Here is a 72,089-nt window from a genome sequence, read left to right on the forward strand (position 1 = left end):
ACTAGCACAGGAGAAGTCCAAGAAGAGCCTGGAATATCTTGTGCCAAAAAAAAAAAAAGGAAGTAGAGTGACATAAAGGAAAATGGCACAGTAAGAAACTATGAAGATTTGCCCCATCTTTAAAATCATGAAAAAAACCTGGAAAACATGTCAGAATCAACTTTTCGGAACTCTGAAAATTTACCAAAGTGTTACAGCAACCCAGGGAGCATTTGTTAAAGAAAAGCAGCAGAACCTTGGGAATAAATGACATTTTAACTTGTACTAGTATCTTCCCCTGCTTTCTGCCTCGAGGACACTGTTGAAACATAACAGTCTGCCATCACAGAACTGAAAGGAACAGAACAGAAGTGGAGCTCTTTCAATGCCTCATTTCCAAAGAATTGTCATTATTTGGCTTGTCTGTGTTTCCTGGAAAACTCCCCTTAAAAAGAAAAATTACAGAAATTGTTTAACATCTTACCATCTGAAATGGTGGATAATAGTTAAGGGCAAACAATAGATTAACCAAGAAGCTTAAAAGGGGAGGAATGAGGTGCCCATGGGACTTTGAAAAGCTGAACCTTGTTCCTGAACAGAGCTATGTGCCTGCCCGGGAAACACTTGAAAATCCCTAAGACGTCACCTGTGTCTGACCTTGGGGTTCTGCACAAGCAGGATGGGGAGGCTATCGCAGAGTTCTCAACTGCCTGGCTCAGTATGGAAGGCATTCCCAACAATGCACAGAAAGTCTCTTAGCAAAGACTGAGACTTATCGGATCCAGGTGTTTAAGGAAATCTCTGTCCAATCATTAGCTAATGACTAAACTTACCAAGTAGAGATTTCAGCGGTCACACATGGCGAAGCGGTCAGACTTTACAAAATTAGTTCAGAAATGTTGCCAAACAAACAAAAACACAAACCACAAGCAGCAGCGACAACAAATGCAGGAGAAGAGGGAGGAGCTGATTTCCAGAGTTGCCACATTATATTAAAGTGTTCAGTTTTCAAAAAAATTATGAGACATGCAAAGAAATAAGAAAGTATGGTCCATATAGAAAAAAAAAGCAATCAGTAGAAACTGTACATGATGAAACTAGGCATTGGACTTACTAGACAAAGACTTTAAATCAAGTGTCCTAAATAAGTTCAAAGAGCTAAAGAAAATCATGGATAAAGGAAACCAGGAGAATGTTGTTTCACAAACTAGAGATTATCAATAGAGATGTAAATTATAAAAAAGAATCAAAAAGAAATTCTAGGAAAATATTGGCTCATCCTTAGCAAAAAGAGAGGAGAAAGGGTCTGTTTATAGATCTATATGCAGGTGGTTGAGGCTTGGTTTTCCTGAGACAATGGTCAGTTTTTCTTAGTAAAAGGAAAAGGGGCAAAGGTCTATTTACAGGCATATGAGCAAGCAGAGGACCCAGAGTTGTTCTCTTAGTCATCAACTCTAAGAACAAGAGGCTTTGCAGATGGACAGATCTGATTTCATGCAAACTCCTAATCCCCACCACACCCAGCTGCTTCTCCTATGGTTTTATTCTTTTATGAGTCTCAGTAAACAACAGCTCCTTCCTGCCAATTTTTCAAGCATTAGTCCTGGAGTTGCTTTGACTGCTTTTTATTTTTCTCACGCCATATCCATCCATTGGCATAGTCTGTTGTCTCTAACTTCAAATGACATCCATAATTTGACTACACTCATCATCTCCACTGCTACCAAGGCACCATCATCTCTGGCTATATTTCTGAACTTCCCTTGAATTGGCCTCCCTACATATATTTCCATCCCCTACAACAGCCACAACTATCTTGCTAAAACATAAGTCAGATTCCAACACTCTTCTGCTCAAAATTTTCCATTGGCTCCCTAGCACGTGCAGAGCAAAACTCAAATGCATAGAGTGACCTACCAGAGTTTCCCACAGTGACCCCATCTGACAGTACTCCAGTTACAAGGGCTTCATGGCATTTCCTCAAACCAGGAATCCCATCCACAGTTCAGATATTTGGGCCAGCTGTTCCCTTAACATGGAACACACTTCTCTGCCATATATGCAAGCCTCACTCCCCCTCTTCCTTTAGGGTCTGCTAAACATCACTTTCTCAGAGAAACCCAAATCAAAATTATATACCTCTCCTCCAATACTCACTGCTCTCCCTGTTTGTGTGTATGTATGTGTGTACCTGTGAAATATGAAACAGAAAAAATTCATAAAGCAATAATATGTTTTACATGTAAAAGCCACAAAACTTTTAGAAGACATAGAAGTTATTTTCAGAGCCTAAGGATTAGTAAATAATTATTAGATATAATACCAAAAGCACAATTCCTGAAAGAAAAAAATTGATAAATTGAACTTCATCAAATGGCAAACTTTTTCTCTGTGGAGGACCTTATTAAGAAAATGAGGAGACAAGCTACTGGATGGAAGAAAATATTTTCAAACCACATGTCTGACAAAGGACTCAAATCTAGAATATATAAAGAACTCTTAAACTCAACAATAAAAAAATAAGAAAAAATAGAACTCAATTAGAAAAAAGAAAAAAGATTTGAACAGATATTTCACCAAAGAGGAAATGCAGGTGGCAAATAAGTACCTGAAAAAATGTTCAATATCATTAGCCAGTAGGCAAATGCAAATTAAAACTACAATGAGATACCGCTGCACATCTATCACTATGGCAAAAAAAAAAAAAAAAAAAAGGTGACAAGGCCAAATGTTGGCAAGTGTGCAGAAAAGCTCAATTACTCATGCATTGCTGGTAGGATTAACAGTCAAGCCACTTTTGAAAACACTTTAGCAGTTTCCTAAAAAGCTGCACAACAGCTACCAGTCAACCCAGAAATTGCATCTCTGGGCATTTATCCCAGAAAAGTGAAAAGGTATTCACACAGAAACCCTGTGTATGAAAGGATATAGCAGCTTTATGGATAATTGTCAAAAAAAAAAAGAAGACTGGACACCACCAAAATGTCCTTCATTATGTGAGTGGTTAAACAAACTGTATTCTATCCACATCATGGAATACAACTCAGCAATAAAAAAAAAAGTGAACTGTTATATAGAGCCTCTTGGATGAAACTCAAGGACATTATGCTGAGGGAAAAAGGCAATTTCAAAAGGTCACATACTGTATGATACAATTCATATAACATTCTTCAAGTGACAAAATTATAGAGATAGAGACGAGATTAGTGGTTGCCGAAGCTTAGAGATATAAGTGGGTGTGACTGTAAAGGGATAGTAGGTGGGAGATCTTTGAGCTGATGGACTAGCTCTGTGTGTTGACTGCAGTGCTAATCATGTCTACACATGTGATAGGATGATATAGAATATACACACAGTGCAAATGTCAATTTCCTGGCTATGATATTGTACCATATTATGTAAGATCTAACCACAGGCAAAAACTGGGTGAAGAGTTGTGGTGGTTGGAAGCTGGATGTACCCCAGAAAAACATATTGTTAAATCTAATCCATTCCTGTGGATATAAACCCATTTAAGTAGGATCTTTTGATGAGGCTACTTCAGTTAAGGTGTGATTCACCTCAGTCAGAGTGGGTCTTAACCCTATTCCTGGAGTCCTTTATGAACAGAATGAAGACACACACACACACATATATATACATATCTTTATTCTGATGAGGGAGGGAGAGAGAGAGAAAGAAAGAGAGAGAGAGAGAGGAAGCCATTGAAACAAGAAGCTGAAAGCAACAAAACCCACAAGAGAAGGGAGAGACCAGCAGACACCACCATGTGCCTTGCCATGTGGCAGAGGAGCCAAGGATCATTGGCAGCCAGTCTTCAGGAAGAAAGCATCATCTTGATGATGACTTGATTTGGACATTTTTTTCAGTCTCAAACAGAAAGCTCATAAATTCTCATTATTCAAGCCCACCCATTTCATGGTATTTGCAGCCTAGGAAATCAAAACACAGGTATATAGGACCTCTCTGTATTATTTTTGCAACTTCCTGTGAATCTATAATTATTTGAAAATAGTTTAAAACACACTAATATAGAGTCTAGAAATGCAACTAAAATCTGTGTAATCTCCCCTCAGGTTAAGAAAAACCCAGCACAGAAATCTCCCATAGGCCCATTTCCAAACACAGACTCTGACGTCTCCCAGAAGAAACTGGGCAGTCTTTTAAATGAAGAGACACACAGAACTTGCCCTCAGTGCTTTTGACCCAGGAGGCTGCATTCTAAAGAAGAGATTTCAGGGGTTCTGAGGAGGGGACCCAAGGGCCTGCTTTGAGAGTCTGGATCAGTGGCAGCTGTGGGCACATGCTCACTCAGTCTCTTGTTTGCTCTATAATCTTCTTGATTAACATAACTCTTCTAAATTGCAATCTTCTTTACCTTTGTAGAACTAGATTGAAAAATACATATTTCATACTGAAGTTTTAAATAAAAATTGTAAAAAGCCTATTGAGTCAGAGATACAGAAGCTCCTCACCAGAACCACGATGCAACACCTTGAGGCTTCCTGCAAGGAAAGTGACTTGTTCAAGATCCCCGAGTTTCACCAGAAGGTGCAGGGTGAGGCCCATCTCTTCCCCAGACCAGGAAGGTCCAGTGAGGGTCACTGTTGTGTGGGAACCACTGCTGAGCAGTCAGTGTATAAAATATACCAGACACTGATTCTGCCTGCCAAAAAAGTAAGTCATAGACTGTGTGCTAGTTTGGATATATCATGCCCCCCCAAAAAACATATTCTTTAATCCAATCATGTGGGATATTTGGATTAGGTTGTTTCCATGGAGATGTGACTCACGCAACTGCAGGTGATAACTTGGATTAGATTATTACCATGGAGATTTGACCCTATCCATTCAGGGTGGGTCTTGATTAGTTGTCTGGAGTCTTTTAAAAAGAGCCACACAGGCCCAGATGCTGACTGATACTTGCTGACACTTAGAGATGTTTGGAGATACAGACAGAAGGAGGTTTGGAGATGCTAAGCTAAGAGATGAAGCCCAGAGTTTGCTCCAGAGAAGCTGAAAGAGACAAGCCCAGAGACATTTTGGAGAAAGCCATTTTGAGAAACCTCCTGGCAGCAAAGGATCAGCAGACACCAGCCAGCTAACAGAGGTTTTCCGGATGCCATTGGCCTTCCACTGGTGAAGGTGTACTTGTGTCAATGCCTTCATTTGGACATTTTCATGGACTTCATACTGTAACTTTGTAATCAAATAATCATCCTTTATAAAAGCCAATCCATTTCTGGTGTTTTGCATAATGGCAGCATTAGCAAACCGAAACAGACTGTATATGTTTGTTCCTCTTGTCTGCTTTGGATTTTTGCTTTAGTTCCCTCTATGCTAGTGTTTTTTTTGGAAACAAAATTAGAAGCTCTTTGATGCCAGCAAGGGGCTTTCTTCTCCATGGCACCTACAGTGCCAGCCCACAGATTCCAATCTCAAAGGTTCTGTGTGTCTGGACTCCTGCAGGCCACCTCCTAGACACACACCATGTGGCTCTACTGCTTCAGATTAAACTCCCTGCAGCCTCTGCCCTCAGAAGCCACTGTAGGGCAAGTGGCTGGGGTCTCCATTTGGATGTAATTACTCAGGGCTGGGACAGAGATGTGGAGCCTCCTTTCTTAAAGTCTGGATTTACCCAAAGGCCCCATAGCCCTGGGAAAGGACTGCAGCTCATGGCTAATGGTTGGCCCTTTTACACATCTGAGTCTGTCAGGGTTGAATTCTCCCCAGTCACCTACCCATGTGCCACAACTTTGGGCAAAATACTTAATGTCAGTAAGCTTCTATTTCCACTTACAAAAAAAAAAAAAAAAGAGAGAGAGAGTGAGCATGAGAGAGAAATGCAGCTTTTGTGAAGATTAAGTAATGCAACCCTTGTAAAGAGCTTAGCAGGGACAGGTAACTGCAAGATAAAGATGGCCTTCATCCTCTCACAAATGCTTTACCAGATGGGACAAAGAATTGGAAATGTAAAAAGAGAAGGTCAGTGGATAAAAAGGAAAGATGGGAGAAAAGAGAAAGGAAGTGCTACTACACACCTTGCAAAGGATAGAAGACACTCAAGGAACAGTGCAATCAGCCCAGACTCCCTCATCTCATCGGTGAGCTGAATCTCTTATTTCTTGTTGTCCCCATATGAAAAGTGTCTTTCACCTTCCTCTGCTTTAACCCACCCTCCCTGTCCTCAGCACTTCCCATGAATGGCATGCCTCCCTTACTTAGCTGCTCTTGTCCAATCTATTTCAATAAAATTTCAACCTACTAAATTTTCTCTCTTTCAAGAACTTGTCCAGGTTTGTTACTCTCTCTTCCTGTAATTAACACTGTGCAAAAGAAGGGACCGAACTGTGTCAAAGAACAATAGCTAACTGTCAGTTCCCAAAATGAGTGTTTCAAACTACACAAATAGTATATTTGGACTCCCTGACCCCTCTGTGTTCCAAAAAAAATGTTTGTGTGCTTTTGGCTAAGTGACCTTGATGAAGCAAACAATGTCCAATGTGGATCAGAAGGAGGTCGCTCCACTTTAATCATCCCCAAATGCCATCTTCTCAAATGTTCTGGAAGGAAAAAGAGAGAGACAAGAGAGAGATGACCTGGAATTCTGTGCAGAGCTCACAGTTGTAGGGCTCTTTTGTGCCTGGGGTTCCCTACCAATGGGTGAGACCCCTCAGATGGGGTCTCCAAGCTAGTGCTCCAGGCTTCTGAGCTCACAGCCAGGACCTCTCCTTGTGTCCAGAAGTATGAAGTTTGGGGAGACAGCCATTCAAGATGCTAACAAAGCCTGTTGGAAGAATGCCCATTTCCTCAAAATAGAAACAGAGCAAAAAAATGCTACAAATAGAAAAATGAAGTACAAATGAATAGTTTCAGGGGGTGGGAATTAATGATAAGCTTCCTGGTGAAGAGCAGTAGGACTTTATTCACAAATGTCCCCTCATTTTCCAAACTTTTGCATAAAACTTTACATTGCTGCCTGCTCTCTGAAAGAAGAGGAGAAGATACCTTTACAGGATGATATTGGGGTCAAATGTGACAAATCAAGATTTTCTCAATTTTACTGGAAAATACAAGCTGTAATCTTTACCACTGAGCACTGTTGATGGAAACATACTGAGGCCTTCCACATCCACTGTGCAGAGTATAAAAGAAAGAAGGTGGAGAGGACAGATCAGAATGAAAGGCACTGAGCCCAGAACTCATTGGGGGGTCAAGCATTACTGGCGCAGAGACCACTGGGCAGCAGAGAAACCTCATGAGCATGGCACGCTTGGAAGCCTCCATTGCACAGTTAAAATTATCCGAGAATGGAGAAGCCTAGATGCTCTTGAGAGGAGGAGTGATGCTGGTGATTTAGGAGGGGGGCAATGCAATCAGTTAGGGAGCTGAGACCCCAGCAGGGTAAAAAGACAAGAGAACTACAAGGAAAGGTATTTAACTGGAATATGTTCTGTGATTAGTGCAAGCTCACAACAAATGGCCAGGGTTGCCCTCTGCTTGGGAAATGTTCTGGCTGCAGGTAACGTCTCATGCCCCAAGTCCAGAATCATCACATCCTACGTGGCATTTTTCCATGTTCACTGATGGTGCAACTGTGCAGCATCTGAGATGCACAGATGGATATGCATAACATAGTCTATTATCCTCACATCTGACCTTGTCCTCAATGTCTGCGAGAAATGGCCCTTGAGATCACCACCCTTCTTTGGTTAAAGGGCAAGGAACATCTTACTGTCAACTGTATGGAGTACCCAGGTCAGCCTCCAGAGGGAGCCCACGGTCCCTCTGACAACCTCCAAGAACCGCCCAGCCACAGAGCAGCACAGCCAGATGCTAGGCTGTCACAAACAGCAGCAGGGCCTTAGCTGAGCGCCAACAAAGTGATGTGCAGTGTGCTGTGTGCTGTGATTTTAATCCTAACAAGGCCACTGCTATGAGTTATTACTCTCATTTCACGAATTGGGAAACAGAGACGCTGTACAATGTCCCCATAGCACAGTGCCTCTCCAGCAAAATCTAATCACAGTCTGCCCATCAGACAAATGCAATTATTATTAATGGGCCTATCACTTTCCCAGAGGAATAAAAGGCAGGCCCAATTTTCCACCATATAGGGTTCTGGTTAACTCTTTAAAATTACTGCCACACCGAGTGATCTTTCCGATCAGAAGGAACTGCATATTCAGAGTCTTTCATTCTTGATGGAAAGAGGAAATCTTGTTAAGTAGGTGAGGGCTTAGGGAAAGAATCTATCTAGGAAGGAAAAAGTGTCAGTGTTTGTTCCTAAAGCACTTGCTCAAGATGTAAGGAAAAGCACAGAAAGCTAAAAACTGGACATATTATTAAAGAAGTTAGGGAGTAATTTACAGTGATAAACCATTTATGATTCAGTCGTTGACAAAAGAAAGTGAATCCACTCCCAGGGTGGTCTGAGGTCTCAAGGCCCTTCTCTGGCTTGGGCAGATGTCTTTCCTTGATTTCCTTATTTTCAGAAGAGATGTGGTGAGACTCAACCAAAACACCATTCTTGAATAGTCATCTTTCAGGAATCCCTGACTACCCCTAGTTGCAGTTGAGCCAGCTGGAGATGAACCTCTTTGACTGTAACTTCAACACTTTCACATGTACTGGGCAACATCCCATGGAACAATGAAGCACACAGAGGTCTCACCTTCACACTTGACTATTTCTTCTTTAGCCCGTGCTGCCTGTATCTGCTTCACTACCAGCTCTAGCTGTAGTTACTGTTTGCCTCTGAGGTGCAGCTTAGCACACCAGCTCCAAGGCTATGTGCCCAGCTCTTCATCTTCTTGAGAATGTGCTAAGCTAAGTATATTTCATGAGTGGTCATGGCTTTTGATTAATTCTGCTGTTTTCTAACTTCTCCATTATGCGTACTTCCTTCCCCCCTATATCAGACAGTCTAGCCCCATGTCACTGAGCAGTGACTACAACTCCGTCTCCCTTCACCATGAATCTTTCTGTATTTTGTATGTAAGGTACCAGAATTGATGAGGATGGCCTGGGAAAAAATAATTGTCAAGAAGATACAGATAACTCTGAATACCTAGGTGTTCCTGATCATACCTCTTACTTTCATCTTTTGTGGTTAACTTCTACGAGTTGGCCTTGGGAGGGAAGACCTTGAGGGTAAGAAAGGTTTTCAGGCCTGCTTAGATGATCTAGTGTCAGCTTTCTCTTCTAGGTCTGGAGTAGTACAATCTACATCTGGCTCAAGAGTCATTTTTGCCCAAAGACAAGGCAAAATAATCCCCTCTGCCCTGCACTGGAGGACCCTCTGCAAGGTAGAGAATAAGGAAGTGAGGGGCCTGCAGAATTCCACAGAGGGTTGAGGGCTCACTGACAAGTTTGAGTTTCAGGTGTTACATTTGCAGTCAGGCCTCAATTATCCACGTTAATGGGCCTGTGCAAAACCATGGTGTCAAAGAAAAGAATGCACCGGGCAATATTAAACAGGAGCTGCTTTGGAAGGGACAGAGGGTGGAACTAAACTCCACTGCAACAAAGGATAGCAAGCTTTTGGGGGGCTGAGGACAGTCAGGTTTTGATATCCTGAGGTTGCAGTTTAGGACCACTTGGTTCTGAATATTTTTCTTTGCAGTAATCAGACACTTGGACTCAGTAAAAGCCAGGAAGGAGGAAGTGAGAGATAAGAAATTACCCAGTTAGGAGCCATTCAAATGCCTGGGTAGCCAGGGTGAGAGAGACAGGGGTGTGGGAGTCGAGGCAGAGATTATTTCAAATCGTTAGGGTCTGAAATTGCTTTTTTTCCTGCCATGTGAGTAGTTTTTCTCTGTAGTCCCACACCTATAATATTAGCTTCAAATAGTCAGAATGGGAGAGCATGCGTGGAGGAACACACAGGACAAAGGCTGTTAGCTTGGTAAAGAGAAAGAAAAGCAATCTTGGTCAGTGGATTATCTAAGTGAGTGGACTGCCTGAAAGTCATGAATGCTGGGTCATATGATAAACTCACTACTTCATTTTGGATTTAGGTGTGTCTTGTTTTAGAATCTCACCATGAATCAACACCATAGAATGAGACCAGATTGTGAGCATTTTCCAGCTTCTAAATTCTGTTCAGAAGTCCTCTGTGCTTCTTACTCCTGAAAATGGAGACCATTGACCAGCCTGGTACCCACAAGAGACTTGGGTCACAGAAAGTTCATGTCCAACAGGTGCCTGAAGATCACAAATCCATTGAAATGGACATCACTGAAGATGTACCAATAGGGCCTCATTTGCAAACCCTGATCCACTGCCTCTCACATGACATTGTGAAGGCTATTTAACATAAATGTGTTCCTCCTCTGTAATACAAGTGAGGCTCGAGTTTATAGGGTTATTATCAAGATTAAATGTGAGAATCAAATGTAATAATCACACATTGATCATAACAGTGCCTGGCCTTGCTAAGTGCTCTATAAATTTAACCGTCATGTATATATATGTAAATGCCCTGTTACCTCTTCCAAAATAAGAAAGCAATCAGTTTACGGAACTGATTTAAGGTTTGAGGAATCAGTTTAAGGAAATGAACATGACAAAGGGGTGCTTGCCTAAACACAATAAGCAGGAGAAGTCTATGTTTGCCTTCCTGTGGAGGACAGGTGATCACATGAGTATTTTCCTTCATACTGTCCATGTGGTATGTTACATTAGTTGATTTTCTTAGACTGAAACACTCTTGCATGCCTGGCATAAATCCCAATTGATCCTGGTGTATAATTCTTTTAATATACTGTTGGAATTGGTTTGCTAGTATTTTGTCAAGGATTTTTGCATCTATATTCATAAGGAATATTGGTGTGCAACTTTCTTTTCTTGCAGTATCTTTATCTGGCTTTGATATGAGGATGATGTTGGCCTCATAGAATGAATTAGGGAGTGTTCCCTCCTCTCCAATATTTTGAAGAGTTTGCAAAGAATTTAGGATTAATTCTTGGAGTACTTGTTAAGATTCCTTTGTGAAGCCATCTGGTAATGGGTTCTTCTTGGTTGGTTTTTGATGACTGGTTCCATCTCTTTATTAGTTATTGGTGTGTTGAGCCCTTCTTTCTTCTTGAATCAGTGTAGGTAGAAATTCTTAGAAATTGTCCATTTCATCTAGGTTATCTAATTTGTTGGCATACAGCTGTTCATAGTATTCTCTTATATTCCTTTTTAATTCTGTAGGTTCAGTAGTAATGTGCCCCCTTTTCATTTCTGATTTTAGTCATATGTGTGCTCTCTCTCTCTCTCTCTCTCTCCATGAGTTAAACATTTGTTAATTGTATTCCTCTTTTCTAAGAACTCAGTTTTGATTTTGTTGACTCTCACTATTGCTTTATTTTTTAATTCTCTATTTCATTTATCTTCACTCTAAGCTTTGATCTTTCTTTCTTTCTGCTCACTTTGTGTTTAGTTTGCTCCTTTTCTACATCCTCCAGTTTTGAGGTTGGGTCTCTGATTTGAGATCTTTCTTTTTCTTAATATTAGCATTTTAGAGCTATAAATTTGTCCCTCAGCACTGACTTTGCAGCATCCCATAAGTTTTGGTATGTTGGGTTTCCATTTTCATTCACTTTATAATACTTCCTGATTTCCCTTATGATTTCTTTTTTAACCAACTGGTTGTTTGAGAGTATGTTGTAAAATTTCCACATTTTGTGAATTTTCCATTTCTCCCTCTGTTATTGATTATTAGTTTCATGCCCTTGTAGTCAGAGAAGATACATTGAATGATTTTAATATCTTTGAATGTATTGAAACATTTTTTGTAACCTAACCTGTGATCTGTCCTGAAGAATTATCCAAATACACTAGAGAAGAATGTATATTCTGCTGCTGTGGGTGAAGTGCTGTATATAGGTCTCTTAGGTCTAGCTGGTTTAGAAAATCATTCAAGTCTTCCATTTCCTACTGATCTTCTGTCTAACCATTCTATCCATTTTTGAAAGTGGTGTGTTGAAATCAACTATTAATTTATGTTTTAGTCTGCTAGGCTGCCAAAATGCAATATAACAGAAATGGGCTGACTTTTAGCAATAAGGATTTATTAGCTTGCAAGCTTACAGTTCTGAGGCTGTGAAAATGTCCAAATCAAGGCATCATCATCAGGCAATGCTTTCTCCCCAAAGACCAGCTGCTGGTGACCTTGGGCTCCTCTAACACATGGCTAGGCAGAGGGTGGCAATATCTGCTGGCTTCTCCTTTTTCTTCTGGGTTTCATAGCTTTCAGCTTCTGGCTCCCAGGGATTTCTCTCTCAGCTTCTGTGGCTTTCTCTCTGCATGTCTCTCCATATTAATCCCATTTATAAAGGACTTCAGTAAGAGGGTTACCCTGGGCCATGCCCCAACTGGAGTAACCTAATCAAAATGTCCTACCTACAATATGTTCATACCCACAGGGATGGATGAACTTTAAGAACATAATTTTCTGGTGTCCATAAAGCCTCCAAACTATCATACCGTACACTCTGGACGCCCCCCCCCCCCCAAAAAAAAACTTGTTCTTTCCATATGCAATGTACATTCATTCTATCACAATATCTTGAAGCCTTAAATAATTTCAGTAAGACCATTAAGTACAAAGTCTCATCAAAATCAGTTACAGGTGTGTTCTGTCCTGAGGCATAGTTCGTCTCTTGCTATGCACCTGTGAAACTCAGAATAAGCTATCTGCTTCCATTAGACAAAAGAGGGATAGCCATAGAGTAAACATTCCCATTGCCATTGGGAGAGATTGGAGGGAAAAATGGGTCATGGGTCTCCAACAGTCCTGAAACCCTGCAGCGCATATCCATTAGATTTCAAGGTCTGAGAGTCATCTATAGGATGACGCTTTGTCCTCAGGGCCTGGTGGAAAGGCAACCCCACCCTTTGCTAGTGCTTGTGCAGCAGCCATGCTGTCAGCTCCACCCTCATCAAGCATGGGGTGGCAGCCAAGCTCTCCACAGTTCCCCAGGAACTGAGAACCCTGGGGTAGCCACACTCTTCCTGAAGACCCACTCTGTAAGCTTCAGGGCAAACTCACCCTTTCCACGTGCATGGGAGGGTCCGTTCTCCTGGCCCAAAATGTCTTTGCTCTAGACCTCAGCCTCCATGGTTCTGCCTTTGAAGTCATTTTTCCTTCAATCTGTCCCTTTTCTGTCCCTTTTAGTCCAGGATTGCAGTGGTTCCATTCATACAGATCTCTCATAAAAACTTAGCTTCACACAGGCATCCTGTGCTGGTTTGTATATATTATGTCCCTCAGAAAAAAGCCATTTTCTTCAATGCAATCTTGTGGGGTCAGACATATTAGTGTGAATTAGGTTGGAACTTATTGGTTCAGTATTTCCACAGAGGTGTGGCCACACCCATTCAGCATGGGCCTTGATTAGTTCACTGGAGCTCTAAAAAAGCCCAGACAGAAGGAGTGAGCTTGCTACCGCCAAGAGGGACACTCTGACTTTGAAGAATGCATAGGAGCTGAGAGAGGAGCTGGGGCTGAGACAGATAGTTTGAAGACAGCTGTTGGAAGCTGATGCAGACATTTTGGGGAGCGCCATTGTGAAATGCAACCTGGGAGCAAGCAGATGCTATCCACATGCCTTCCCAGCTAACAGAGGTTTTCCGGATGCCAATGGCCTTTCTCCAGTGAAGGTACCCTTTGTTGATGGACACTTTATGGCCTTAAGACTGTAACTGTGTAACCAAATAAACCCCCTTTTTAAAGGCCAGTCCATTTCTGGTGTTCTGCATTTCTAATCCTGACTTTCACTGAAATGACTGACTGGTTCCATATTCAGTTAAATACTCACATGGAGCACTATTTTCTAGGGACTCATTTCTCAGAAGCTCAGAATCTTCCAGACCATCAATTTCTGTTTTGCTGTTGTTGTTTGTTTGTTTTGTACCCAAGAGTTCAAGTCTCAGCTTATCTCTTTCCTATCACATTTTACTATAAACTGCAAGGAGAAGCCGGGCTGCACTTTCCACATTTAGTTTGGAGGTCTCTTCAGCTAAATATCCAAACCTACCACTCTCAAATTCTGCCTCCATATGACACCAGGGCTCCATTTTGCCAAATTCTCTGCCACTTTAAAACAAGGATCACCTTTCTTCCAGTTTGGGACAACACATTCATCATTCGTGCTCAGGCCTCATCAGAAGTATCTTTAGAGTCCATGTTTCCACAAACAGTCCCTTCAAAGCCATTTAGGCCTTTTCTATCAAGTTCCTCACAATTCTTTCATTACAAATATTATTTCTCTTGTTTCTAAAATACCTTAAGAATCTACAAATTTATATCCATTATGGAATTATGTCCTTGGATTTGTCCCTCTGAACAAAACTTATAGACTAAACTGCTACATTCTTATTGTATTCCTTTTGTTTCAAACAAGAAGTTTAACTGCTTAACTTGCTTTTCTGCATTAAGACTAAGATGTTTAATTTTTTAGCTTTAGATTCATGAGTGATAAAAAGAAGTTATTAAAAATTGTATTAGGGAAGAGTTCAGCATCAGGGTGGATCAAAAATAGGACTTTCCGCTATCTGAGATTCTATAAAAGATTCACTCACTAAGTTTATCTCTCAGAAACTTAAATCCTCCAGAGTGTTCTTAAGCCAGACAAGTCCTAAAACCCAGAGGCAACAGCCTCTTAAAAAATGACCACCAGATGCAGCCCCCTTCCCCATAATGTCAGCACCCCTATTCAATATGAGCAAGTTAGGTTGGTCACTGCCCAGCTATCCGTAAAGATAGAGAAAGTAATTAAATGAGGGGAAGGGGTAGCAACAGACAGATAATATCTAACAAAGGATTACAAATACTGAATCTTCATATAAAATTTTTTAGGTGCCAGGGTATTAGAATAGCTAGAAGGAAATAACTGAAAAAGGTGGAACTGTAACCCATAACATTCTTTGAAATTTGCTCTATAGCTACTCATTAAATTGTGCTTTGAAAGTTATCATCCTTCTGTATATACCTTATATTTCACAATAAGGAAAGAACTGAAACTGTGGAAGTGTAATCCATACCATTCTTTGAAATCACCTATATAACTACCTGTTAAATTGTACTTTGAAAGTTATCACCTTTCTGTGTATATGTTGTGTTTCACAATAAGAAAGTGACTGAAATTGTGGAAATGTGACCCATAAAATTCTTTGAAATTTGCTCTCTAATGACTTGTTGAATTGTATTTTGGAAGTTAACAGTTATGTATATATGTTAAATTTCACAATTTAAAAATGTATTTAAAAAATAGGACCTTCATATGTTAAAGCTACTAATGTGATGCTAAGTGACCCACAAAATTCCTGCACATTTAACAATCAGATCTCGAGGGCCACTACATGCTGGCTCCAGAACAATTTTGAAGTCTCAAAGTGTACAACCACCATCTAAAGACAAAAATGTAAGTGGACGGACCTATTGGTTATGGATAATTCACTATCCATCACTAAAATCAGATGTCATGCAACAATAGCATACCTGGCTTTTCTTCTTTCCTTGGTAGATCTGGAAGGAAACAAGCAGTAGCATTATTTCCAAGGACTGCATTTTCTTAGAGCCTCAAAAAATCCACACTGAGTGATGATTCATCTTAGGTTGTCCTCAGTTTCAGCACAATCCCAAAGTGGTGAGGTCAACAATATACCCTGCTTCATAGAGTCCTACTTGCTCACCCCTTTATTTGTATTCCCTTCTTATTAATTTCCTCTCCTGGGGCCTTTAGTTCACCAGATATTGGCCATAATTGGGGCCCAGAAAAGTCATCCAGTCTTTCAACTTTGAAGATCAACTTAGATCTTTTTGGACTTGGGGCCTCACGGTATGTATTATTATTGAACACTATGTAGCTGGCTGCTGACCAAAACCCATGCTGTTCAAAAAACACTGCCTGTGTTATCAGTGACCATCTGGGTGACAAGTGCTAGAGTTTCAGGGCTGTGGTACATCCCCCTCCACAAGCAGCTGCCCTTACATAGACGTCATCTGCAAGATGATTAAATTTCTGTTTGTCAGTTTTCTGGCAGGAAACAGATTGCACAATAAGACTGGGTAATCTGTGGAACATTCAACCAAGGGACTATTTGTCCCAGTGGGTGTAGAGGCATATTTCAGTGCCCGTGACAGAGGTAAGTAGAGCTTTCCACTCGTACCCTGCAGTGTCAAGAGAACAGAGCAGTTACTTGGAGATACAGAGTTTGACGAATATGGACAACTCACTCCCCTCCCTCCTTTCTTTCTCCTGTAATGGTTCTCCACCAACTTAAATCAGCCAAAGCCGGAAGTCAAGGAATCCCACAAGTGGGTGAACCCCATGAATGCCAGCTTCTCAGTCACAGAGCAGAGTGAAGAATGTGTAAAGAAAGGGGAACCCACCCAGTACATGTCTGAACTCATCATTCATCAAGACGATCACATCAGCTGCTGATTCCCCAATTCTAAACGGTTCTCCAGCACATTCTCAAAGCCAAAAACCATTGACGCTTCTCTCTGTGGAACGACTAGGTTAAAACATGTAAAGACTCGCTTTTCACAAATGATAATAAAATTAATCTTTTACCACAGTGAGTAATTCTGGTCCAATCAACTGTGTTCTCCAAATCCTTCTCTCTCATTTTCCGGTTTGTATGGTGTCAACTTGGCTCAACTGGAACAATGCTTCCAATAATCCACTCTTTTTTTGAAGGCAGAGGGAAAGAACAGCCTTTGTTTCATGAGTAATTGAGGTGAGATGGATGTAAAGTACCAGCTAGTCCTGTTTTTCCCGTTCTATGCCCAGTTCTGCTTGCCAACTGCTTGCCTCACCAACAGAGCAACCCCAGGCCACCAGCAGTGCGGACAGCAGCCGTCCATAGACTTCCCTCCATCTATCCTCTGTGCTCCCACATCAGCCACTAGACAAGCCTGACTTGTCGGATTCCCCCCGTGCCCCGCCAGCTCAGAGCAGTTCACCTGCTTTACCGTCTACTCAGCTCTTCCAACGCCCCTTTCAGACCTTACTTCCTCAACTTTTCCCTCACATTTTTAACGTTTTATTCCTAGAATAAATTCCATATTTTATAGTGCTCAGAATGATACAGTGTCCTGAGATAAAGTCTCCTGATATACATATGCAATTCACAGTTCTAAAAAACAAGGAGGCAACTGAGAAACACCTTGCCCATCCACCTTTCTCCATTAGGAGACGGGTTCTTGAATTTCAACTATTTGTAATGGGGTGTTTTTCTCACTGATGGCAATTGCTGAGTGCTTAGACTGGATCACCAGCAGAAAGCATGAGACCAAGGCTTCCTTACAGGTAACTTATTTTGGAAAATAATCCTAGGGAAGAGGAGAGAGGGACGAGGGAGGATGATCATGGATGGAGGGAAAGCAAATACAAGGGGATGCTCTTATGCCATCATCTACAGTGAGTTACAGGTGCACAGTCCCAGCAGGGTCTTCTGGAAAACCTAGGAAGGAAAAGGGGACATGCATTGAGATTTCTTCTCCCTTTGTCAAGGGCAGGCTCACAAGGCATCAGCTCTCCTGGATTAGCAGGTACAGGTTGGCTCCCCACTCTGTGTGAGGGACCCAAAGATACAGTAAATGGCTTATGGGAGGAACTGTCAGCTGGTCACCATGGCAGCAGCTGTAGCAAAATGTGGACCAGGTGCTGACGTCTAAGAGGGGTTTCAGCCCATGCATATCTAATATCTCTGAAACAGTATTCAAAAGCTTTCAATATTAATGTAATTTATCCATCTATCCTTCATAGCTTGAGCTTTTTTTGTCCATTTCAAGAAAAAGCATTACTGAAATGATATATTAGATAGTTTGGTATATTTTCTTCTAAAGGTTTGATAACTTTACTTTAAAAAATGTGTCTTTAATACATTTGGAATTTATTTTTATTATGTGAGCTACAGACATAATTTTCCATGTACGTGGTCATTTGTTCCAGCCAGACTTATTGACCAGCCCTTCATTTTCTCACCATTTTCAGTGGCATCCATCACATATCACATTTCCATGTGTACCCGTGTTTCTGCACGTACTCCTTCTTCTGTTTTCTATCCTGCATTTACTACAGGGACTAGATATTATAGCTCCAAAATAAGCCTTGATATTCGGTATTGCAAATCCTCCCATGTCTTTAAAATTTTCCTGGGTATTCTTTGCCCATTTTCCATACACATTTAAAAACTCATCTTGCTCAATTCCATAAAAATTCCTATTAGTATGCTAATTGCAATTGCATTGAATTTTAGATTATTGTTGGGAGGCCGGGGTCATACAATTAAATCTTTTAACCACAAGCATGAGACATCTCTCCATTTACTTAGGTTTCCTTTTGCATGATTTTGCACAATTTTTGATGGATTTATTTCAGATACACCATAATATTTATGGCTATGACTAGTAGAATTTTTATTATATTTTAAATCACAGGTGCTTAGAAATTGTATGGTTTAATTTTTTTTTTTTTTTTTACTTTTTATTTGGGAATATTTTCATATGTAGAGAAATGTTGCAAAATAAGAATAGTCTAAAGAACACTCTTCTGCCTCCACCTCACCAGATTTCCCACTGTCTACATTTGCCCCATTTGCTTTATCAGTTGCATTGTCTCCCCCTCCCCTTCTCCCTCCTCTTCCTTTCCCCCCTCCCTCCCTCTCTCTGTCTGCATATGCACAAGATACACCACAACGTTTTTTCTGAAACAATGGAGGATAAGCTGCATGCATCATAACCCTTCATTCTGAAATGTTTCAGTGACTACGTAAACAATATAACTACTATACAGTTATCAAATTCCATAAATTTAACATTGCTATAATATTTTATCTGGCCTATCATCCATAGTCTAATTTAGTCAATTGACCCCTAATAGCTTTTATATCAATTTTTGCTTCCAATATAGGATTCATTCTAAGGATCCTGCACTGAAAGCTGTCATGTCACATTATCCTGCTTTTACCTGGAATATTTTCACTTCTTTCTTTTTTTTTTGACATTAATATTATTGAAGAATTCAGTCCTCCTCCCCTTTTTAATAGAACTTCCTCATTTGGGGTTTGTCTGATGTTGCCTGGTGTTCTAGTTTGCTAATGCTGCCAAAATGCAAAACACCAGAGTTGGTTTGGCTTTTATAAAGGGGGGGGGGGGAGTTTATTTGGTTACCCAGTTACAGTCTTAAGGTCATAAAGTGTCAAAAGTAATACATCAACAATTGGATACCTTCAAAGGAGGATGGCCAATAGTGTCCAGAAAACCTGTTAGCTGGGAAGGCACGTGGCTGGCGTCTGCTCCAAAGTTCTGGTTTCAAAATGGCTTTCTCCCAGGACATTCCTCTCTAGGCTGCAGTTCCTCAAAACTGTCACTCTTAGTTGCACTTGGGATATTTGTCCTCTCTCAGCTTCTCTGGAGCTAGAGTCTGCTTTCAACAGCCATCTTCAAACTGTCTCTCATTTGCAGCTCCTGTGCTTTCCTCAAAGTGTCCCTCTTGGCTGTAGCAGCTTGCTCCTTCTGTCTGATCTTATACAGTACTCCCGTAATTTAATTCAGTCCCACCCTGAATGGGCAGGCCAACACTTCCATGGAAATTATCCAATCAGAGTCATCACCCACAGTTGGGTGGGGCACATCTCCATGGAAACACTCAAAGAATTACAATCTAATTAACACTGGTAGGTCTGCCCACACAAGATTACATCAAAGATAATGGCATTTGGGGGGACATAATACATTCAAACTGGCACACCTGGTGATTAGATTAGAGATAAACTCAGAATCCTACATATGTGATATTGGTTCCTTCTCAGTGTCTCATCTGAAGGCAAATGTTCATCTGGCTGCATTGATGTCATTTTTTATATACAATCAAGGTGGTATCCAATTTCTGCACTGTATACAGTTACTACTTTTTTATTTTGCAAATGATTGGCCATCTGTGGAGAGTATTTTAAGACTACACAAGTGGAGAACCTAAGATGGCAGCTAGGAGAGACAGGGCAAAAAAAACACCTCTGTGAAAAATACTAGATAAAAGCCAGAAAGTGACCCAGAACACCAGTTCCAGTGATGCAACAGCTGGACAAGGTCTGCTAAATTCACAGGGACCATGCACTTGGTGAAACCAGGAGTCTGCATTCTGAAACGAGTGAGCAAGCTTGCTGAATGTCCAGCAGCCACATTGCGATGTGGGGAAACCATGGGTTGGCATTTGGAGGTGGACTAGTTCTTTTTTAAAAACTCAAAAGTGGCTGCAGATACAGCAGCAAGAACTGCACAGTGACGCACAGCAGGAATGGGCTTTGTGCATACCTCAGTATCTGGTGTGGAAGATAGCCTTTCACTCACCCACTGCTAATTGTCTCAGAACGAGGAAGGCAGAGGTGAACCAAAAGGGGAAGATAACCACGCCCTTTGAAGCCATCTTTCTGGCAGGCGGGGAATGCTCCTGCCCAGCATTGGAGCCACAGCCCAGAGCTGCACCAAAAAACCCAGTGCAACAGGAAGTGTTTCCAGCAACACACACACATGCCACAATATCAGGCATGGACAATACCCTTTTGCGCACCCACAGCTAACTGTCCTGGAGCTGGGAAGGCAGAAGTGTGTGAAAAGGGGGAAACTGATGTGCCCCATACAGCCATCCTTACAGCAGGCTGGGAACACACCTGCATGGCCCAGCGGTCCAGAACTTCCCTTGAGGGGCAGCACGCACTTGTGATGTAGCACAACCTTCCCTCAGCAGAGGCCCTAGAAGGGTACAGCTGGGAATAGGAACCCACTCAGAAATCCCAGGGACCCTACGCCAATACCAAGGATGGTGGTTCAGCGGCAGAGAAAATCTGTGGTGAGACTGAAATGAAGGTTTAGACTCTTGCAACAGCCTTAAATCTCCAAGAACACTTGGAAGGCTTAATTATTAAAGCTGCTCTCCCTCGCTAACTGCTCAGACACATGCCCCAGATTCAGGACAGACAGCACCAACAACACACCCAAACTTGGGTCAAGTAAAGCAAATGCCAACAGGCCAAAAACAACAGAAAATTTTAAAGCATATGAAAAATCCAGACGATATGGATAACCCAAACTCAAACACCTAAATCGAAAGTTCAGAGGAGACACAGTACTTGGAGCAATTAATCAAAGAACTAAAGACAAATAATGAAAGCTTGGCACAGGACATAAAGGACATAAAGAAGACCCTAGACGAGCATAAAGAAGAAATTGCAAGAGTAAATAAAAAATAGACTATCTTATGGAAATAAAAGACACTGTTGACCAAATCAATAAGATTCTGGATACTCAAAGTACATGATTAGAGGAAGCTGCACAATGAATCAGTGATCTCGAGGGCCACAGAATGGAAAAATGAAAGAACAAAAGAAAGAATGGGGAAAAAAATTAAAAAAAATTGAAATGGACCTCAGGGATATGACAGATAAAATAAAACATCCAAATATAAGACTCGTTGGTGTCCCAGAAGGGGAAGAGAAGGGTAAAGGTCTAGAAAGAGTATTCAAAGAAATTGTTGGGGAAAACTTCCCCAACTTTCTACACAATATAAATACACAAAGCATAAATGCCCAGTGAACTCCAAATAGAATAAATCCAAATAAACCCACTCTGAGACATATTCTGATCAGACTGTCAGATACTGAGGGGAAGGAGCAAGTTCTGAAAGCAGCAAGACAAAAGCCATTCACCACTTACAAAGGAAACAACATAAGACTAAGTAATGACTACTCAGCAGCCACCATGGAGGCGAGAAGGCAGTGGCATGACATATTTAAAATTCCGAGAGAGAAAAATTTCCAACCAAGAATACTTTATCCAGCAAAACGCTCCTTCAAATTTGAGGGCGAGCTTAAATTTTTCACAGACAAACAAATGCTGAGAGATTTTGCTAATAAAAGACCTGCCCTACTTCAGATACTAAATGGATCCCTACTGACAGAGAAACAAAGAAAGGAGAGAGAGATATAGAGAAAGGTTCAGTACTAAAGAGATTCAATATTGGTTCATTAAAGGAGAATAAGAGAGAGAGGGAAAAAATATATCTGACAAACATAAATGAAAGGATAGGATGGCTGATTCACGAAATGCCTTCACAGTAATAGTGTTGAATGTAAATGGATTAAACTCCCCAATTAAAAGATATAGATTGGCAGAACAGATAAAAAAATATGAACCATCAATATGTTGCATATAAGAGACTCATCTTAGACACAGGGACACAAAGAAATTCAAAGTGAAAGGATGGGAAAAAATATTTCATGCAAGCTACAGCGAAAAGAAAGCAGGTGTAGCAATATTAATCTCAGATAAAATAGACTTTAAATGCAAGGATGTTATGAGAGACAAAGAAGGCCACTACATACTAATAAAAGGGGCAATTCAACAAGAAGAAATAACAATCATAAATGTCTATGCACCCAATCAAGGTGCCACAAAATACATGAGAGAAACACTGGCAAAACTAAAGGAAGCAATTGATGTTTCCACAATAATTGTGGGAGACTTCAACACATCACTGTCTCTTATAGATAGATCAACCAGACAGAAGACCAATAAGGAAATTGAAAACCTAAACAATCTGATAAATGAATTAGATTTAACAGACATATACAGGACATTACATCCCAAATCACCAGGATACACATTCTTCTCTAGTGCTCACAGAATTTTCTCCAGAATAGACCATGTGCTGGGACATAAAACAAGCCTAAATAAATTTTAAAAAATTGAAATTTTTGAAAGCACATTCTGTGACCGCAATGGAATACAATTAGAAGTCAATAACCATCAGAGAGTTAGATAATTCACAAACACCTGGAGGTTAAACAACACACTCCTAAAATGAATGGTTTATAATGTAGAATGTAGGGGAACTAGTGATAGAAAGGAATTGGTGAAGGGGAAACGATATCCCAACAAGAACAGATAAGCTATCTTGAGTAAATTTAATGTTCTGGGAATGCCCAGGAATGACTATGGTTTGTTAATTTCTGGTGGGTGTGGTAGGAAAAAGTTCACAGAAATGTTGTTATATTATTGGGTTATTTTCTTGGGGTAGAGTAGGAACATGTTGGGCTCCCTTGTTATGGTTTGTTTGAAGTGTTTTTTTAATTGTATGGTTTTTTTTTAAGTTTGTTTTTTTTTGATATAGTTGATTTAAAAAAAAGTTAATTGAAAAAAAATGAAAAAAACATGCAGAGCCCCCTTGAGGAGCCTGTGGAGAATGCAGGGGTATTCGCCTACCCCACCTCCATGGTTGCTAACATGACCACAGACATAGGGGACTGGTGGTTTGATGGGTTGAGCCCTCTACCACAGGTTTTACCCTTGGGAAGACGGTTGCTGCAAAGGAGAAGCTAGGCCTCCCTATGGTTGTGCCTAAGAGCCTCCTCCCGAATGCCTCTTTGTTGCTCATATGTGGCCCTGTCTCTCTAGCTAAGCCAACTTGAAAGGTGAAATCACTGCCCTCCCCCCTACGTGGGATCAGACACCCAGGGGAGTGAATCTCCCTGGCAACATGGAAAATAACTCCCAGGGACGAATGTAGACCCAGCATCGTGGGATGGAGAACATCTTCTTGACCAAAAGGGGGATGTGAAAGGAAATGAAATAAGCTTCAGTGGCAGAGAGATTAGAAAAGGAGACTAGAGGTCACCCTGGTGGGCACTCTTACACACAATATATACAACCCTTTTTAGGCTCTAATGAATTGGAATAGCTAGCAGTAAATACCTGAAACTATCCAACTACAACCCAGAACCCATTAATCTTGAAGATGATTGTATAAAAATGTAGCTTGTGAGGGGTGACAATGGGATTGGGAAAGCCATAAGGACCACACTCTCCTTTGTCTTCTTTATGGATGGATGAATACAAAAATGGGGGAAGAAAAAAAAAAAGGAGAAAAAGGCACCCAGTGTTTTTACTTTAATTGTTCTTTTCATTTTAATTTTTATTCTTATTATTTTTGTGTCTGTGGTAATGAAAATGTCAAAAATTAATTTTGGTGATGAATGCACAACTATATAATGGTACTGTAAACAATTGAATGTACACATTGTTTTGTATGACTGCATGGTATGTGAATATATCTCAATAAAATGAATTTAAAAAAAAAAAGACTACACAAGTATCTTGCACCTCATTGAAATTCCTCTCTAGATTTAGCATACAATTGGTGCTTTTTGCCCAAATCTTTATTTTGATGTTTGAAAAGAACTCAACTAAATGCTGTTGATTCTTGTATATTGGTATCTTATCCAGCAACCTTGCTCATTTTTTTAGTTCTAATCATGGGACACCTCATGGATTTTTTCCAAATGAACAGGGATATTGTGCAGCTTTACCTATTCAGATATTACTCAGAGTCACCATGAAATAAACTCTTAAGCTTACAAGGCCAGTTTTGAATTCATAGTACCCAGAGATTTCTGTTTCTGTCTTTCAAGCCCAACTATGTGTTTTTAATTACATTGTATCCAGAGTGTGAAGATGTTTGTAGCAGGAAGGCAGTCTGCAATGGCTCATACCCTGATGAAGAAAACAAACATCTAGATAAGTGCTACTCAAAAGTGCTGGTCCTAGATAAGATAAATTGCTTTCACCAGAATGTACATTACACAGTTTCCTTTAATAAGAAAGTCTTATTATGAAAACAATGTCAGCTTATCTAAAAAGTGTCATGTGGTTAGTAAGGTGATTGATTTACACTTTTGCACAAACTCCTTATCTCAACAGCTCTTACACCAGACTTCCAGCAGCAAACAGAGGTCCAGATGGTCTCATTTTACAGAGGAAGTAATATTTGCATGCTGAGCAATTTCCCATGGTTCAAGAGATGCTCTGTGAATAATGAAACAATTGACCAATATTTATTAATGATTTAATACTATATGTAGTGTGTTAGATAAACTGTTTCTGGGATGGAGATAAATCTAAAATAAGTTCTTACTAATGAAAACCAAAATGCATTTTCTACCTAATACTTCAATTTATGAGTGTGGCTTCAACTACTTTAAAACCTTCCCACGCCAAAAGTGGGGTGCAAAATGAGACAAAATAGTTTCAGTGGCTGAGAGATTTCAAATGGAGTCAAGAGGTCACTCTGGTGGACATTCTTATGCACTATATAGATAACACCTCTTAGGTTTTAATGTATTGGAATAGCTAGAAGTAAATACCTGAAACTACCAAACTCCAACCCAGCAGTCTGGACTCCTGAAGACAATTATATAATAATGTAGATTACAAGGGGTGACAGTGTGATTGTGAAGACCTTGTGGATCACACCCCCTTTATCTAGTGTATGGATGAGTGGAGGAATGGAGATAAAAACTAAAGGACAAATGGGGTGGGATGGGGGGATGATTTGGGTGTTCTTTTTTCACTTTTATTTTTTATTCTTGTTCTGGTTCTTTCTGATGTAAGGAAAATGTTCAGAGATAGATTGTGGTGATGAACACATAACTATGTTATCATACTGTGGACAGTGGATTGTATACCATGGATGACTGTATGGTGTGTGAATGTATTTCAATAAAACTGAATTTAATTAAAAAAAAAAAAAAAAAAAAACCTTCCCACGTATTTTTTTCCATGTTCTTATCCTACCAGAGCTTAAATTCCAACGATCAGAGTTACAGTGAGGTGATTTTTTTTTTTTAAAATCATTGACACCAATTGAATCATTTGGCAAAGAGATTCAAAAAATACATAAAGCAATTTAATTTATCTTTAGTAGTTTAGATAAATAAATAAAAAGAGTTTTAGTCATCCTCTTCTAAAATTAAGAAAAGGATACAATTTAATTCAATAAATACAACGTTTTTATATTTTTTTGAATTTCAAACCAGCCACAACATGAATTATTTTATATTAGAAAATAAAAATTTTACAAAATTAAAAATAAATAAGTAGCTGCCACAAATTTGCAACATAATATTTAGTTAACTCATCCTATATTATGGTCAGTTAAGAGAAAGATGGTAGGAGTGATGATATTAAAAAAAGTAAACAGAATAAAGAAGGGAAAAAAGATAAAAAGTAAAGGAGAGTTAGAGAGTGCAGGGAAAAAGAAAGACAGAAAAAGTACTTTCTCAAATGAGTTAATCACACAAAGTCACAAAGGGAAATATATTTTCTGATTGAGGCACTTGCTTGGAGCAATATTATCTGCATGATTTTATTGCCCTAGCATCTTCAACCCAGGGATAAAGAAGATGCTCAAGCTCCCCAGGTGAAGGCACCGTCAACAAGCTTTTGCTCTCCAACATCAGACCAGAAGAATCCAGAGCTGTGGTCTTGAACCCGGATGGAGGAGTACAGATTTCCCCTTCTGCAAATGTGGATGATGAATGCTATAGAATATTGGCATCTGGCAGCTCCCGCCACTACCAAGAAGGCTCAAAGACAATGGTCAATTCGGGCTTCTCTTCTTTAAGAGTTTCTAATGCACATTTCGTTTCATGATTGAAATACATTTCATGCAACCTGTAAAAGCAAAAAGAAAGTTCTGGGTTGTACTCTTCAAAAGAACTCTCTACAGGGATTTTGGCTTTAAAAATCTCATCTCACTCACCTTAACCCCACATACCCGTTAGCTCTAAAATTCTGTGCTTCAGGCCAAATCTGGCTTTTGTTACAGTTTTAACCTTCAATTTTCAAAAAGTTTAAACATATAGTAAAACTAGAGAGAATAGAATAATAAATTTCCATATGCCCATTACCCAGCTTCAACAATTAACAATCCATGGCCAGTCAAGTTTCATCTATCCCCCCATCAATTGCTCCTGCCGATGGATTATTTTAAAGACATCACTTATCACTTAATGCATCTTTAAATATTTCACTGAAATACAACTCAGTGAAGAGGGCTTTTTAAAATATAACCACATGTCACTATCACACTTGAAAATGTTAACAATAATTCCTTAATAACATCAGGTATCCATTCAGGATTAAAATTTCCTGAATCATCTTGTCAATTTTTTTTTACATTATGTTCATTTAATCAGGAGCCACATACAATCTGTGTATTGTAACTGGCTGTTATGTCCCTCAAGTCTTCTTTGGCAGAAGTACTTCCTCATTCCCTTTTTTAAAAAAAAAAATCTCCTTGCAACTTAACTATTTAAAAAAAAGGTAATTTGTCATGTATAGCTTCTAACAACTTTACTTTAGTTGGGTGCATCCCAGGGTCCCCAGTCTATCTTGAATCTGTCCCCCAAATCCAGAATGTCCTCTAAGGCTGGGTCAGTGATCCCAGCTACAGCAACATCCCTGGCTGCATCCTGAACAATCTTTCCCTTTCTCCCTTCACGTCATTTAGTTCTGGGAACATTGGATTTTCCTGCGACACATGCTCTGCACTGTGTCCACACAAGGATGCAAGGCTGATTTAAACTTCTGATTATTCAAATGTACATTCCAGGAGGTGCCCAGACACGGACATGAACTAAAGTCCCTGGGTGAATGAAATTTATATTTTTTTGTGGAAGACATAGTTAGTACATAATCAAGAACATTATGTAACATCTGAAATGGTGATAAATTCTATGGAGGAAAATAAGCAGAGAAGGGGGAAATGGAATGCTGCGCTGATATTTTCAGTAGGGTTGTCAGAGACAGCTGCACACAGAAGGTGACTTTTAAGCAGAGACTTTACAGGGGTGAGGGAATAAGACATGGGTACAGGAGGACAATGATCCAGGCCCAGGGAAGAGCAAGCACAGACGTCTAGATCTGACAGTGTTCTTGTGAAACAACAAAGAGTCCAGTGTGAGCGGAATGGAATGAGCAGGGGTTAGGAGAAGATCGTACCACATCTTATAAGCTACCACGGGTTCTTTGGCTGTTGCTTTGAATGGGATAGGAAGTCATTGAAGGATTTTGACTGGAGGGACATGATCTGACTCATGTTTCAGCTGCATCTTCCATCTGCCATGATACAAATAACAGATGCGGGGTGGTCTATCGGGATGCCATAATGACAATCCAAGCAAGAAGTGATGGTGGCTTGAACCAGGGTGGTGTCCACCAAATTTGCAAGAAGTGTAGACGAGTGCACATGCTGTGAAAGTAAAGCCAAGAGGATATGCTGATGGACAGAATGTGCAATAAGAGGAAAAGAGATATCACTGATGGTACCAAGATTTTTTTTTCACCTGAGCAATTCAAAAGAATAAGTTATTATTAACTTAGAACGGGACACTAAGGTTTTAGACAGAAAGGAATAGCACAAGTTTGGATTTGGACAGGTGACATTTGAGAAGCCTACTAGACACCCAAATGAAGTAGGCAGGTAGGCATTTAAGCACAGAATTCATGGAGATATAATTTGGGAAGGGCACAGCATCTATATGCTGTGGATGTGTATATCCATATCCATAAGGGCAGAAGACTGGATGGGATAAACTAGGAAGAAAGCATAGTGAAGAGGTAGACCAGGACAGGACTGAGCCCTTGGGGTTCAGCATTGAAAGGTCAGCATGATGAGGAGAAGCCAGAAAGGACATGGAGCAGGAGCAGACAATGGAACAGGAGAAAATCCAGAGGACAGTGTGGTGACTCCAAAAGTGAAGAAACTGTCACAAGGGGAGACAATGATCTCCTGGGCTGGCAGATGTCATGAGATGAACCAGCAGGCTCTTAATAGAGAAGTAATGAGCTCTTCGCTGGCATCACGGATGACCGAACAGAAGAAACGGCCACTAAACTCACTGAAAATATGAATTTTATGGAATTTCTAATCTTGGTGTGTCTAGAGCACTCTTTTTCCATTTAGAAAACCTCCAAAATAAGACCAACAACACCCCTGTATGCACAGAACTTTACAATTGCAATGAATTATAGACTGATCTGGTTCTACAAAGTATAATCCCTTACAGATACAGATAATCATAGTTGTCTACCTTCCTTAGGACTTGTGAGTCTTTAATGAATATGGACGGAAAGTCTTTTCACATCCAGCTGGTCCTTGAACACTATACATGTCCAAATGGAGTTGAATACATACTAAATGACTCACAGACTCCATTTAAAAAAAAATGCACTAATTGGCCCAGGGTCAACCTAACCCTGACTGTGAATGAAGACACAGATGTCCTGGATTTTGGTAGCTGGTGAACTTTCCCTCAGATCTCTGGACCCCACCATGCACATCTCCTTCTGGGGCTTGCTTACTGCAGGGTTTGGAGGAGGCAGCTCCGCTGCTTCAGGACCTCGCAGAGCAGCATGACACCCAGATCCCCCAGGTCGTTGTTGCCCAGACTCAGCTCCCGCAGGCTCTGGTTGGAGGTCAGGAGTGTGGACAGATTCCAGCAGCAGTGTGAGGTGAGACTGCAGTTGTCCAACCTGCAAGAAAGGGGGAGATTTCTAGAAAATGTCCCCTTAGCTCTTCCCCCAGGCACCCGGAGCTTAGCTTGCAAAGTTTAGAGCACAGAAAAAGCACATAATTAACTTGCTTGGAACAACCTTACATGTCGTTGGACTTTCTCTCCTTTTTAGATGGGGGTACTTTTTTTTTCCAACTCCATTGAGTTGTGTGGATCAAATCAGTAATAGCAGTTTATGAACTGATTTCTCTCAAAGTCTGTGTTCCTTCCCTACCCCCACCCCCAAATTTCCCTGAAACACAAGTACCATAATGTTTCCATTCTTTTGTGGTGGAGAGGATTGTGGTGAAAAAAAACCTCAAATGTCTGCCTCTTCACCATTTAGAAGGACTCCTCTCCATCCTAGTGTCCTTCAATGGGCTAAACCCTTGAAGACAACATCACTCCTCAGAAACAGACTAACTGTCATCCTCCCGAACTCCTCTCCACCCTCAACACCCACATATTAGTGAACCATAAGCCAAGGGACTTACTCCAGTATCTGAAGCTTGCAGCTAGGGTGCATGAGCCCCTCGCAGAGGAGCTTGATGCCCTTGTCTCCAAGCGCGTTGTCCCGGAGGTAAAGGTGTGTGAGCTTCTGGTTCGTGCTGAGCACGGAGGCCAGCTCCAGACAACACGCCGATGTAAGGCCAGAATTCACCATTCTGAGAAGGGACAGGGAGGATCTGAGTTCTCCATATCCAACCTGCCCTGCCAGATCTTAACTTAAAGGTGAGAATTCTTTAGGTCTCTGCATTTTGTAACTTAAAACTCAGAATCCATTCATGTCAGAGTGTTCTGTTCTTTCTGGATGATAGAATATACTCTACTTAGCCCAAGAAAGGTCTCAGATATAATCTCAAATCATAACTGACTGTCCCTTGCTCCCACAGCAGAGACAAATGATGCTTTGCTGTGATCTGCTGGACAGACAGAGGAAAAGCAAACAGATCCACGTTCTCCCACACGTCCCTTCCCCTGCATGCACAGGTTGCCACTGGTAATGAATGCTCCTCACCATTTCTCCCAGAAAGACTCCCCAAGTTATTCATGATGATTAATACTCCCTAACATTGCAGAGACATGCCTTATTGGATTCTTACATCTATCTGGCAAAGTAGGCAACAGAATTATAACTGTTATAAACCTTAAACAGATTAGAAATCTTAGGCTTGTGGAATCATGTGTTTCTCTCAAGATCAAAAAGCTCACATGATGGAGAGGGGACCTGGGTTTAGGCCTTTCCCCACCTGGCCTCATCCCCTCTCCATCGCCCTTTCTGCCCCTCTCACTGTCCCTTATGCACTGCCATGGATTTCTCACAGCAAAGTCCTCACTTTGTGTCAAACCCAATGGGATTGGGGTCTTCCACGCACTATTCTTGGGTCAAGTAGAGTATATTCTACCACCTAGACAGAACAGAAGGCCCTGACATAAATGGCTGTGTCACTCCTACACAGAAGTCCATAGACTGGTATACAGTCACATATAGCAGACATTCAACAGAGCCTTGAATAAGAACATCTCAGATCACATTCCTTCCTGCCCGAGTCCTAGACAAGGACAGGCTTTTAATTCCAATGTGCCTAAGAGGCAGGAAAAATAAACATGTGGAAAGAAGTAGTTGAGACAGCATAGCCCTAACAGATGACAAGAGAAAACAGAAGTACTTAATTTATTGGTCCCCACTTTCCCAGTGAAGGATTCAGAATGGAATTCAGAATGGAAAGGACAGATTAATATGACTAAGAGAGAAATAAGGCCCAAGAGGAATGAACAAAAATAAAGCAAGTTACATAAGTAGCTTCTAGTAAGGTTAAGTCTCCAGGTGAAGAAAAATTTTATCAGAAGGTCCCCAATAAACATGCAGAAGTATCAAACCATGAATGACAGCAAAATGAGGAACCACAGAGACTGAACAACACTCCAGAAAACTGGAGGTCTTCAAAGAGGAAGAGAAGAGATATTTTGAAAGTTATGGAGTGGCAAACTTTACCACTATTTTTGAGAAGAACTAGAATGTATTGTTTTAGATGTTTTGAGAGATTGCACATTGAAATGGCAGCAGTAACAAGCAGACTTGTGCTTTGTTAAAGCAAGTTATATCTGAACTGACCAAATGTTGGTGACCATTGTAGCTGAGTGATCGGTATATGGATTGCATAATAAAATGTTAAACAAATAAAGCAATCAAGTCTTACCAACCAAGTCAGATTAGAGGAAAGTGACCAACACATCTTCATTTCAAACAATCCATTCAACTCAGTTCTACATTTACTGTCCTTGTCATGTGTTGCATCAGGTTGATTTGTTAGTTTATTTACTTATAAATAACCTGCCTGTTACATAAATGAGCCAGAAATGGTCCCTGTGTTTTCACTCTGTGTGTTGTATACTTCTTCACAGCAGCCTGTGACTGTTAGCTCAAAAAAGCCCACTGGCACCAAACTCAAATTCCTGAGCACCCAACTGCTTTAAAAATAGCCCAAATGAGCTATTTTTAGCCACAAAGAGCTGCTGTTTCGCATATCCCACAAAACTGTACCCAACATCAGTCAGCCGTAAATAAAAAACCTCCAGAGATCTAAGACATCAGCCACTTCTACCTCCTGGAGCTCTCTGGCTCAGAGACTCCCTCCTGTGCTACTTGACACATCACCTAGGCATATAAGTCCATCCCTTCCATTCTCCTCTCCCCCAGGAATCTTCCCTGGTCCTGTTTCCTCTTCCCGTGGACCCAGTGCCTCAGCTCATACAGAAGGTCTCATACTTGAGGAGTTTCCCGGGCAACCTGTCAGAGCATCAACCCAAGAATAGTCTGTGCCATCTACTGGTCATTTATATTTTCCTCGCTCAGCCTCAAATCCCTCACATTCATTACACCGCCTCATGTAGCAAAAACATCTCATAATGAAAACCTAAGTAAAGCTATCATGTATTTACCATGTGCTTGGCTGTGTGTGGCTGCCTTTAAGTAGCATTATCTCATTTAATTCCACCAACCCCTCGATGCAGATGTTACTACTGAACACATTTTAAATGATAAAACTAAGTATCAGAGCAATTACGTGAAGAATAATTAGAAGGTTCCTAGGTAGATGGTGAGATGGGGCAGGGCAGACTTGGTTAACCTTCAGGCCAAAGGAAAATGATATGCAAAGGTAAGGAAGGTTTTTGAGCAAAGGCTCAATGTTATCAAATTTGCACTTTAGAGAGATCCCCTCTGGTGCTCTGCAAAAGAAACATGAGGGGCAGAGGGAACTGAAAGTAAAGCGAATAAGGAATTTGGGATGCCCTCTGGTTACTGCTGGGAAGTCTCCTGGAAAGTCCCATTATTCATAAGACATAAGAAGAGAGAGGGCAGGAGCAGATCAGAGGATGGGGTGAGGGAGTAAGTTACAACACTTCAACCAGCGCTGGAAATTGCAGGGTGTGACACTTGTGTTATACTGGGGAGAGGAAAGGAGATGGTTACAATATGCAGCCAAAGAAAAGAAAGGAAAATTTGTCTATATCTAACAAAATATAAAATGCCTAAAAATTTCAAATCATTAATTCCACTTGCAGGTATCCACCCTAAAAAAGCACCATGCATAAAGTATATATAAGTAAGCTCGTTCGAATGCTGTTTTAATTGTGGAAAGGTAGAAACCCATTCAAAAGTTCATATCTGATGAGTGCCTAAATAAATTATGGACATACATACTATGGATTATTATGCTCCATTTAATAATATACATTTATATATACCAACATGGAAATTTACCCATGATAAATGCAAAAAGCACATTGTAAGCATTCATATTATTACTCCATTTTAGACAGACTGTATGCAGGTGGATGGGCAGATGGACAGACAGATAGATGGATGTTCCTGTATAACAAAATGTCTGGAAGTCTGTCATCAAATTGTTGAAAATGGTTATTATCTCAAAGTGGGGTGAGAAGGAACTTTTCCTTTCAACTTCATATATCTGCATTACTCTTTATACTGAGTATGTTTTTATTTCTAATAAAAATCTCAAGAGAAAGAACCAGGCTTGAGGCCTTTTGGAGAGCCATCTATAGATAGGTTGTTGTTGAAGCTGAGGGTATATTAGAGAGCTTGGGGTGTGAAAACATGTTTAGAAAAAAAAGAGAAGCTTTTGCGAAATCCCCGGACCACAGAAAGAGAAGCCAACATAGGATCCAGGGAAGAGGAAGCTACACAGTTAAAAGGAAATAATGAGTGGTGTCGTAGAAACAACGGAGCAAAAGCCTTCAAGGAGGAGGAGATAAACAGAGTTAAACCCAGCAAACATCAACTAAGACAAGGACTGAGAAGGATCTACGCAAGCTGGAATGGATCCCGGAGGAGCCTGGGAAGAGGGTCGGCTGAGAAGACTATGCCCTTGACTTCTTCACTGTCTGCAAGGCTCTCCCCCAGCTCCTTCTGGGCTCAGGCTGCACTTCACTGCTCAAATATCACCTGCACAAGTCACTCTCTGACCACTTGATTAACTACCCTCATGGGCACTCTAGTTTTTAATCACAACACTTATATACAGTGTGCATTTGTCTGCTTGTTTATTGTCTGTCACCCTTACAAAAATGTTCATAAAACAGGGTCCTGATCTGTTTACTCCCTGCTCCCAATGTCACTAACAACAGAACCCCACAGTGCCCAGAAAATAATAGGGCCAATTTGTGTCTGTTGAATAAATCAAGAGTAGCAGAATCCAAATTTCATGGGGAGAATAACATTAGAAGGTGAGGACATGGAGACATTGAATATAAACTTATTCTAGAAACTTGGCTGTGGAAAGAGATTATGGTAATAGCTGGTGTTGCAGATTGAGTTATGTACCCCAGAGAAAAACATGCTTTAATCTTAATCCATTCCTGTCAGTGTGAACCCACTGTAAATGTGACCCTTTGGAGATGTTATTTTTAGTTAAGGTGTGGCCCACTGAGTCAGCATGGGTCTTAATATTGCTGCTAGAGACCTTATGGAGAGAAAGACATGGGAGGACACAGAAGCCGGAAGTCAATGGAACCCGAAAGAGAAAGGAGAACACATCGCCATGAGTTGGGAGAGCCAAGGAATCACCTATGGATGGCTGGTCAACCAGAAGATACTGACCCAGGGAGGAAGCCAGCCATTTAGCCTCTGAAACCATGAGCCCACAAATTCCTGTTGTTAAGCCAAACCATTGTGCGGTATTTGTCACAGCATCTGGGAAACTAAGACATCTAGGGATAGGTTGATGGGACAAGTCCAAGGAAGTATCAGAACTTCTTAAACATATAAAGGTTGTTCATTATGAAGTAATGATTATTCCTCAGGAAACCCCCTTTCTCTGAATTTTGTCCTTAATTCTTATCTGGTTGGTATTTATATCAGTAACATGAATGAAGACACATCTAGTTTGCTTGTTGTGTTCATAGATAAAAACTGACAGTGTCAAGATACAAAAATGCCTAGACAATGGGTTAAAAGACATATAGGATGAAATTTAACAGAGTTAAATGTGAGATCCTACAATTAGATTGGAGAGATCCTGATGGAGAATCCCTAGATACAACTCACTAGCAGCAAGTCATAAGGTGTGGCTGACGGTGCACATAGGGCTGTGTCTGCACTGGGTTCCACCAACTTCCAGTTCAGTGTCCTTGGACAAGTCTTAAGTTCCCTGACACTTATTTTCTTCTCTGCAAACTGGGCACACTGATGACTATTTTGCAGGGTTTTTATGAGGCCAACTGACATAGCCCATGTACAGAATATGGAGCAGCAGTGATACATAGGAAGTACATGATTATTAGTCTGTATTTATTATTATTATTTACTAAAGAAGTCCCACATGAACTGATAATCTAGAGTGACTTCTGAAAAAAAGAAATCATAGACTCTACCAGTTAAAAAGAGAGTGTCCTACCACAGCGGAATTTCCACCATACATCCTCAAGTCTGGACAGTGCATTTTAAAGAGAGGTATCAATAAACAAGTGCTTACCAAGGAGAGCATAACTAAATTAGCAAAGATGCTAAGCCACAGCGCAGTTGAACATGCAAAGATGTTTAAGAGAGATAAGAAGGCGTGGGGTGTGAGTGTTGTCTCTAAGGAACCAAGATTTGAGTCACTCCACGAAGGGCTGGGGAGCAGAACAAGGACCACATGCAGAAATCAGACAAGGGTGCTGATCAGGAAAAGAGCTCTCTTTTCCCCATGCAGAGGCCACGTTGTACAGCAAGGACACGTGTACATGGAAGTGCTCACACCTAAAATGAGTGACTGTCCACATGAATGCCTTAGAAATGAGTGTTTCATTCAATGGGAAATTGGGCAGCACAACCTCTAAGGTTTCTTGCAACTATAAGAATCTTTCATTCAGTGATTCTGACTATCTTACTTGCAGTGGTAACTATTACATGTATACAGTGCTTCTAACCACATCAGACATTTTTTCCTCCAATCTCCACCCTTTACTGCACCAGATCAACCTTTTTCAGAGTAACCTCCACCCATAGTTTCCAAAACCATTCATCTCTGAACAGAAGTGGCCCTTCTCCTAAGATGCCCCAAAAGACTTACCCCAGTTTCTTCAGGTTGCATTGTGACTGCTTCATTTTTTCACATAAAATCCCAACTCCTGAGTCTCCCAGGGCATTTTCCCCCATGTAGAGTCGAGTCAGGGTTTGATTGGTGCTCAGGACCGATGCAAGATCCTGACAACAAGCCGATGTGAGAGAGCAGCTGACCAACCTTCCGTAAAGATGACAGAATGTCATAATCACGACTCTGCCAGAGACTAAGGAGGCACTTGTACCTGTCACTGCTCTAGTCTAGCCCACACATGAGAAAGGGAGGGATCCAAGACTATATTAACTCTTGAATTTTTTTAGTGAAATAGCAAGTAAGCTGCTTCCTACCAAGTTCTTCCAACTTTGCATTGCTCCTCCCAGCTCCCTACCAATTTTAAGAGCCTTCTTCTCTTCTTTGAAATTCAGGTCTCCCAGAAACATTCTGTGAAGGGTTCCATGCACCAGGAAGTGCCAGCATTGCTTTAGCACAAGGTTACCTATTTGGAGCGGGGACTGAGGCTGCATGTGACATGGAGTTCTGAAACTCTTCTAATGTAGTGCATTCCAGTTTTTATTTTCTCCACTAGCTCTAAGTACTTTCAAAGAAGGCATCATTTCTTTCACCATTTATGTACCCTTCTAGGACCCACTATGAGGCTTTTCCCACAACACACTCTAACTGAATTAATGACAAGCACCTGGAGATAAACAGAAACTCCTTTGATCTTCCAAAAACCATCCTCACACCCAAACTCTAGCCCAATGTGCTTCCTTGGAGCCACAGGCTCACTCTTCGTAAGGGAAATCAGCTCAGACTCACCAGAGCTTCTGCAGGCTGCAGAATAAATGCCTCAGCCCCACACACAGAAACCGGACCCCAGAGTCTCCCAGGACATTGTTGCTCAAGTCAAGTTCCACCAGGTTCTGGTTGCTGCTCAGGACCGAGGAGATGTCAAAGCAACAGTGGTGGGTAAGGCCACACCGTCCCAACCTTCACACCAAGGACAGAAGTGCGGAGAATCAGAGTGTGGCCTTCTCTGCAATGGTCTTACATGCCATGCTTGATTTCAGCACCAGGCAGGGGCACCTGTTCTATCCATGTTGCAAGGGAACAATCATAATGAAGTTTCCACGGGTTTAATCTTATCAGTGAGCTCCTTGAACACAGCCCAAGACTCACTGCATCTGGACCTTGAGGAAGTTAGCTCTCGGGCTTGGTAACTCAAAGCCTGGGAACACAGCTGCCGAGCACCAAGCAGTAAATATGCCAGGCTGTCTGACATCAACCCTTGAATCTATAAATGTCATGTTCCTTTCTTGTAAATGAAAAGGCTGTTGAACCTGCGGGTTTCACTCTCAATTCCCAGTCCTCACAGTCCCTCAGCTAGATGCTATTTATTCTCTCTAAGGCTGTTCTCTCTCCACCCTTCCCTTCACCAACCCTGATCCACTGGTCTTGCTGGATAATTTAATCCCAGCTCCAAATATAGGGAAGAGCAAGCAGCTTTGATTCTTGATTTATTTTACAACCTCACACACACACCACCACTGCCACTGCCACCATAACAAGGACAACAATTTGTCTCTCTCGTGGGGTGAAGAACAGCATCCCAGCTCATTTCCAGGCCAATATTTCATGTTCGAGAGCCTGCAGAGCCACTGCCTCGCAGCCCCTAAATTGGCACCAATTGTACGCAAATGGACAACCGGATCTCTCCTAATCTACAAAGCATCTCCTTTGCACCAGTACTTTCCTGTTTGTCTCTCGAGACCCCAGCTAACCCTCTGGAACAGGATGGGGGTGCCCCCAGGCAGCCGTAGCAACAGGTGACAAAGGATGAAGATGGAGAGGTGGGTGATGTGCTGAAATCAGGCAGAGCCTGGAAGGCAAGGGGAGGGTTTGTAGCTGATCCACAGAGCAAAGGGAAGGCAATTAAACACGGGAATGACACCATCAGATTCAAGTTTTTAAAATAATCCTCTGGTGGGCACTCATATGCACAACATAGATAACTCTTTCTAGGTTTTCATGAATTGGAATAGCTAGTCGAAAATACCTGAAACTATCAAATTATAACCCAGTAGCCTTGAAATTTGAAGACGATTGTATAACAATGTAGATTACAAGGGGTGACAGTGTGATTGTGAAAACCCTGTGGATCACATTCCCTTTATCCAGTGTATGGATGGAGGAGCAGAAAAACGGGGGCAAAAAAAACTAAAGGGAAAATAGGGTGGGGGGTGGGGAAAATTTGGGTGTTCTGTTTTTACTCCTAACTTTTTATTCTTACTTTCACTTTTTCTGGTACAAGGAAAATGTTTAAAAAAAAAAATAGATTGGGGTGATGAATGAACAACTACATGATGGTAACGTGATCAACAGATTATATAATTTGGATGAATGTATTGTATGTGAATAAATCTTAATAAAAAAATAAATAAATCAATAAATAATGAAATAATCCTGACTTCTGTGTAGAGACTGGATTGGGAGGGTGCAAAGTGGAGGCAGGGAGACCCATGTTAATTCAATAATATATTTTTGAGCACTAATATGTGCTGGGATCCTTGCCCAGACATGGTAGAGACAACGGCAAAACAAATAAATGCAAATCCTGCCCTCAGGGAGCTGATGGCATAGAAAGCCATTGCAATAGCCCTGGAAAGTGATGGTGGTGGTTTGGCCAGGGTTGGTTGACAATTGGTGAAGATGAGGTAAAGTGGACAACTGGTAACACTTGGAGATGAAGTGGGTGCAACAAAGCAGAGGAACGTGTGAAAACGCTCTGGTGTGGTGAGCTTTATGACCAGGCACACAGCTCATCCAAAATGTGGATTTCGTGCATATGCAGACGGTGACTGAATAGAACTGGAGATTTGGACCAGGCAACTGCATGTACAACAACAAGTCGTGTGTGTGTCTTATTCAGTCTGCCGGTGAGCGAGCATTTTACTTACAAAGCTGCAGGACATTCCCTGTGACATTTAAACCACTATGAAGTGTTTTCATGGGCTCCAGCCCGGGTAACTATTGTTCAATAGTGTGAAAAGTTTCCAATTCTCATCTGTGAGCATCACTGACAAGGAAATGGAAGATACTGAAGACCACAACTTTTTTGTTGTACCACCAAGACACAACTTCTTTTCAGTTCCCCTTCATTCTTCTCTATAAAAATTTCCAAACTGGCCTCCAAATCATTCTGTCTTCCCAATTATCCTTTCCCTAAGTTCTTTCTTCCTTCTGCCTCTCTCTCTCTCTCCTTCTCCTTTCCTCCTCTCCCTTTCTCTCTCTCCTCTCTCCTCTCTCTCTCTCTCCCCCTCTCTCCCCCTCTCTCTCTCTGACCCTCTTTCTCTCTCTCTCTCCCTCCCCCCTTTCCTCCTCCTCTCCCCCACTCCCCCGCACACAATCGCGTGTGCAGGGCTTTACCAGAGTCTCTGAATGTTGCAGCCTGGATGCTGGAGCGTCTCACACAACACCCTCACTCCTGGGTCCCCCAGGATATTATCACTGAGATCCAACTCGGTTAGACTCTGGTTCATGCTCAGAACTGAGAAGAGGCCCCGGCAGTACTGGGCAGTGAGATAGCAGTTCACCAACCTAGAAAACGGGAGGGAAGGAGAGAAAAAAAATCAGTCTCTCCCAGCGTCACACTGAAGCTGAGGGCCAGGAGCAGCTGGCACCAGTTCGGAGAAAAGTCCTCCACGGGATCAAGGAATGGGTCCCAGAACTAGAGAGCATTCTCCTAGGATGGAGATGCTGGAAAGAGAGCAGGCTTGTGACGCTGTCCTGACTGTGTATGCCCTCCGGCCCCTCCACGTCTCTCCTCTCTCCCCCATCAGTCCGAGCTCCGTGCACTGGAGACACGGGACCACGTGTTCCACCGCTTGGCCGCACATCATCATCAAACAGTGCTTTCAAAATCCCAGAGGCCTGGGCCACGGCCATAGGAATACAATCAGAATCCCTGCAGGTGGGACCAGGTACATCCGTATTTTTAAAACTCATCCAGCCAAGCTGGAATCACCAGCAGCTCTGGTTAAAATGCAGATTCTGATCCAGTGGCTCTAGGGTTAGGCCTTTGATTCTGCATTTCTAACAAGCTCCCTGCTGATGCTGATGCTGCTTTTCTGAGCAAGGTTCCAGAACATAGCAAGGCAAGTTCCTGCCCTCAGAAAAATGTAGCGGTCATCCAGCAAAACGAGCAGCGCAACTATGAGCCCGAATCCCTGCGAGCCGTCTTCATTGCGAGTGACCTTCCTCAGGCTTCTGGTCTCTGCCCCTTTTATGGGCCCTCGTGAGCAGGTCAGCTTCCACCCTCTCTCACTCTCCCCTTTTCTCTCTCTCCCTCCCCATCCCTCTCCTGAGTTTTATCTAGCCATTCTGAACTACTCGCCATTTGAAACACACACCCTGCGTTCTCACGTCTGTGGACCCACTATTCCCTGTGCCTGGCTTGCTCTTCCCCATGCCCAACTCTCACCCCACCTGCTTCGGGATTCGGCTGAGGTGTGACTTCGCTCCCCGCCCCAGCACACCCTCCCTATCACAGGGCAGATGCCTTTCCTGTCCACACTTGTTTGCTGACTATCTCCTCAACAAAACCTGGAGCTCCCTGCAGCAGGGCTGGGTCCTTGCTGACCCAATGAGGCATACAAAGTGGTCCTGGTGGCCGTTCCCAGGCAGACGGGGAGCCCATGACCACACGTCGAAGGGCACGTCCTGGGCACCTTATATAGATGTCAAGAGAGGCCTGTTGTGGGCAGTCCTGTTACGAAGGCAGGAGGCTCCAGATGTTAGACCTGGAGGTGACTTCAGAAATCAGGGAGCTCGCCCACTTCAGTGTACAGACTCAACAACTGGCTTCCAACCTCCTAGCAAATCCACACGGAACACCTCCTAGCAAATCCACACGGGGTGCTTTCGAGGGCTGCTTGTGAGAAGAAACATGTGGAAACCTAGAAGGAATGTTCCCCACTTCCCAGCTGGATTTCCCTCCTTTGTTACGTTTTTTCTGATGAAGCCATGCCCTGCCCTACTGTCACCGATGTACACTCTTCCATTCCTGCCTTTGTTCTTGCTGGTTCCCATTCCAATAATCCCCTATGCATTCTTCTCTACTCACCCACATCTACCAAGCCTCCAAGGCAGGTTTACACTCAGCTCCTCTAAGAAACCCACTCCCAGTCTCCAGCTCTAAGTCCCTCTGTCCTCTCTGTTCCCGAGACAAATTATATATGGGGTTGCTTTGCTTATGCATTAAAGCCCCAGTGGCATTACAAACTTGAGTTGAGAAGCATTTTTTGTAAAACTATTTGCCCCACCTAAGACCTAGAGTCATTCCTTGTAGTGAACTGGCATCCACCAAACATTTGTTTACTGTTGCATCGGTGTTTCTGCCCATCTCATTCACTCACCTACCCTACCTCCACTCATGGATCTCCACCACTGAAGGATTGCTGCAGAAACAGGTATGCAATGGTGAGAGTATTAGGTGGTAGTGACAACAGCATTTGGAAAATAGTTGAGAAGAGGGGAGAGTGAGCAAGCACCAGGACAGAGGATGACATGCTTTAATCCGCTGCCCGAAGCTCAAATTCCTTACCGATGAGAACAGGCAGCATGTGGGCATGGAGTGAAACAGTCAACCACATCCAAACATCGGCCTTCCTCCTCCTCCTCTTCTTCCACCTTGGGCATATTATGGAAGAACCCCAGGGAAAGCGATTCTACATGGTGACAGTTCTTGATACAAAACGATGAAACCACGTGGTCCATCCTGGTGGAGAGATTGATCTCAATTTTGGGGAAATGGTCCATGGCCCTTTGCACGAACTCCTCCTCCTGCATCTCGTACAAACAGTAGAACAATTCCAGCTGGCTGGGCTGGATCTGCAGCTTCTTGGCCTTGGCTTTTGCTTCTATCCATTTCAGCAGCTCCAGTCTGATCTGCTGTGAGATTTTGCAACTCAATTTTTTTTCCAAGTAAGAGGTTCGCTCCTGGTTTATGAGGCCAAAAAGGAAACGGACAACAAAAATCAAATACCCTTTCTCAAATTTCCCGTAATTTTCAAGGAGTTCGGTCACATCTCGGTTGGGTAGTTTCGAACATCTCCGGGGCATGCTCTTCTTCCCCACTGCTTCCTCCTCTTCCAGGAGATAGTACATGGCAGCAAAGAACTCCTGGAAAGTCATGTGGATGAAGCTGTAGAATTTCTCACAGTCCACCTCCTTCTGAAACAGGTTCATCCTCAGGAAAGCTGACACATCAGCCTTTTGCAGCCCATGCTTTCTGAGGTCACACTCTTCGAACAGTATTTTCTGATTCCAGATTCCATCTGCAGCTAAAGAGCAGAGCCCCCTGAGGTTGGCAGAGAGTTGGTGATCCTTGCTTCCTCCTCTGGGGTGCAGCAAACTCGAGAGAAAAAAGATGTACACTGCAGTGGTCGTCTTCGATGTCTGCGCGAGGGACTTGCCACTCTCCATCTGCTGCTTCAGCCCGGTGCACACAATCCAGCAAACCAGGGGAATAAAGCACATGGTGAACAGGATCTCATTCTCCTGAATTAACCGGAAGGCTTCCCTGGCTTGGTCCTCATCTGAGAAATACTTAAAGAAATACTCCTTCCTCTTGACCTCTGAGAAGCCCAGGATCTCCACATGACGGGGGTGGTCCAGTAAGTGCTGGAGCTTCTCCAGGGCCACGGGTCTTGTGGTGATGAGCAGGGAGGCCTCGGGAAACAGCTTCTTTCTGATGAGGCTACTCAGGAGAATGTCTCCTCGCTCTACCTTCTGCCAGTTCGTGCAGAACTCCCCTGTGTGCTCGTCGAAGGCACCTTGCAGCTCGTCAAAGCCATCCATGAGGAACAGGATTTTGGATGGCTTGTTCACAATCTTGCTTATGGGTGGGTTTGGGTCTGGGCAGCAGCTAACAATCAGGTCCCCCAGACTCCTCTTTGTCATGAGGCTCACCTCGCGACAGTGGATGTAGAATACATAGTCAAACCTGTCTTTGAAAAGTTTCCCTGACGCCCAGTCCAACATAATCTTCCGGGCCAGTATCGTTTTCCCAATACCCGCCGCTCCCTGGAACACCACCGTGTGCACAGGCTCAGAGTTTCCATCATCAGGATCAAACAGGAGTTCCACATTAATGGCGCTCACGACATTGTCCCTCGTCTTGGCTGAGGTTCTCGCGATGGCCAGGAGCTCGTGCTCCCTCTCCTTCTGGCTTGCGTGCTCCTTGACAAGCAGCAGCCGGGTGAAACGTTTGTTGAGGTTCACACTCTCACCCAGACGGGCATTTCTGTCTTCAATACACTGGAATCTGCTTCGTATGTATTTCGTGTATTTCCTACAATAATCTAAGGCAAAGACAGAAAGTTAGACATTGGAGAAAGCCCCTCATGCACCCGCCTCAGATAAGCTATAAACAGGGGGCTGTGATCAGCAGAAAGTGGCGTCTGAAATTGAGAAAAGAGATGGAGTCAAGAATCCACTGGGTGCATATGGAATGTCCTCTAAAATCTGGTGTCAAATTCTTCATGACGACAATGAAGCAGACAGAAAGTTACTCTATGTGTTGCTGCCAGACAGAAAATCCTTTGTTTAATCATGCTTCTTTGAGTAGTCTGGAGCCCATGACTTTCAAAACCAGAAATATTTTATCACCTCCCTCTGGTTCTGGAACTGCAAAGAGCCAAGCAGACCTGAATCCAGTTTCTTCAAATGACAATGAATTTCCTGAGATAAATGTCTGCAACCCAGCAAGGGTGAGGAATAATGATTAAGGGCTTGTAGGATGGCCAAATTATCCAGCTTTGCAGTACCTCTTGAACTGGGTCTCAAAACTGAATTGGATGCACCAGCACATTAAAAGAATTATACTCCATGATTAAGTGAAATTAATTCCAGGTATGCAAAGGTGTTTCACCATAAGAAAATCAATTAGTGTAATACACCACATTAACAGAATGAAGGGAAAAAACAAAAGATCACCTGAGTTGGCACATAAAAGACAACTGACAAAATCTAGCAGCCCTTCTTGATAAAAACAATTAGAAAACTAGGAAGAGAAGAAAACATCCTCAACATGATAAAGGACACATAGGAGAAACCCACAATGAACATCATACTTCAGGGAGACAGACTTGAAAGGTTTCCCGCTAAGATCAGGAAAAAGACAAACCCACTATCACCTCTGCTATTCAACATTGTGCTGGAAGTTCTAGCCAGAGCAATTAGGCAATAAAAAGAAATAAAAGGCATCCAAATTGGAAAAAAAGAAGTAAAGCTTTCATTATTTTCAGATGACATGCTCCTATATATAAAAGAAAGTCCTAGAAATTGCACAACAAAGCTCCTACAGTTAATAAATGAATTTAGCAAAATGGCAGAGTACAAGAGCAACACTCCTAAATCAGTAGTGTTTCTATACACTAGTAATGAACAATCAGAAGAAATCAAGAAAAAAGACCATTTGTGTAGCAAAAAAAATAAAATATCTAGGAATAAATCTAACTAAGGATGTAAAGGACTTATACACACAAAACTACAAACCATTGCTACAAAAAATCAAAAACCTAAATAAATGGAAGGACATTCTCTGTTCATGGATTGGAAGACTAAATATTATCAAGATGTCAACTCTACCCAAAGTGATTTACAGATTCAATGCAATTCCAATAAAAATTCCAACCACCTTCTTTGAAGAAAGGGAAAAGCCAATCATCAAATTTGTATGGAAAGATAAGGGGCCCCAAACAGCCGATGCCATTGTGAAACAAAGAAAAACAAAGTTGCAAGACTCACAGTTCCTGATCTTAAAACTTACTACAAAACCACAGTAATCAAAACATCATGGTACTGGCACAGGACAGACACAGACCAATGGAACAGAACTGAGAGCTCAGAAATCAGCCCTCACATTTATTATAGACTGATTTTTGACAAAGGTGCAAAGACTACTCAATTGGGAAAAAACAGTCTCTTCAGCAAATGGTGCTGGGAGAACTATTTGCAAAAGAATGAAACTATACCCCAACCTTGCATCTTGTACAAAAATCAGCTCAAAGTGAATCAAGACCTAAATATAAGAGCCAGAACTATATAAAACTCCTAGATGAAAATGTAGCGAAGCAGCATTAGAACCTTGTGCTAGGCAATGGTCTCTTAGACTTTACACCCAAAGCACAAGCAAACAAACAAACAAAAAAAGACAAATGAGACTTAATCAAAATTAAAAACTTTTGTGCATCAAAACACTTCATCATGAAAGTAAAATGACAGCCTACTCAATGGGATAAAATATTTGGAAACCACTTACTCAATAAGGGTCTAATGTCCAGAATACATAAAGAAATCCTACAACTCAACAACAAAAGGACTGGGCAAATGACTTGAATAGACATTTCTTCAAAGATATACAAAGGGCCAAAAAGCACATGAGAAGATGCTCTACATCATTAGCCATTAGAGAAATGAAAATCAAAACCACAATGAGATACCATCTCACACCGCTAGAATGGCTCACATTTTTAAAACCAATAATTACAAGTGTTGGAGGGAATGTAGAGAAATTGGAACCCTCATTCGTTGCCAGGGGGAATCTAAAATGGTAGAGCCACTGAGAAAAACAATTTGGCAGTCCCTTAGAAAGTTAAGTATGTAATTATATGACCCAGTGATCCCACATCTAGGTATATATCAAAAGAATCGAAAGCAGGGACCCAAAGAGATATTTGCACACTGATGTTCATAGTGGCATTTTTCACAACTGCCAAATAATGGAAGCAACCCAAGTGTCCACCAACTGATGAATGGATAAAAAATATGGAGTATATACTATATACACACAGTGGAATATTATTAAGCCCTAAAAAGGAATAAAGTTCTGATACATGCAACAACATGAACTTTGAAAACATCAAGTTGGGTGAAATAATCCATACACAAAAGCACAATATTACTGATATCCCACTGATATGAAATAATAGTTAGAACAGGCAAAATCATAGAGGCAAGATCTAGGATATATGTTACCAGGGGATTGGGTGGGGGTAGAGAATAGGGAGTCAAGGCCTAAAATGTACAGGGTTCCTATTTAGAATGATGGAAAAGTCTTGGTGATGGATGGTGGTGGTGGTAGCACAACATTGTGAATGTAATTAACCACATGAATTATATTTGAATTGCTTAAAAGGGGAAATTTTAGGTTGTGTATATGTTATGAAAGATAAACTTTTTTTCAAGAAATTGATGGAACTGCACGACATGAACAGTGAACCCTAAGTTAAACTATGGACTACAGTCACTGGTACAATTATAAAAATGTGTAAAAATAAAATAAAAACCAATTAGAAACATCATTCCTGTTGCTTACTATTTTTTTTTTTCCTTTTTACAAGAGAGATTCTGGAAAGATATTCCAGTAAATCCATCCACTCCTCTTCAAGGCCAAAACCCAATAGGTACCACTAAACCCATTTGCTTACCTTTCTTTTTTGAACAAATAGGAAGTCTGGCAAGATACCCCAGTAAACCTGGCCATTCATTTTCAAGGCTTCCTTCCTTGCATACAATCATGAGTTTAGAATCATGTGCATTATCTGAATATAGAAGGGGAAAAAAAAAATACAAAGTGAGACAAACTCAGAATCCTAAGTAATGAGGCACTGAATGAGGCATGGCCAAACACCTGGCACAGGTAAAAGGCAACTGCCCTGGACATCTCTGCTAGGGATTGAATTACGACACGTGCATGTTCTGGTGGACTGAATGCATTTGCAAATAGCAGTTTTAAGATGGTGTTAGTTACGATGAGGACAAACTGAGTCCGAGTGGACCTTAAGATCAAATATGACTGGAGTCCTCATTAGCACGGGATATGTGGACAAAATCAGGTGATGAGGGGAGACAGACAGATGAGATGGAGATGGAGATTGAACTATGGATCACCTGCCAGCTATCACCAGAATCCTACATACTCCCAAGACAGCATGATCCTAGCAACACCTTAATTATGGACTTCTAGCCTCCACAACTGTTAAACAAGAAGTTCCTGTTGTTTAAGACTATCTGTTATAGCAGCCCTGGAAACCTAAGAAAACCTCCCAAACTAAAACTGTGGCATCCAAGTTGCACAGGTGTGCAGTCAAACATCTAAAAATGAATAGCTGAGCTCCACCTGCCAAACTTTGCGTCCCGCACCATACCCAGGCTTGGAATCTCTTTCCCAGGCTGGGAAATTGGCAAATATATGGGGCAGGCAAAGTTTCTCTTTATCCTTGTTTGTCTTTGGCACTTCCCCACCCTAGACCTTATATTTTGAGGCCATCCCCAAGCACTCCAATGTCATCAAGATGACCATGGGCCAAGAAAGAACATCCTCCCCCATCTGAGCTGCCATAATCCCTCTGCACCACAGCTTGCACCTTCAAATGTAGATTTCTGGGTCTTCAAAGGTGAGAATTGCAAATTTGGTTTATATATAATTCAGGGGTTCAGAATCCTGGCTGACTTTAGATTCAATTGAGAAGCTTTAAAAATATAGTTTCCAGGACTTCACCCCCAGCAATTCTTTTTCAATCAGTCTGAGATGCAGCCCAAGCCTAATTATTTCTTAAAAGCTCCCAGGTGTGTCTATCATGTTTCCAGGGTTCAGAATCATTGCTATAAACAGTCACTAAATAATACATCCCAAAGATGCTCCTTTGGAGGAGAAATGTGGGTAAGGTAGAGCAAGAAAGAGGTGCTGGAGGAAATACATGGGACAAATCATTTTAGGTGGGTAGGGACCTATGGGCTACAAAAACAATTCCTGAAACTCGCCTACTTATTCCGAATCTAATTGGTATTAGTAACCCAATCACAAAGCATAATGCAAACTTTAATTCAGACCCAAACCCAATTCCTACCTGGAGTCTAATTCTAGACCAGAAAAAAGAACTTCTAATCCTATTGTAATTCTTCTGCCTCAAAACTCAGATATAGAAGCCAATGTGGCATCATAGATGCCAGATGACATGCCTGGCTTTGAATCCTGGCTGTCACTCTGACTAGAGTGGAGCCACGGACAATTAGAGCTGCCTCAAGGCAAACTTCACTCATTTGAAAGTATGGATGAAAACAGCACATAATCCAAGGGTTCTTGGAAGGAATGACAAGAAAATTGATGAAAATTGGTTAGCAAAGTACTTACCTAACTACTACTATTATACTTTAATCTGTTTATATTATATATAAGTACTGGTGAGACTGTAATTAGTATATTTAATTTGCTTAGAATATTATTATTCTCTCCCTGATTACCCTGCTGATTACATGTCACCATCTTCTCCTTATCTACCCATTCATTTTTCTGCCTGTCTTCCCCCGTCATTAACTCAAGGTTATCATCCTGTGATTTTCTAGGTTTCTCTGAGAACTTTGATATACCATGTCCATGCCCACATCAAGCCAGAAGGAAGACTCTAACCTCCAACATGTGCACAGGGATTAAGAGAATTTCTTTTACCATCCAATTTCCAAGGCAGTGACCAAGGGAAAGGCTTTCCACCACAGTTACATGATTCTGGAAAGTCCCCCCAACCCCTGCTCACAAACCATATGAAACAAAGACACAAGCTTTGTGATCAGGTTGAGGAGACACTGGACAAAACCCAAGTTGCCACCAGCTGGGTGTAGACCTGGAGGTGGGTCCAGGTTCAGAAGACAGTGGAATAAAGTAGGATTAATGAGGGTAGGTTCCTAGAAGTAAATAAAATTCTGAGCTGGGTTTTTTTTTTTGCATTTTATTTTGAAATAAATTCAAAGTTATAGGAACAGTTGCCAAAACAATACAAACCCCATACACAGAACTCCAGCATTCCCTGACCCCCACCACCACCGATACCCTGATCCACTAACTTTAACATGCTGTCACATCGCTATTTCTTTCCCTCCCTCCCTCTCTCCCTATCTATCATTCATCATTTATTGCTCTGTCTTCCAAACATATGAGAGCTAGTGGCACACATCCTTCAACAAACACTATAATTCACATATACAATTTGAGCTGGGTTTTTTAAAGAGTTAGAGAGAAGAAAATTATTCTTCTCCATATTCTTACAGCACTACTATGGGAGGAAGAACAAGGATAAAATCTTAAGATAATAAAAGAAAGTAATTAAAGGAGAAGCTTCCACTCACCCCACACAGGCTCCTCTCCCTTAGCTTTCTCATAAAGATCCCGCCTGTTGATGGCACCAAAGATCCACACGGCCATGCCCCATGCCTTCTTTTCCCCATTGAAGTCGATCATTAGGGTTGCGAGATCCAGGTGGTCAGCCTTTTCTGTCTGCCCCCGGGGAATTGGGAGGCAGCCTTTTTCAGGAGGATAGTCTTCTAAGTGCATTTTGAATTTCTTGAAGTCTATGTCCTCCAGATCCTCCAGGTAGTAGGCCAGCTTGCAGCGGACGCTTGCCATCTTCATCTGCAGGTCCAGTCAGAGCCCATGGGCATAGATCCACACTGGGATTAGTGGAAAAAAAACAGGCAAACAAAACAGCATGTGGATAAGGAGAGTCTTTTTTAAAGCACCCCTGCCCAATGAAAATTAAATTATCAAAACCCCAGAAAACGGAACAGAAAAAAAATATCATTTGGCTGTATGTCATCACCTTTAGTTTTTAAAAATGAGCCAAATACTTACCAGAAAGTCTTTCTGTTAGCTTGATCTGAGAGTGTCTAGAGTCATGAAAGAAAGTTTTCCCTATGGAAAGAAAAATATTCAACATGCAAATTTGATCTCATTACCAGTGTGATGTCTTCCCAATCTCCTGACCAGTTCACGACGACACCTCGACATATCATCAAGAGAACTTTGCTTCTGATGGTTACTGAGCTATGACTTTGGACAAACTCTCTACTAGTTCTCCACTTTGGTTCCCTTTTCTATAAAACGAGAGAGCAGAGAAGATTGCTTTTAACTTCCTTCCAATTGAAAGGCTCTATCTCTGTGTCTCTTTTTTTGACCAGAGAAAAGATGTGTGAAAGACAAAAGAAGGAGGACAAGAAATGCATAACTGTGGTGACAACAGAGCAGCATACACCATGGAGAGGAGAGAGAGTATAGAAGGCATATAGAGGAAGGGATGGTATACAACTGCAGGGTGAAGAGAAATTCAAATTAGACAGAATTTGAGACGTGAAAGAGGGTATAATAAGCACATTGCTTTAACGTCTCCTTGAAAAATTCACAATAATTTTTACTGTAACTCATTCATGTAGTCTTCCCATAGGCTCTGCACTGATGTATTTACTCATTTAACATGCACCAAGCCCTGTGAGGCAGGAATATTCTCAGCCCCGTTTTATAGTGGTAGAAACTAAAACTTACATTGGTCAAGTGACTTGCCCAGGATTTTCACAGTCAAGAAGGGGCAGAGCCAGCATTTAAACCAGAGTCTTCGTGCCTCTAACGCTACACTGTCCACAGGCTGAAAATGTACAAAATCATTTCTTCCACAATTTAAATGGGAGTTTCAGTTGGACAGAAGCAAAAATGATAAAGGACAGTAAAAGAAATGATTAAAGGAAAAACACACTTTCCAAGAATTTGTCACACAGGATCTTCCATTAGAGTGCTTGCAGACAGAATGTTCCTAACTAGACTAACAGTTCCACGAAAGCTAGAAATATGCTGTTACATCTTTAAATCTCCAAATCTCCTAGATTTTGAACAGATAGTGGATGAATGACCTGGCTTTGCTTGGAACTGTTCTCTCAATCCCTTTATTTTACTGTGTTTTGGAAAGCACTGCACCAGCTCATAGCTTTAAATTACGTTAAACGGAGGGGCCGTGCAAACTGGGACACTCCAAACTGGAATTTATAGTGACCTCAGTTTGGCGTCCTTATGTTATGGGTTGAAGTGTGTCCCACCAAAAGATGTGCTCAAATCATAAACTGATTGAAATGTGATCTTACTGGAAATAGGGTCTTTGAAGCTATTAAGATGACGATGAACAGGATTAGGACGAGAACTAAACTATGGTGTCTTTATAGGAAGAGGAAATTTAGACACAGGCACTGGGGAGATAGGTACAGGAAGATGGAGAGGCAGAGCGAGGCAACTACAAGCCAAGGATCACCAACAAACGATGGAAGCCAGAAGAGGCAAGGAAGGATGTTTCCTTATGTGCTGCAGATGGAGCCTGGCCCTGCTGACTCCTTGCTTTCAGACTCCCAGCCTCCAGAACTGCAAGTTTTTAAGCTATCCCATTTGTGGAATTTCGTTACAGCAGCCCTAGGAAACTCAGGAGCTCCTTCATCTCTCCCTGTTGCATCTCCACTCCTGGCCTCACACTCCCCCACTGCTCGAGGCAGGTCCATCTGTCCTTCCCACTCTCCACAGGTCCTGTCCCTTTAGTTTCCCTCAACACCACACTGACCATACCAGGATCCCACCACTCCTCCGTGCTCCCCAAACACAGCTCAGGCACACTCCGTCTGATCGTTACCTCTTTGTTTCTAGGAGATCTGTTTCCTCACATGGACTTCCTCCATCAGATCCCCTGGAGCAGGGTGCTTGGCAAATCCACTGAAGTCCTGGGTGTAAGTTATGGAGGCTGCCCCAGCTCTACAGTCCCTGCCCTCTGTTCACACACAGATGTGCGTGTCTACCCAGGAACACATATGCATAGAACCCAGGATAATGGTAAACATGAAAGAGCATTCCAGAAATGCTGTTGAGGGTCTCAGAGTATCTCCCAAGCTCATCAACCAAAGCATGTCCTGGTCCTTGACACACTGTCCCCACCTCTCCCCCTGGCCCTTCTGGACACCCTGCTGCAAGGACCTGGACTCACCCAGACACCCGCCTCGGAACAGCCAGGGAGGAAATGCGATGCATTTATAGTGGTCACAGTCCCAGCAGCAGCAGGAAGGAAGTGGGCTCCACGTGTAGAGAACAAGCTTGCATCACAAGCAAAAGCTGAGAGACAGTTACTCACAGAGTTGGACTTTCCAAAACCAGGTAAGCCGTGCACTCAAAACTAGCCTGTGCGGACACTGGCAATGCCTCACCTCTCTGTGCAAACTCCTAAAGAAGTGATTTGGCTGGGGGTGGGGGTGAACTGGCATGGATGCTTTCTTTCCTTCAGTCAAAGCCCGCCGATGCTCACAGCAGCCCGGAGTGGGTGTTGTAATCGTGAGTGACTGGTGAGGAAGTGGGACAAAGGATAAGGCTAGAGCTAGCAAGGAGGAGTGAAAGCAGAGTCTGGTTTCAAACTCTAAATTCCATCACGTTCTTTTCCCCTCACATGGAGGCAGTTGGCAGGCAGAGAGGGTTATCTCCATTGTCATTATTTTTAAGGCAATAAGACAGGCCTTTATCCTCAAATCTCCTGGATTCATTTAGTCATTTGTTTCGCTAGCATTTATGGAGTGCCTGGTTTGCACCAAGTACCATGAACACAAAGCTGATGGGCACCTTGCCTTCCCCTAGAGGAGCTGATGATAGAGAGAGACAGACAGACAGAACTGCTGTCCCCCCAGGCATGGTGGCTGCAGGGCTGCGGCATGGTAAAGGCAGGATGTTAACAGAGCATGGTAAGAAGACTTCAGCATCTCAGGTGAGTGCAGGGATTCTAGAGCGAGGAGTATGAACTGCAAAGTCCAGCAGACAGATGCCAGCAAATTAGTCTCTGTATGCCTCGGTTTCCCCATCTGCAAAGTGGGGGCAATAATGCTACCTGCTATGCAGGTTTGCAGTGATGATTGAGTGGAGGTAGAGAAGGCCCCTAGGACATAGACTGGTGCACAGAAGGTGCTGTCAGCGATAAATTCCTGTTGTCACTCTTGCTGCTACAGAATGCTCTGAGGGCTGGAGAAAGAGCCCTCTGTGCTGACTGTGAAGTTAGGGCCTGATTTCAGACCCAAGTCTCAGTGCACCAAGAGCTGCACACAATTAAGAGACGGAGGCCAGAGAGCCCACAGGAGCAGTGAGGACTTCAGAAATTGAAGCTAGAAAGACAAGTCAATTGATCACACTAAAGAAAGAAAGGAGCTCATTGGCTGAACCAGGAAATTTTGCTTGGTAGGTTTTAGTCAGGTTAATTGACATATGATTTATATACATTAAAAATTCCTGTTTTTTAGAGTATGTAAGTTCTCACAAACACAAATAGTCATGTAACCACCATGACAGTCAAGATATGGAATGCTTGTCTTACCTCCAAATTTCCCCCCCGGGCCAGTTCATAATTGATTTCTGTTCTCATCCACAGGCCATGGCACCCACTGGTCTGACTACTGTAAAGTTTTGCCTTTTCTAGATAAATGGAATCATCCAGGGTAGAGCCTTTTGTCTGAGTTCTTTCACTTGGTATAAGGCATTTGAGATCCATCCATGGTAGTATTCCATCGTATGGCTGTGCAACATTTGTTTATTCATTCTCCAAGCAAAGGACATTGGATGGTTTCCAGTTTTGGGCAATTGTAAATAAAGCCACTATAAACATACACATATGAATGTTTGTGTATGGATAGGTCTTCCTTTCTCTTGAGTAATACCTAGGAGAGGAATGGCTGTACCCTACGGTAATTGCATGTTTAACTTGGTTTTAAAAAACTGAAAAAAAACTGCTTCCAAAGTGGTTTTACCATTTTGCATTCCCAATTCCCACCAGTGATGCGTGAGAGTTCCAGGCAAGGTTTACAAAGCACAGGCCTGATTTCCAATCTTTACCACCCCGATCCACAGCTCTAAGCACAGGCTTCCAAATGGTCCATCCTTTTACCTGCTTCCCTCACCTAGGCTTTACTGTGAGGCTCAAAATCACGCTTGAAGATGAAATGCAAAGTATAATGTACTGTTTAAAGTATTATGAATTATCACTTAATTGAAATGAAGTATAAAATGTAAACCTACCTTGGTAATAAATGACTGGTATAAGCTGCAGAAACACTGGTTGCCTCTTTTGTGGCTCAGATGTGGCCTCTCTCTCTCTCTCTAAGCCAAACTCTGCAAATAAACTCATTTCCCTCTCCCCTGTGTGGGACATGACTCCCAGGGATGAGCCTGCCCCTGGCATCGTGGGATTGACAATGCCTTCTGGACCAAAAGGGGGAAGAGAAATGGAACAAAATAAAGTTTCAGTGGCGAAGAGATTTCAGATAGAGTCCAGAGGTCATTCTGGAGATTACTTGTATGCAAGCTTTAGCCAGATATTACAAATTGCCACCACATGTCAAGACCCAACCAACAGTATTCCCAAAAACCCTAAAGAAAGCCCATGGTTCTAAGACTCTATAAAAGTTTTACTTATTAAGTTTATTTTTCCAGAAATTTAAAACCTCCAGATTGCTCCTATGACAGAGAAGCCCTGAAATTTAGAGATACCAGTCTCTCCCAGAACATTAACCAGTTTCATTCCCCAACTCCATAATGTCAATGCCCCTTTTCAACATGAAGAAGTTAGAATGGTCACTGACCAAATATCCCTGAAGAGTGAAAGAAAGATCAAATGAGAGGGAGGAGGTGTAACAGTGAAGTTAGGATCTACCAATTGATTATGACTACCAAATCATTATACAGACATTTCTTTTTAGTTTCTAGTATATTAGAACAGCCAGAAGGAAATTATGGGACTGTAACCCATACTATACCTTGAAATTTGCTCTATAACTACCTGTTAAGCTGTAGTTTGAAATGTATCACTTGTCTGTATGTATGTTATACTTCACAATAAAAAATGTTTTAATAAAACAAACAAACAAACAAAAAACATTGGTTTCCAGAAAGGTGAGGGAAAACAAAACAGGACTGGGGAGACATTTTTCCAGGTACGTACAACTGAGGCAAGGCCCGGTCCTATGGGCAGGAGAAGAGTGAGGGAATGCCATGCGGCTCTCTGAACCCCATCCCAGACACGAGACATTTAACATATAGGCATGGAGACTGTAAGGGGTGAATAGCGTCCCCCAAAATCCATGCCCACCCAGAACCTCAGAAAACGACCTTATCTGGAAACAGGGTCTTTGCAGATGTCATTAGAAAAGGTAATGAATTCATCCTGGATTTAGGGTCAGTCCTAAATCCAATGGCTGGTGTTCTTATGGGGAGAGGAAGGGACACAGCAAGGCACACAGAGCGGAAAGCCACGCAATCTCAGCCGCAGATTGGAGAAACTCAGCTGCAAACCAAAGGACGCTAAGACCCAGCGGAGGAGGCAGGCAGGGGTCACCCAGGAGCCTGCAGGGGGGTGGCCGCCAGCACCCAGCTTGCAGAGCCAGGAGAGAGTGCATTTCTCTCGTGGCAAGACACCCGGTTTGCAGTAGTTTATTATGGTGGCCCTAAGCAACTAGTAATGGCGACCGAGGCCCAGAGTGTTCATGGCCAAGATTTACTGGAAAGTCCAAAGTGGAACAATCACAGCCTCCAGGACACCCCGAATCCTGCACGTATCCTTCGACCTGAGGATTTCCAGTGCTCAGATATGCAAATCCCCACCCACTTCCAACTTCCTGTGGCCCCAACCCTGGAACTTGTGGAATAACACGATGTGCCAATGGTCTGCGGAAGAGGCAGTTTCACTTCTCCTAGATGTGGGACAACGAAGCACTTTCTTTTTTTCTGGCAGAAAAATAAAGCACTGTTTTTCCCTTAGGGCTGGAGAGTGTGTCTCTTTACATTTGTGTAACGCTGAGCAGTCCAGTACAGTAACCACGAGCTACATGCGGCTACTGAAATTCAAATCTAACTTAGCTAACAGTAAATACAATTGATAATTCAGTTCCAGCGTCAGGAGTCACATTTCAGGGGCTCAGCGGTCACACTTGAAGAGTGGGTACTGCAGCTGACAGTGCAGAAAAGGACACGCCCATCACTGTGGAGCGCTCCTTTGGAGGTCTGACAGCTCCCGGGCCTGGAAGGGTTTCTTGGAGTTACCAAAAAAAAAAAAAAAAAAAAAAAAAAATCTGGTTTGGAAAGGAGAGACTTTACTTGAAAGAATTATTGTAAAGGGACAAAGGACTATTATAGGAAAGGGAGGGGACTATTACCACAGGGAGAATATTCTAACCATAAAGCCTGTGAGTGTCTCAAGTGTTAGGATAAAGGTTGTTTTTGCATTTTTTGTGTTTCTTTCTTTAGAAAGAGAAGTGAAAAAACAGTTGTGGGAAAGTGGGATAAAAGGGTGGTGCAATCAGATAGTGGATCCAAGAGGGTTTTATGTTAAAACCTCCTGTGTATCTGTGCTGGTTTGAGTCTGTTATGTACCCGAGAAAATCCATATCCTATTAATGCAATCTGGTGGGGGCAGATCTATTGTTGGGCAGGACCTTTTGATTAGGTTGTTTCCATGGAGATGTAACCCAGCCCATTCAAGCAGGTCTTACTCCCCTTGCTGGAGTCCTCTATGAGAGGATAAAAGACAGATGAAACTGAGAGAGCTCAGAGACACTTAGAAAGAAGCTCAGAGACATTTTGGAGAAAGCCATTTTGAAACCAGAACCCAAGAGAAGAAGGACCAGCAGACATCTCCATGTGCCTTCCCACGTGACAGAGGAACCCTGGATGCCATCAGCTTTCCTCAGAGAAGGCATCTACCTCTTGATGTATTAATTTGGACATGTTCATGGCCTTCGAATTATAAATCTGCAACATAATAAATCCCCATGGAAAAAGTCAACCCATTTCTGGTATACTGCATTCCAGCAGCTTTAGCAAACCAAAACAGGAACTACGAATGGAAGACAAAAGGCTCAAAATGACATTTTGGGGACATAAGAAAAAAACCAGATATAGAATGTAAGCTTTATATCAACATTAAATTTCTTGAACTTGATCACTTTAGGTGATTATATAAGTGAATATCCTCAGTCATAGGAAATGTACATGGAAGTTTTAGGTGTTCAAGGAATATGACTATGCAAACTGCTCTCAAATGTTCAGAAAAATAGGAAGAGACACACAAATAATAGAAAATACTAGGATAGTATAGCAAAGGTGGTGAAATGTTAAAATTAATGGATCTGAGTAACTGGGGGAAGGGAGGGATACTGGAATTCTCTGTATGAGGTTTGTATTATTTTTGAAACTGTCCTATAAGTTTGAAATTGTTTCAAAATAAAAAGTTAAAACAAAAAACAAAAAACCTCCTCTGTTCTGAAAGTTCAGAGTCCTGGAAGAAAGAGAGGAGATTAACCCAAGTTTGGTTAACATTTTGTTCTGATTGATAAGTGGAGAACAGCAGTTCAGCTAATGATTCATGAGACAAAGGATGGGAATATGGAGGGTTGGTGTCCAGCCTTAACACAGGAAACGAGGCAGCATCTGTGAGTCTTATCAAAGTCATATAGGGAAGGCTGATTCTTTGTAGTGGGCTATTTTCCAAAATACAAGGATAGGAGAATTTCTTAAACTTCACTGTTCTCCAGTATCACAAGGCTCAAGTAAAACTCATTATTGTCAGAGCCTAATTCTTCAGGCTTAAAAACCTTAAAACATTCCCTGCAGAATACTACTATCATATCAGGCATTAGGCAGGTTGTTGAAAGTAAATGTAGTATCGCCTATTTTAAAAATATGTATATGTCCTTGTTAGCATGTGAAGACAAATCTGGAAGAACTATATCTGGAACTACACATGTGAAGTGGGGGAATACAGAGGACTTGATTTTCTGCATTAATGCAGATGACTTAAATAATACATTATACATTTCAGTACTGCTTTTTTCCCCAACAAGCATACATAACTCTGTTATAAAAAAGAAAAGAATTTTTACCTAGCACAGGTGTCAAGCTGGTGATTTTCATGGCCCTAATACAGGGAGAAACTCTCCATCAGTGTTTCCTGCTTACACCGTTTATCTACATAACAATGCTTCTCTTTTTTTTCTCCTCTCCCAATAGGTTCTAATCCTTCTTCTCCGACCTTCTTATCCAAGCCAAGGCATGATCTGCAAAAGGCTAAAAACGTGGTCTGTCCTACCGTGGAGTGCAGTATTTTAACAGGAGGCAGCAAACCCTGGAGGTGAGCAGACCAACATCCATCAGTCTCCTTCTCCCCTGCTAAAAGGATCCCAATTTTGTGTAATGATCCAACCCTTCACCACAGGACTTTCCTCCAACCCCAGGGTGTAGCCTGGTTTATTCAAACTGACCTCAGGATCTTATTCTACTAAGCATTTTAGGAGTGGGCCAGTGACTCAGCTCTGATTAAGAGACTAGGGCTCCATAGGAGTGAAAAAAAGGATTTGCTTCTAAGAAAAAAATTCCATAAGGTTTGGTCCCTTGCTGCCTCTAGATGTGGGTCAGGTTGGGGTGTGATGCCTTGCACTGCTGCAGCCATCTTGTGACAATGAGGGAGCCCAAAAAATCAAATGGCTGGCTCAGAAATGAAAAGAACACAGGCCCTTGATGGCATCACTGTCTGCTGAACCAACCAACCCAACAACAAAATGCCTTACTGTTTAAACCAGTTTAAATCTGGCTGCTATGTTGCTTTGACCCAAAGGCATCTTACACAGTAAATAGCATTTTTGAGGTATTAGCTGATGATTCTCTGTGAGTTTCCATGTCCCTGGGGTTGGCACTCACCTTATTCACATGCATAGGTTTAGCAATTCCTTCCAACCAGTGTCTGTTCTAACTGGTGGGTGCATGTGCCTGGAGATCATTAAATATTTTGTAAATGACCCCTGCTTTCATCCGTTACCATTTTCTCAACATTTTGCCATTATAGTTTTCTCTGTGGCAAATATAGCCTCAAAATAAGGTGTTGCCATTCAGGTTTGTATCTCAAGTCAGAACAGTGATCTTAAATAAAGGGCTTTCATTATTAATAAAATAATAATTATTATTTTGAGGAAAAGCTTTGTTGAACTCAAAATGGCTGTGTGTGTTCATGAACTCAGAAATCAAATTTTATTCCATGAACCACAGCATAAGAAAAACTGTAAGATGATGTAGTAGCAATTTCAAGCAAAGAAGAAAATAAGATGACAATGTCAACAGTAGGCTAGTTTGGGAAAATAGAGGGTAGACACTTGTGGATCCCTGAAAAGGACGCAGAGCCCAACCTCACACCTCCAGGCCAGTCCCCAGGATGGAGAGTGACAGAAACTACAATAGGTCTAAGGGATCTGAGGAAGGAGGAAAACATGCCTTACTCTCCAGGATGTAGCCCAAGCGTTACATCTAAAGCGACGATGAAGCGATCCCCAAGATACCAGTTGGGCTCCCAAAACTCCACGTGCCCCAGGCTGCCGTGGGATGCCACTGTCACATATACCCAGATCCAAGGAGGGAAAAGAAGTCTTGGGACGACTGGAAATTCCAAGAGACCTGAGACAGGTGAAGAGACACATGCAAGTGTGGAGCCAGATGCAGCTGGGAAGGAGCCTGTACCCAAGCCCCAGTGGGGTGGTCTCAGGGGGCCCAACAAGGACACACACCCTCTCCACTACCAGGGAGGAGAGAAGAAATTGGGGTCCCAAAGAGTCTGAATTTACCTGAGATTGCATTTTAAACTGAAAGTGACTGATGGACATGAAAAATGGCAACTTTATTTCTACCATCAGCGGAAACATGGTGTGAAAGGAGGAGGAAGTAATAAACCAAGATGAATTCAACTTCAGAAAACAAAGTTATAATTTGGCATACCTGAGTGTTCAGGAGCTCTTAGGATGAGAAAACAATGGTGAGAGCTTTGTCTCAGGCACTTTGTAATGCTGCTGCTACTTTTCCTTCTTTCCAACTGTGCTCCATCCATCCCCGGAGCCTGGACTTCTGTGGCACCTCCACTTTCCATAGTTTTCCCAGCTATGATGGATTTTCATGTGCTTATGAGTTAAGGACCCCCACTTCTTGATCCCACTAAGTGGGTCAGAGATTTGGCCTGCCATTGTGCAAACATTTATCAACTCCTAATTTACAGGTGACAAGTCCTTAGTACAACCCTCCTGTGAACCATATTTGAGAGCAGTTTCCTGGTTCCCATTTAGCCTTTTCTTTTCTCTACGATTAGTCTTTATGAAGAGCACAGAGTCAGAGCCCCTTGTTATGGCTCCTTGACTCATCTACTTCAGTGTTTCCCAGAATTTCTGGAAAACATTCCAAATTACACAAGCAAATTGAGGAGCTTTATCACACACTCAAAACCAGCAGGAAAAACAAACAAACATTCTCCATCACAGGAGTAATACACAATGTGATCTCATGAGACTTATATCAGTTAACGAAAATCATTTTATTTTATGGATGAAATATAAAAACATTCATATATGAAGGGAAAAATTCAGTGCCTCAGAATTTTTTTTTGTTAATTTTCTAAATGTTGAATCAATCCATCGGAAAAAAATTGAAAATTATTTATTATCATTTTAGGGGGCACACAAAATGTATTATTTTTCATTTTTACAGTGTATTTTACATTTTGTTTAATTAGTTACCTTTTGTAAAATCAGGGATTTTACATCAAGTAGTCAGGTTTCAAATTTCTGTCTAAAACCGAGAATTCTAGAACCAGTTGAACCAATGTTTCCTCAAGAAAAGAGTAACCAGGGGCTGAGTACTGGCTAGCATAGTTAGCTAAGGCATGTGCTCTTCAGTTTTCTGAAGTCCCATCACACTCTGCTACATCTTTAGATTCAGTCTACACATATTGCCCACTAGTATTATAAGAATTTGAATTTACAGCTCGTGAATCCCAACCCTACTTTAAATCAAAGAAGATAAACATTTCAGGTTAGTTCATCAGAAAGGTCACTTGTGAGCAGGAAAAACAAAAACAGTCATGTTGTACACTTCTATTCCTTTTCTCTCTCATTTAGCCCAGAAGAGAACCGAGAAAGAGCTTCAGTGAAAATGCTGCTCTTCACATTGATAAAGTTACAAGAAAGCAATTGTATTTCACTTTACAAGATATACTAAAATATAAATTGCAGATGGATTGACTAGTTAATATCTATGTGAGCATAGAGAAAAGACCAGAACATAGACACACAGTTTTGTGTCTTAGGTGATCCCTAAAACATGTTGCTGTGTGAGGAAAAGTTGGAGGACATGCAATTTTTGCTTGATTTATTTATGTATCATTTGAGTTTGTTACAAAAAAACTTCAAAATTTTAAGCATATGAAAAGTTAAAAAAACAAAAAAGACTTCATATTAAAGAGGGCAACCAAAAACAACTAAAAAGAGAAACAGAAAGAGAATCTCCATTTTCTGTGAAACTGCAACTTACCAGAAAGCCCCAGGTATTCTGAGTAGGGGACTAGAAGCAGGAACACAAAACATGGATGGAAAAAAGATAATTCAGGGTTTACCAGAGCAAGGAACACACACCAGTGGGAATCAGTAGCCCCAAGACAACCATCGAAGTTCAGAGTCATTGGTGTCAGACGGAAAGCTGGAGGTTAAAACATGGGAATGTACAACACTGTGAATCTTCTGGTGGATGATGACTGGGATTAACTGTACAAATGTGAAAAAGTTCTTTCATGAACTAGAACAAATGTATGTCACTATTACAAAGACTTAATAAAGACAAGTATATAGGAAAAAATGTACCTATTGCAAACTATGGACTATGGTTAACAGTAATATGTTAATATTCTTTCATCGACAGTAACAAATGTACCATACCAATATGAGGGGTCAATAATAGCAGGGGATAAGTAGTATGGGATGTTTTAGGTTTTATCTTTTATTTTTATCGTTATTTTCTGGAGAGATGAAAAAGTTCTAAAATTGATCATAGTGATGAAGCACAACTATGTGATGATACTGTGAACCACTGATTGTATACTTCAGATGGGTTGTATGGTATGTGAATACATCTCAGTAAAAATCATTAAAAAAACAAAGAGCTTCCCCTCTTGAAATTGCAAGGTCTTTATGTATAGGCAAGCGCCCAAAATATCTCTGAACACTGTAGCCACCAAACAACGGCAGGCACGCTGGAGTGAGACACGGTCATTCACTTTCAAGGTTAATTATTACTAAGGTGGGGAAGAAACTGTGGGTCAAAACAAGTCCAACAAATGCTGACGCCATTCAGCTGGAGAGAAGTAAAAACTAAGTCATGCAAAAATCGGTGACTGGTAAGGTTTTGTTGTGAGTCAGAGAGATTTCCTGTTCATCAAGAAAAGAACACACCCAAAATAGAGCGTTGGTGAGCAAGGGGTGAATGCAGGAAGGCTGGAAATAAGTCCCCACTCTATCAGCTCATTCTCAGCTTTGGTTCTCTTTACCCCACCCTATGCCACGGACCCTGGTGAAGTATACAGACCCCTAACCCACTCAGAATTATGTCTTCAAATGCATACCTAAAATACATAGACTACAAAGGGAACCTTTTACTGAAAGGTAGCTATCTAAAATTTTCTTTAAAAGTTTGTGGTATTTACACATTAAATAATGAGATTTAGCCACAGGTCAAATAATGTGCTGGTTTGAATGTATTATGTCCCACAGAAAAAGCCATATTCTTTGAGGCAATCTTGTGGGGCAGACATGTTAGTGGGGATTAAGTTGGAGTGTTTGGATTAGGTTGTTTGCATGGAAATGTGCCCCACCCAACTGTGGGTGATAATTCTGATGAGATATTTCCATGGAGGCATGGCCCCACCCATTCAGGGTGGCCTTGATCAGTGGAGCCATATAAATGAGCTGACAAGCAGAGGGAACTCAGTGCAGCTGTGAGTGACATTTTGAAGTGCAGCTGAGAGGGACACTTTGAAGAATGCAGAGAAGCTGAGAGAGTAGCTGCAAATGACAGACAGTTTGAAGATGGCCATTGAATGCAGACTTTTGCTCCAGAGAACCTAAGAGAGGAAAAACACCCCAAGTGCAACTGAGAGTGACATTTGATGAGGAGCTGTGGCCTAGAGAGGAATGTCCTGTGAGAAAGCCATTTTGAAACCAGAACTTGGAGCAGACACCAGCCATGTGCCTTTCCAGCTAACAGAGCTTTTCCGGACACCATTGGCCATCCTCCAGTGAAGGTATCCGATTTTTCGTGCTTTACCTTGGATGCTTTATGGCCTTAAGACTGTAACTGTGTAACCAAATAAACCCCCTTTTATAAAAGCCAATCCATTTCTGGTGTTTTGCATTCCGGCAGCATTAGCAAACTAGAACAAATAACTTCTGTAATGTGGAAGTAGTGATGACTGTACATATTTCAGCACATCTGTAGCAACTGTAAAATGATAGGAAAACATCTGTAGTTTCTACTGGTGACAGATGTGTAGGATCTACTAATACTACCGTACTGTATTATCTGCATTCAATTGAAAAAATAAAGATTAAAATTTTTCCCATCCAAGTTTGCAGATCCCTGAATTTTACCATAGACTCCTTGGGGATAATTGCTAGTTCCCCAAGTTACCCTTCATAATGAGCTAGTCCAGAAAGAATTCCCTTATTTCAATGATAATATTTTTTAGAGGAGACATCATGGAACTTATGTAAAGATAATGCAATGGGGAAAAACAAACAGGAAAAAAAAAAAGAATATGATGAACAAATGATAATGAAAACACTTCAAAATAGTCATGTACCACAAAGCTGGTGAATATTATTGTGTTACATAAAATAATGCCTCCCAAAGATGACCATGTCCTAATCCACAGAAACTGTGAATAAGTTACTTTATGTGGCAAAAAGAAACCAAGTTTGCAGTTGGAATTAAGGTAGCTAGTCAGGTGACCTTAAAATAGAGAGATTATCCTGAATTATTTAGATGGACCCAATATAATCACAAGGTTCCTTACAAGTGGAAGAGGGAAGCAGAAGGTGTGTTTAGGGTGATAGGGCTGTGAGGACAACTCTATCCACAGTTGCTGGCTTTGGAGATGGAGGAAAGAAGCCATGAGCCAAGAAATGGAGGCAGCCTCCAGAAGCTGGAAAATGCAAGAAACAGATTCTCCCCTAGAGCCTCCAAAAAGGGATGCAGCTCTTCTGAAACCTTGGTTTTGCCCATGTAGTGGTTTGGTGCTGTATGTACCCCAGAAAAACATTCTTAAACTTAATACATTCCTGTGGGTATGAACCCATTGTAAGTAGGACTTTTTGATGAGGTTACTTCAGTTAAGGTGTGGCCCAACCCAATCAGGATGGGTCTTAACCCTATTACTGGAGACCTTTGTAAGCAGAATGAAATTCAGAGAGAGACAGAGAGAAATGCACAAGGAGCAGCCAGAGCTGAAATTCAACAGACCCTGGAAGAGAGTGGAAAGGCCAAGAGAGGCCACCATGTGCATCGCCATGTGACAGAGGAGCTGAGGACCAAGGATCACCAGCAGCCAGCCTCAAGAAGAAAGCATCATCCTGATGATGCCTTGATTTGGACTTTATTTCGGCCTCAAAGGGTGAGCCAATAAATTGCCATTGTTTAGGCCAACACATTGCATGGTATATACTTGAGCAACCAAGGAAACCAAAACAGCCAGTGAGATCTGTTTTGGCCTTGTGAACCACAAAATGTTAAGGTAATAAGTGTGTTATTTTAACACACTAAGTTTGTGATCATTTTTCACAGAAGCCATTAAAAATGACAATTAGGAACAACCAGTTCTCCATGAAATCAAGAAATGTACAGAAAGTATTGTCTATCTCAAATAAAGGTTTAAAAAAGACATGAAGGTGCTGATAATAACAGCAACATGAAAAAAGGGGATGAAATGTGGGTTGAGGGAACTCAGATTGAATGAAAGGGGGAAGCTTTAAAGAAATGAAGAACATGGCAAGAGTAGCAAAAATATAATCTGATGAATCATTCAGGGAAATGGAGAACACGCTTGAATAACTGAGAAAATAAACAGGAAACGAGACCCAATTGACACATAACTGTTGTCCCTGAAGATAAGAGCAAATCTCAGAAAAAAAAATCATAGATACAAAAGAAAATTTTCCTAAAACAAAGGAATATTTGAATCTACCAATTGAAAAGGAATACTGTGTCTCAGGAAAAACTGACTTAGTATTTGCAATGTTTGGGTATATCTTTTCAAAGACTAAGAAATAATCCTATGGGCAAAAACAAACAAATAAAGGCATCTATAAATGATAACCAAATAGCTAGCAGATTTCTACTCAGCATCATTTTACTGAACTATTAAAAGAAAGTTTGCCTTACAAATTAGATATTCATAGGCTAAAAATATGCCTTTAAGCACAAAATCTAGAGAAAAATATTTTTAAACATACAAAAACTTTTAAAACACCATTCCAATGGCCACATTTTGGAAGAAGAAAAAAGAAACCTCCTAGAGGACAAACTTACGCCAATCAAGGAAGAAAAGGGGAGGATATTGTAAAATGACACTGCTGAGCACTGAATTTGTATTCAAACATTGAAATGAACTTTAATCAAAAGTGTATAGGCACATGATTTTAAAGCCCATTTTCTACCATCTCTACCTGGGATGGGTATGTAACCAATTAAACCAGTCATTTCCAAGCCTCTCCTCCAGACATGAGTGCCATCTGTCACAATCTTGGCCAATGAGATATTAGTAGAAGACACTGGGTGGGTCTTTTAAGAAAGTGCTTAAATTCAATTTTTATGATGGCAGAATGGAAGTCTCATGGATCTGCTCCCAAGTGAAACAAATGCAAGTTTTGAAAATTATAAAATAACAGTCACTTAAAGTCTCTGCCAATTTTTCTAAGCAAAGGAAGAAATATTTATTCAATAAAATCCACTAAATCTCAGTAATAATAAGCAAGACTTCAGACACTTGAACCATGACCTATTCTTTCAGCTCCACACCTCCACAGCTCAGCCTGATGGAGCTCCACTCCAGGAAAATGTTATCAAGAAGACAGGGCTCCTCTCCACTCAGCTCTCAATCAAGGTTATGGTATCTCACCAGGATATCTCATCCCCTCCAATGCCAACTAGAAGAAGCTCAGTTCCTGGCTCTACTCCAGACACAGCAAGCTGAGAATACTGGAACCCAATCACCCTCATGTCAGTCACTCATGTCCTGAAGAGGTAATCTGGGAAGACCAGAGGCTAATGCCACTACCCAGCATCCAAATGAGTGACTCAGATTTTTCCCAGGGGGAAGAGCAAGCCCTAAGAAGAGAGAGCTCTGTAGCTCTTCCTAAAAATCTGACTTTAGAACTGAGTGTGAAGGAAATACGAATAAGCATGTTCACTGCAGTATTGTTTGTAAATGCAAAATATTGTGAAAAAAACGAAATACCTACCAAGAGTGAAATAAATAAATAAATAAATAAATAAATAAATAAATAAAATATGCTATGCTTAAAAGACAAAATACCATGTAGCAGGTAAAAGGAGTATCCTAGAGCTATGGATATATCAACAAAAAGCAATGTTAGTGAACAAAAGCAGTTGCAGGGCTAAGATGGTGGCATGGAGGGGAGTAAAAGCTAGTTAGTCCTCCTGAAACAACTAACAAACAACCAGGAACAGCTAGTAAATATTCCGTAATAACTGCAAGGGGACAAACGTAACCATCCACTCATCATACAACAACCTGAATTTGGAGGAGTGCCTGAGATTGCAGCATAAAATCTGTAAGTAAAAACTGCAGATCCAAGCTGGGAGACCCCCTTCCCCCACAGCCCAAGCTGCAAAGCCTCATAGTGCTAGAGAGAAGCTCTCTCCCAGCAAGCAAATATAGCTCAGCTGAGCTCTAACTGGGGTTTTAATTAGTGAGTGTAAACTGCTCACTACAAGCTATGAATCCCCAACAAGCAGAGGCTTTGGGTGACGACTGACCTTGGAGAGGTGTAGGGTGGCCACAGATGGGCCCTGAAGGGGACTTTCTGTCTCTGTTTTGGCTCAGTGGAGAAAGCCTCAGCAATTTTCAGTTCTGAGGACTCTGACCCACACAAGGGTGGAGACAGCACAGGCAGAGTCTATTCAAATGCTAATGACCTTCCCCTAGGGGCTTACCTTCCCTAAGAGTAAGGGGGTGGGGCCCTACTGTACATGCAGAACCAGACCTCAGAGCCTGGAGGAAAACAGCCATGGGCCACACCTCCTTACAACAGTGTAGAGCTATAGGCTAACAGGCGCCACCTGCTGGGCAGAAGAGCACAGTGACCTGAGGCATCACAGGGTGTACCAATTTTCTAAGACACACCCTCAGGGAAACCAGATACTGAATATTTCTTCCTTCTGGGACCTGAGCCCATTCTCGTCTGGGAAAACCTGATTGGTATAACCAAGGAAACCAGATGCCTAGACAACTACAACCTACACTAAGAAAAATGAAGTTATGGCCCAGTGAAAGGAACAAACTTACACTTCACCTGAGATACAGGAATTGAAACAACTAATAATAAGTGAATTCAAAAAGCTTAGGGAAGAGATGGTGAAACAGATGAACCATATAATGAAAACACTGGGCATACATGAGGTAGAAACTGAAAGTTCAAAAAATCAACTGGCAGAATCTATGGAAATGAAAGCCACAACACAAGAGATGAAAGACACGATGGAAACATACAACAGCAGATCACAAGAGGCAGAAGAAAACACTCAGGAACTGGAGAACAAGGCACCTGAAAGCCTACACACAAAAGAACAGATAAAGAAAAGAAGGGAAAAATATGAGCAACACCTCTGGGAACTTAAGGACAAAATAAAAAGCAGGAGTGTACATGTCACTGATATCCCAGAAGGAGAAGAAAAGGGAAAAGGGGCAGAGGCAATAATAGAGTAAATAATCAATGAAAACTTCCCATCTCTTGTGAAAGACATAAAATTACAGATCCAAGAAATGCAGCATACCCCAAACAGAATAGATCTGAATAGCCTATGCCAAGACACTTAATAATCAGATTATCAAACATCAGAGATAAAGAGAGAATCCTGAAAGCAGCAATGGAAAAGCGATCCATCACATACAAAGGAAGCTTGATAAGACTATGTGTGGATTTCTCAATAGAAACCATGGAGGCAAGAAGGAAGTGGGGTGATATATTTAAGATACTGAAAGAGCAAAACAAGCAACCAAGAAACCCATATCTAGCAAAACTATCCAGATATGAGGGAGAGCTTAAAATATTCTCTGACAGATAATGACAGAGTTTGTCTACAGGAACTCTAAAGTTTCTCTACAGGAAATACTAAAGTAAGCACTGCAGACAGAAAGGAAAAGACAGGAGTGAGAGGTTTGGAAAACAATTTTGGGAGATAGCACAGCAACATAAGTACACTGAACAAAGATGGCTGTGAGTATGGTTGAAAGAGAAAGGTTGGGACACCAGAACAAAAGACAAAGGATAAAGATGGACTATGTAACTCAGGGAAACCTAGGGTGCTCAATGATTGTAATAAAAGGTACAAATATGTTTCTACATGAGGTAGAACAAATAAATGTCAACATTGCAAAGTGTTAAAAATAGGGTTGGATTGGGGGGAAAATACAATCAATGCAAACAAGAGACTATAATTTATGGAAACATTGTATTATGCTTCCTTTAATATAACAAAGGCAATATACCAAAGCTAAATGCATATGGGGGAGTGGGGAATAGGGGACGGGTAGGGGACTCCTGGCATTGGTGATGTCTGACTCTTTATTCTACTTTAGGTTAATTCTGTCTTTCCTTTTGTTGCTTTCTAGCTTTCAAGTTTTGTTTTCTTTTGTTTTTGTTTTGTTTTTGTTTTTTCTCTCTCTTTTCTTTTTCTTTTGTCACTCTGCCTTCTTTGACTCTTCCTCCTTCTTTGTGGAAGAAATGGAAATGTCCTTATATAGATAGTGCTGATAGTGCTGAATACATGAATACGTTACTATACAGGGAACCAATGATTGTTTACTTAGGACAGAATGTATGGTGTGTGAGCAAAACCATCTTAAAAGAAATGGGTTGATGAAGAAACCTTGAGGACACTATATTGAGTGAAATAAGACAGACACATAAAGGCAAATATTGCAGGGTCTCACTGATATGAACTAATTATAATATGTAAGCTCATAGACATGAAATATAAGTTACCAGGATATAGAATGAGGCTAAAGAATGGGGAGCGATTTGCTTATTATGAGCAGAATGTTCAACTAGGGTAAACTTAAACATTTGGAAATGGACAGGGGTGATGGTAGCATGTTGTGAGAATAATCAACAGTGCTGAAAGGTGTGTGAAGGTGGTGGAAAGGGGAAGCTCAGAGTCACGTATGTCACCAGAAGGAAAGTTGGAGGTCAAAAGATGGGAATGTATAAAACAGTGAATCTTGTGGTGGACAATGTCCATGATTAACTATACAAATATTAGAAATCTCTCTCATGAACTAGAACAAATGTATGATATTATAAGTAGAAGTTAATAATAGAGAGGCATATAGGGAAAAAATATATACCTATTGCAAACTATATACTATAGCTAGTAGTATTTTAACATTCTTTCATCAACAGTAACAAATACACTATACCAAAACTATGAATCAATAATGGAGGGGGGTATGGTTAGGGGTATGGGAGGATTTGAGTCTAAAAATTGAAAAAAAAATTAACTATGTTGATGGATACACAGCTGTATGATGGTACCATGGGCAATTGATTGTACACTTTGGATCTTTGGATAGTTGTATGGTATGTGAAAAATCTCAATAAGAAATATATATATATATAAAATTTAAAAAAGCAGTGGGGGATATTTTTGCAGGATGAATCCATTTAAATGAAATTTAAAATGCAAAACAATAATATATATCATATCTGGATATATTTTATACATCTAAATTTATAAAAATTAAATGAAATAATAAATTTATCAGAGAAGGGAAAGGAAATGGGACTGAACTGGGAGACAAAGACTCCAACTTTACTCTTAATGTTTCATTCATTACATTATTAACAAATGAAGCAAATATGACAAAATGTTAACTGTTGAGGATTCTTTGTGGACATTTCTCAGGTATGTGTTTTATTATTTTTTATAATTATATTTTTCAAATATTTTAAATTTTAAACTTTAATTGTACATTATTTTGCACAGCAAGTCTGTGATTGTATCTATGGCATATTAAAGAAAATTAAAGAACAAAAAGAAATTGAGTGTGAGGAAGTTAAAACCTAAAGTACTATTGAAAACATGGATATTTTGTGGCAAGCAATTAAGAAGAGACTGGTAAACAGTGAGCCAGCTACTTCCCAGAGTGTACCAGAGAAAGAAACAGCTAAGAATCCTCAGGTTCAAAGCAAATGTCAAAATCTGATCATGACAATTGTATAAACATGTGGCTTATGAGGGGGGACAGTGGGATTGGGGGCCCATAGGGTTCACACTCCCGTTTGTCTAGTTTGTGGATGGATGAGTGGAAAGGTGGGGGAAGGAAACAAACAAACAAACAGACAAGGGCACCTGGTGTTCTTTTTTACTTTAGTTGCTCTTTTTCACTTTAATTACTATTCTGGTTATTTTTGTGTGTGTGGTAATGAGGGTGTCGGGGATTGATTTTGGTAATGAATGTACAACTATGTAATGGTACTGTGAACAATTGAATGTACGATTTGTTTTGTATGACTGCGTGGTATGTGAATATATCTCAATAAAATGAATAATAATAAAAAAAAATCTGATCATGAAAACTACTCTCTGCCTGAACTTAGATCAGATGGTGGAGCAAATTTATGGCTCAGTACAGTAAAAAAAAAAAAAAAAAAAAAAATACAGCAGCCCACAGGCCATTAGATGAGTCTAACAGCTGGGTCTTACTCCAGAGTCATTACATGGCTTAACAAAGAGATCAGAGGGTCCTACTAAAACTCATCTCAGAGTCACTGTGTGCCTTCTCAAAGCAACACCTTTTGACAAGCAACAGTAGAGGCTTCACATATACAGGAAAATAAACCTCACTAAAATAGCCTATCCAAGATAATGAACAAGTAAATAAACAAAGAGCAACACAAACAAGCAGCAGAGGGGCAAAGGGAAATCAGCATCCAGAGTTGCTATAAAATATTACCTAAAATTTCAGGTTTTCAACAAAACATTATGAGATATGAAAAGAAAAGCAGGAAAGTGTGACCCATATACAAAGGCAAAAGGCAGACAAAAGAAGGTGCCTGTAGGAGTGCCTAGATGTTGGTTTTAACAGATAAATACTTCAAAGCATTATAAAATATGTTCAAAGAACAAAAAGAAACCATGCTTAAAGAACTGAAGGAAACAAGAATGGCAGTATCTTACCAAATAAAGAATATCAAAAAAGAGACAAATACAAAAAAGAACCAGATGGAAATTCTGTAGTTCCAAAGATCAATGATCAAGATGAAAAAAAATTCACTAGAAGGGCACAACAGCAGTTTTGTACTAGCAGAAGAATCACTAAATTTGAAGATAACTCAATAGAAATGTATCAATCTGAAAAACAGAGAAAAAGATGAAGAAAAATTAAGAGCCTTAGCAAAATGTGAGACACCATTATGTGCACCAACATATGTGTAATAGGAGTATGAAAAGGAGAGTAGGGTGTGAGAGACAGAAAAATGTTTAAAAAAAATAGCTGAACTTTCTTCTAAATTTGATTTAAGAAATCATTAATCTACACACCCAAGAAGCTCAACACACTCCAAGTAGGGTAAACATAAAGAGATACACATGCAGGCACTTCATAATAACACGGAACACTAAAGACAAAGAGAAAATCCTGAAACTGCAAGAGAAAAATGACTCATCACGTACAAGGGAACCTCCAAAAAATTAACAGTTGACTTCTCATCAGAAACAATGGAGGACAGAAGGCAGTTGGATGGGCATATTCAAAATGCTGAAAGAAAATGAACATCAGCCATGAACATTATATGCACCAAAACTGTGTTTCAAAAATGAATACAAAATAAAGGTTTTCTCAGATAAAATAAAATGGAGAGAAATCAATGAAATCAGCCCAACTTACAAAAAAATTAATAGAAGTCTTTCAGGCTAAAAGCAGGTGCCTTGTGCAGCAAATTGAACACAAAGAAAACAACAAAGACCACTGCTAAAGGTAATTATGTAATTACAAAAGATAGATAAATGCATATATCTTCTCTCTTTTATTAAGTCACTTTAAAAATCAGTTGTGTGACTAGATAATTTAACTTGTATGATCAGTTTGTTTGAACACCATAGGTGCAGGGAGCAGTGAATGGGACAGTGGGATTTGGTGAGTTTCTATAGGCTGGGGTGAAATGCTGACACAT

General features: G+C 41.2%; 1 protein-coding gene across 6 annotated transcripts; it reads right to left on the reverse strand.

Annotated features, from left to right (window-relative positions):
- Positions 1 to 25,826: 25,826 nt before the first annotated feature.
- On the reverse strand, positions 25,827 to 51,804 carry NLRP3 (NLR family pyrin domain containing 3). 6 transcript variants are annotated; one of them, XM_037823253.1, is made up of 11 exons: positions 51,431 to 51,803; positions 49,621 to 49,680; positions 49,119 to 49,439; positions 46,424 to 46,537; positions 41,536 to 43,294; positions 39,360 to 39,530; positions 36,753 to 36,923; positions 35,943 to 36,113; positions 29,862 to 30,032; positions 29,177 to 29,347; positions 25,828 to 26,485 (listed from the first exon to the last, which is right to left on the reverse strand). In XM_037823253.1, the coding sequence occupies exons 3-11, from the start codon at positions 49,399 to 49,401 to the stop codon at positions 26,386 to 26,388; spliced, it is 3,111 nt and encodes a 1,036-aa protein (XP_037679181.1). In that variant the 5' UTR covers positions 49,402 to 49,439; positions 49,621 to 49,680; positions 51,431 to 51,803; the 3' UTR covers positions 25,828 to 26,385. The 6 variants fall into 6 exon arrangements, 5 of the variants coding, with proteins under 5 accessions (XP_037679186.1, XP_037679181.1, XP_037679182.1 ...); XM_037823258.1 differs by lacking the exon at positions 36,753 to 36,923 and having other exon boundaries at positions 25,827 to 26,485; XM_037823254.1 differs by lacking the exon at positions 49,621 to 49,680.
- Between the last annotated feature and the right edge of the window lie 20,285 nt (positions 51,805 to 72,089).

The sequence above is a fragment of the Choloepus didactylus genome (assembly GCF_015220235.1).
Source record: "Choloepus didactylus isolate mChoDid1 chromosome 11 unlocalized genomic scaffold, mChoDid1.pri SUPER_11_unloc2, whole genome shotgun sequence".
In the NCBI taxonomy this organism is placed as follows: domain Eukaryota; kingdom Metazoa; phylum Chordata; class Mammalia; order Pilosa; family Megalonychidae; genus Choloepus; species Choloepus didactylus.

Bases quoted from the DNA above. Each gene is read 5' to 3' on its own strand.
- NLRP3 (XM_037823254.1), bottom strand. From the start codon at position 49,401: ATGAAGATGGCAAGCGTCCGCTGCAAGCTGGCCTACTACCTGGAGGAT. The intron at 30,033-35,942 runs GTAAGTCTTTTG...GTCCCTTCTCAG, and splicing joins TGCAACCTGAAGAAACTGGG to AATGGTGAATTCTGGCCTTA. The intron at 26,486-29,176 runs GTAAGCAAGCCC...TTGCTTTTACAG, and splicing joins TGCCTCCTCCAAACCCTGCA to GTTGCATGAAATGTATTTCA.